This window comes from Ascaphus truei, chromosome 1 (genome assembly GCF_040206685.1).
Source record: "Ascaphus truei isolate aAscTru1 chromosome 1, aAscTru1.hap1, whole genome shotgun sequence".
NCBI lineage: Eukaryota > Metazoa > Chordata > Amphibia > Anura > Ascaphidae > Ascaphus > Ascaphus truei.
Genome location: NC_134483.1, coordinates 87822613 through 87894701, shown reverse-complemented (window position 1 = coordinate 87894701; position 72089 = coordinate 87822613). Strand labels below are relative to the sequence as shown.

Below are 72089 nucleotides of genomic sequence, written 5' to 3'. Positions count from 1 at the left end.
GGAAAATACAAAAAGTGTTTCCCTAAGGCCAAATGTACCCAGTAAACAGTTTAAAATGAACTTTTAATAAGCATAAACGGATTGATCCCGGGTAGTAATACAGGGAACTGGTCACGAAAAGAACTTAAAAACAATTAAAATGAACACAGCTGGGTGTGTGCTTCTAGGTGTAGTAAAGAAGAGAGCAGAAATGCAGGCACTCAAGTACTGGTAATGAGAGGGTACTTAGCTGCCGGTGCTCTGTATCCTTTCTGCATATCTGGCTGCTTCTAGGTGTAGTCTCACTGCAGAATTCTGCCTGTACGAATGGACAGAAAAAAGCCTGTCCTGATTATAGTATAAATGGCAGACTACTGTATATGAATTTTTAAAAACTGACAATTAGTCTATTGGGTCTGGTGATGGAGGAACCAAAAACTGCCTCCAAAAAAAAAGGGTGTTAGAAGGAATTTTTAACGTTGGAAACCCTTACATGTCAGTTGTGGGTAGATAGACAGAGGGTATGTCAGCTAGGTAAAGAGTGTAAAAATACTCACTATCCACTTGGTAACATATCAGAAAGTATGTAAAGATCCCAAAGTACCAAAGTAGTTATAATTAATTCAATATCAACAGTTCATTCCTGGCTGTCTCTGGGCAAGGAGCAAGTCTCATGCACATATACTATCTAGGATAGTGGTGTTCAATATGTTTTTGGTTAGGGGACCCCAGATATCAATTTTGAAATTCTGGGGAACCCCAACCATCGCCCCCCCCCCCCATTTCTCTACCCCGTCACCCCATTTCTCTCCCCCCCGTGTCACCCCATCTCTTCCCCCCCTCCATCGCCCCATCTGGCTCCCCCTTCCCATTGCTCCCGTCTCTCTCTCCCTCACTCTCCCCCTTACACACTCTCCCACTTACACACACACTCTCCCACTTACACACACATTCTCCTCCTTACACACACACTCTCCCACTTACACACACACACACTCTCCCACTTACACACACACACTCTCAAACTTATATACACATATACACACCCACTTATAAACACATACTCCCATTTACACACACACACTCTCCCACACACTCTCCCAATTACAGACACACATACTCTCCCACTTACACACGCACTATTCCACATATACACACACACTCACTCCCACTTACACACATACACACATACACACACACTCTGCCACTTTCACACACACACACTCTCCCACGTACACACACAAACCCCTTCCCCTTGCAAAAGCATGCGTCCACCCAATCCTCTCTCTCCCTCTTGTCAGCCGGCGCTGACCGGAGCAGGAGCATGGAGAGGAAGAATAGCAGAGACCAGGCAGTTGCTGCTGAGCTTATGAGCCGCCAAATCACTGCTATGTGGGGGTGCCACCACGCCACCGGGCCTGGGACAGCTGGGAGAGTTGTCCTGGCTGTCCCCCCCCCCTGGCGGCCACGAAACCCCGGTTGAAAATCACTGATCTACGAGATGGATCTTGGTGGCAGTATATTGGTTACCAAACCTATCAGAAGGTTACCACACCTATCTCATAACCCCAAGCTCTTGCTGGCTAGTAGTGGACAGAAAATCTCTCATCCCTCCAGATTTAGGAGAATGCAGTGCTGTCCATGAATTCAGAAGTCAGCTGTAGCAGTGAGACTCCTAGGTGAGCACGCACTATAGAGCCGACGTCACATGTTGGTTTCATCGGGATGGGCTCCTCCTTCAGTCTAAGGAGGGTTTTATTCCTTCAGGTTGCCATTGAGGCTGAGTAACGCTTGACATAATTTTTTTCTCAACCAATCGGAAGCAAGCGTTACTCTGCGTCTATGTAATAGTTTGTATATATTGTAAATATAGTGTTCCTGCGTGTATAGAAGTATAGTAAGTAGAAAGGATCCGTCCCTGTTTATTGTGTTGTAATTAGGGAAAGTCTCCCTTCAGATAGTTCCCACATATATGGCCATGGTCAAGACATTAGTTCATAGCACAGGAGGCATACACATACTGTACATAGGTCCCCAGGAGAGGGAAGCCAGGGTGTAACAAAACCAGTCCACCCGGCAGATTCATATTGGCCTCAATACCAGTTTGCCTAGAATTGGCAGTAATTATACATAACAAAGCCAGAGCGGGGACTGTTTGTTTGTTAGTTATGTGCACCAGAGAAAAGCTTGCAAAGTACAAGAATTAAGTACTATGTTGCAAGAATCCTGCAGAGAAAGTTTTGCAGAAGAGTGTGTCCAGTTTTCCCGCTAAAATGAAGTTTGTAAATTGATAGAGACTATTGTGCAATAGTTTTCCTGCCAAAAGGCTGAACATTTGCAACAGTGAATTATGCAAGGGTACAGCCCAAGATGCTATGTGTCACGAGGGATATTCCAGGAGTGGGTAGTACCCCAGTGGCCAAAACAGCAGGGAGCAGACAAGACTCGTCAGGGTCGCAGGCAGATGGCAGATAGCGTGGTTGGGGGTCACAGGCAGAGGTCAGAGGCAGGCGGCGTGGTCGGGGTCACAAGCAGAGGTCAGAGGCAGGTGGCAGGCAAGGATCGTCGGGGTCACAGGCATGGTCCGGTGGCAGGTGGCAAGCAAGGATTGTCGGGGTCCATGCAGGGGTCGGCAGCAGGAAGACAGGAACTGAGATCAGGGAGCAGGAACTGAGACCAGGAAACAAACGGGGACAAGCCAGATCATAGGCAAGGGGCTTTAATATGTACAGGACTCAATACAGAAACAAGCAGAAATGGATCAGGGCAGAAGGAGTCTGGACACAAAACAAAGGCCAGGAAGCACAGAAAACAGGAAACTATAAGGACAGGCAGAGAGAGAAAGAGAGGGCAGGAGAACCAAGAGGAGACAGACAGAGGAAACCCTGGGCAGAGAGAAAACAGTAGCACATCCGGTGGACAGACAAGGGAACTGTGGCTGGGAGCAGGATGTCTAGGAGACCCTGGCACTACGCTGGGACATGAAATTGGCGTGAAAGATAGCCACGCCTCTTCGTTACCATCCAGCAACAATCTCACGAGAAAGAGAACTACATCCTGACCCAACTATTTTTGATAGGGGAGGAACTTAATGTTCAAAGCTGGAAGCATGTGCTGCCAAGGGTGATCACAGTGCAAACCCTTCTGAGACTTCAGTGCTGTCTCGGCACTCACCCCAAAACATTTGGGGGCAGTGCATTCTTTACCTCTGCTAATGATGGCATATAACACAAGGGAACTTACCATTATGCATTTAGAAATCCTTGGTGTGGTTTGTGGTCACCGTGGCTAGCAAATAATTCCTTCAGGTGGTGTGAGCCTCTTGCAGATGCCGAGGATGGGAACTCTCCAGTACTGCCCGATGTGTGGAATGTGGTACCAGATATCTAAAGAGCACCAGACCCCGTGACTTGTAGTCCATTATAAATTCTGCCTTGGGCAGCGGGAACACCAGCGAGACAGACGTCTTTTACCCCAGGCCCAATGATGACCAGGAGCCACCCCAACCGTACTATAGCTGGTCTGGATCTGCCGATAATGGGAGGAACACCCGTTACTCCCCAACAGGAAGACAGGAGCACAGCCCTTATGCTGACCCCTGAAGAGGTGACATCCATGGAAGTTGCCCCGGTGGGACCACCAGAGAGAGCAACGGCACTGGAGGTGAGAGAGGACAAATAAATCAGAGGTTCCATCTACCGTGGAACTTGACTGCGGTTTCAGCATAGGGTGAGACGACTCACCGTAAGATTGCATGCTGCCAAGGATTCTACGCAGGGGCTTTTCACTTCATAGTTATCAGGGAGATGCCCGATTGCCGCTACATTGCCTGGCTGTGGGAACAGCTGGGGATATTCCATAAAGGATGTTGAGTACACTCTTGTGTCAGAAGAAGGGGACAACCTGACAATACGGCAATCCCGGCCCTCAAACTGACATGGATGACCAATGGCCGAAGGGGTAGTATTGTACAATGGTGGGAGGGCCCCATGACCTCTGAGGAAATTGAGGCCTACCGAGAGCACCTGGAGATCGATGATCATTTGTACTTCAGTAATGATGTACTATGGGACATGACTTTATCGGAGACCCCTAAAGAAGAGACTTGTATAGGTTCTGCCCGGTACCCATGTTGCAGAAAGCTGACCCGATTGAGTTGTGCCTATCGCATGGTCCGAGATCAGCTCAAAGACACGTGGGGATAGGAGTATCCATATATTCCTGTAGATATTATGGATGTTATTGATATGTTTGGGGTTCAGTGGATAGAATGTAATGCACATATCACACGCCACGGTCATGCTGTGATTACTTCCAGGGAAGACCAGGTAGCTAAAATGGTGCAAATTTGGCACATTGGATGCAGCATCTACAAAGATAGGGTGGAGTATGTAGATGAGACTGGAGCAATGCTGGCCCATTTTGTTGAGGTGCCAGATAGGAGAGGAAGTATAGTTAGGAAGCCCAATCCTGCATATTACTGGTAAGGGTAGTTACAGTATATGATCACAAATTAAAACACTGGGTTATTCTGGTCCCATATGGGTCAGATACGGTTTTCGTGCACCACGTTCTATGCCCGCTGTAGCACTATGTATTCCTGACCCCTATAGGCCCAGAGAGTGAAATAACACTCTGTAGCTCCCTTGTTAGGCAGGAATTGTTGCATCTGTCCCTGCTACTGTCCCATTGCTACCAGCATATTACATGTTAACACATATTACATTTGCATGTGTAAGGTTATTGCAATAACATCATCGTGGTTGTTGACCCTATCGTATGCTATGTCTTCACAATAAGTTTTGATCCATGTTTGTAATTATTATTACTATCTCCACAGAAGATACAGGTGTGACTGTTATATGCTATGTACACAGAGGGTATATGCGCTAGTTACTACTACAGGTTATAACTGTCGGATTTGTAGGTATTATGCCAAACACAAATTTCTGGATAGTATTAGTATTATTACTATAGAGCAGTGTTTCCCAACTCCAGTCCTCAGGGAACCCCAACAGGTCAGGTCTTAAGGATATCCCTGCTCCAGCACAGGTGGCTCAGTCAAAATGACTGAGCCGCTGATTGACCCACCTGTGCTGGAGCAGGGATATCCTTAAGACCTGACGTATTGGGGTTCCTTGAGGACTGGAGTTGGGAAACACTGCTATAGAATATCTAGGGTGCCCGCAGCAGAATATTCTAGTATTATTCCCATTATATATTCTGCATCACAAAGAAAATGTGGGTTTTAACCAGTGAGCTATCTGCTATATACTCAGATTGTATATGGTGCAAGTATTGTGGTAAGATATTTGCCAAACAAGGTTAGTTACTATATGCTAAGTACTATGTCCGGATATTAATATTAGTGTTGCTATCAGTATGTATACAGTAGGGCCCTGCTTCTCTGTGTTTTGCTTCTCGGCGATCTGCTAATACGGCGGTACCGAGAAGGGGGACTGCCGAGTTCATACATGCGCACAAGGGGGAGCGGCTGTGTTCATGCATGCGCAGAATGGGTGAACGGCCAAGTTTGCGCATGCGCCGAAGGATAGGAGACACCGAAAATTGCTGGTTCCGCTTTTTGGGCGATTTTCACTTCGCGGTGGCGCCCTGGAGTTGAACCTGCAGTATGAGCGGGGCCCTACTGTATTTAAAGAAATGTATAGTACTGTCATGTTGTATTATGTACTAGGATGTACCGGGCCGCAGAGAGGGGCGACAGCCGGGGCCGGACTTGGCAACAATAATCATGACCATTTTCTGCCTGGTTACAGTCACATCACTAATGGAGTATACATTCTTTAACAAAGCGCCAACGCAGAGGCGAAAAGCAATACAGTAGTTATATGAGTTGTGGAATGTCAAATTTTTTACGATAAAGCGGATGTTTTTGCGGTGGTGAAGAGTTACGCAACCTGGAGACAGGAGACTGGGGGTATTGCCGGGGGCCTACTGGAGCAGTGTGCTTTTTGAGCTTTGAGGTGGGGTTACTTAGGGCTTCTTTTGCATTGTCATTCTTCGGAGCGCTAAGAATCAGAGAGTTGGTCTCAGGTTCTCAAACCGGGGGGTTTATGGTGGAATTAGGTTTTGATGGAGCAGGCTGCAGTGGTTTGTGATCAGGAGTAGAAACATTTGGGGGCTGATTTAGATCCGCAGAGGAACGGCCAGTTCCTTTGGTCCGTAGATTTCTGCAGATCTATCTCAAAAAGGGTGATTCACATTTTGCCGATTTTTTTATTATTATTGCCAATACAATCAATGGATTCTGCAATTCGTTGCCGGATTTGTAAAATCCAATACACCAATGGATTGCTAAATCCGCGGATTGGATTCTACAAATCCATCAACGGATTGTATTCAATCAAAGTTTTTGATTAAAACCGACCAAATCTGTCATGGAACAAGAATCACATCCCTGTTTCACCACCCCCCCCCCCCCCTTTCCTTTGCAGCTTCTGCTTGTCAGTTTCTCATTTCCAGCTGCATGTGTTTTGCTCTGTGCACACACACAGTGCCTGTGTGTTAGACACAGTGTTGCAATCCCTGTCTCTGCATTATGCCAGTGAGTTGCTACAGCAACCTCAGCCTTTCTATCAGAATTGGCTAGTCTGCTTTCTCCCCCTCTGCCTTGCCTACAGATGGTCTGTCCCCAGACTATCTTGCTACCCAGAATACACTCACACTTCCTTTTCACCTTCAACATTGGCTGAGTGAGTACCGTTCTGCTAATTTGCTCTACTGGCAAGGCCTCATCCTTTTCACCTTTCCCCACTATCAAGCGCACTTACCATAGAGACATTCTCTCACAACACCATCATCCACAAGTGCTTTTGTAAATCCATGCTTTTCTCAATAAAGTGAAGAAAGACAAAGAACTTGTTGTGCTTGTAAAAGGAACGAGTTGAACCTATCTGGGCTATTCATACCACTCATGACTCTCGCCTAAGAATAAAATCTGTTTGCGGGTTTTACACCGCCAAACGAATTTTGGGGGGAAAATGCGAGAAATCTGGGAAATGGATTTGTTCTGATTCACAGATCTCTAATCAGGAGATCCAAAACACATCAGCTGTGGGAAGGGAATTTAGGTTTTATTGACTGCAATTGGTCAAGGAAAGATTTTCCTGGTAAGCTTTATTAGAGCTTATATAGCTGGTAAACTGCAGGTCTAATGTATGTTTTTCATTCAATTGGATGGGGACCCTCTCTTACGTTTTCAGTTTACCAGCGTTTTCAGGAATACTTTACAGCATTTAGGCATCGACCTGACTGGGTTTGCATTGCACTCTTTTAAGATAGCGGCTAGGCTGGGTTTATGGGAAGAGGTGATGAGGAAGATTGGGGGGTGGGAGTCAGAGTGCTGTAGGAGTGTAAGAGATCTGAGCAGAGGTATACTCAGGGAGACCGATTTGGGGGACATTAAACATGGCTTTATTTAGCCTGTCACTTTAAACAGCAGTTTATGGCTAAACATAATACAAAGAAACAAAAACCTATCACTGTGTAAGGGCTGGGTCACTTCCCCAGTCCTTATCTGCAAGGCTGGGCGGGGGAGGGGGGAAGTTCCTTACCTACCTATCACCCTAAGGTCTCAAGAGGTACCTGTACGCAGGGGCTCTTTGTGGCAGTCTCTGTCTGGGTGGGTGTCTGTTGAGGGCCAGCCTGTGGCAGGTTCCTGGGTCCTCTGTATCCAGGAAAAGAGGTTTGGTGTCTTGTTATCAGCACAGCTTTGTGCTCAAGACTTCATCTCTCTAAGCAGCATAGTTGGGGTTTGTTACCCGTCTCTGATTACCCAGGTGGAGCTAGTTAATTGACTAGCAGCTTTTTTTAACTGCAGCTTTATTTAAACAGGATAAGTCCCTGTTACAAGGAGTTGCATTCGCCCAGGCTGGGAGGTGTGTTAAAAGCTATCAATGTGTTGTGTGTTTGTCTAGATCATTCCAGAGTTTGAGTGTGCAGCAACTTGTTCATCCATTGGGCCGAGAAGAGTGCAGCTCCAATGCCATATAGGGAAACAACTTGGGCTGAGGGCGGATGTGATCAAGGTATCGTAGTTGGGACTATGGGAATGTTTTGGGATTCGACGCTGCCAGAGCTAGTACGAATGAGCAGGTCGTTAGCAGAAATGGTTATTTCGAGAGCTACATATGGGGTGGAAACAACTTTGCAAAGGTGAAAAATTGATTTGCTTTTTCCAATAAGGCGGGATCTAGCACAGATTTATCTGGCTTTTAGTTCTACTGTATTTGTTTTGTCCGAAGTTGGGGCAAGGCAGGTATGGGAGCGGAAGACTGTGGAGAGAGGTAGGAAGAAGCTGAACAAATGGATGGCTACTTTTGTTGAAAGCTCAGGGGAATCACGTTAAGGCAAAGGAATTTGGAGGGTGCTTGCTCAGGTTTGTATAGGGAGGAGGGTATTCTTCTTTCAGACATAGCATGCAATATCTGTAATATGAGTTTGCAGGATGGTGTGGAAAAAGCTCTTGATTTGTTGGGGTGGTGGGAAGGGGCGGTCAGACACATTCTAGGGTTTATTGCCCGGTTTATGGCGGTGGAGATTGCATGTGGGAAGGATGCATCAGTTATCTGGTTGGAAATTAGGTGGGAAGGTGTTGCTGGGCTGTGGCTAGTCTTGTGATGTCCTGCCGTATTGGCTGGTGGTTTTTTATATACAGGTGCGCCGACGAGTATTCTAAAACTTGTCTTAAACTTCACTTGGAAAATCTGGGGCTATTACCAACATGATCCAGGTACATGCTGGGTACATCCTGGGTACATGCCGCAAATATTTCAGTGACATTTCTGCAGAGACTAATGGCCCATCACATTAACACAGCAGGGGTCCCTGGCAGTCCCATTCAATTTAAATGGGACTGCCAGGGACCCCCGCTGTTAATCTGATGGGCCATTAGTCTGTCTGCAGAAATGTCTTGTTGGTGATAGCCCGAGATTTGTTTTAGAATACTCGTCGGCACTACAGTATCTCCTGTTAGGCTGGTCTTCGAATTAGTAATCGTATTGGATTAACACAGGTTTGGGTGCAATCTGACACTGCTAGCAATTAGTTTGTTTTTCTAATAAAGCTGTGGTCATTTGACCCCATGTGATTGGTTGGGGGTTGGAGCATTAAGGGACTGAGGGGTGAACTTGAAACCTCCTGACGTCATGGACAAGGAGCAACTAGAAGGTATCTTATAGGTAGATCCTTCCAGTGTGGCAGGGAAATGGTGAGACGGCTTCGTAAATATGGCAGAGTAGCTTCTTCCAGACAACGTTGGAGCACCTTCCCTTATCGTGTCCTCTGAAAACGTCTGGATTACCTCTTGATAAATCTTCCCTAATAAGCCTACCAGCCTCTTCACGGTAATCCCCACAAGGTAGGTGTTACCTTGTCTCACTAATTACATTTAAATGACATGCTTCTCCCTTTCAAATCTAATACCACTTACTAACTACCAATTAGTAGATTACCGGTATGTGGGTGGGGAGTTTAAATCCTCAATTTGTTCAAATCACCCAGTGCATAGTAATGTCAAACATTATAGTTTTTATGGGAGTGCCGTAGGGGTGTATCCTCATACAGGTATACCCCGTATTAACGTACGCAATGGGACCGGAGCATGTATGTAAAGCGAAAATGTACTTAAAGTGAAGCACTACCTTTTTCCACTTATTGATGCATGTACTGTACTGCAATCGTCATATACGTGCATAACTGATGAAAATACCGCATGTGTAACAGGCTCTATAGTCTCCCCGCTTGCGCACAGCTTCGGTACAGGTAGGGAGCCAGTATTGCTGTTAAGGACTTGCTGACAGGCGCATGCGTGAGCTCCTGTTTGGCTATTGGGCGATATGTCCTTACTCATGAGTGTACTTAAAGTGAGTGTCCTTAAACCGGGGTATGCCTGTATACTGTACAAGAGCAAAAGTTCTCTCTTAATTCGATGCAGCATGTTGCACAAAGCCTACAATGCAACACCATTAACACTTTCATATTTCTTAGCTCAAAAAAGAGGGGATTTTCAGTTTTACACACCTATTATGAACACAAGCATCTCTACAAAACTAAACAGTGATATCATTATATAACTAACAATAATCTGGATCGTTAAAGGTCCCAGTATTGCTACTTTGTGCCAAAAAAACTAAGTAACCCTACTCAGGTAAAGTTACCACTGTATAATTTTCACAACTGCAGTACTGTGTGAATCATCCGAATCGCCATTAATACAGGAAGTTTAGTCACACGGCTGTTGAATAAGAACACTATACTGTAAATTGGCACAATTATAGTGACAATAAAAGTGACAAACAACCACAAGTCTGCCGTCTAAAAATAGCCCTATTCAAAATATATAATGTCTCAACAAAGTCTGAATCACTGGAATCTCCCTTACGCAATCTTAAAAGAATAATTACCGGGTCGCTATTAGTATGAGTCACCCCACTGTACATGTGTTAGTTGAGAATAGCTTACAGTGTTCTGGATCTTTTAAAAAAAATAATATGTGACTTTAAAAAAAAGAGATGAGTATTGAGATTTTTCTTTTCATACTGTATAGTGATAAGTCCATTTTCTCTTCACTTGAGTTTGCCTAAAGGCCCCTAGGCAGTGACTGCCAGGTGCCAATATTGTTATAGGGTAAACCTTGGTGAATCCTTTCATGAAACACATGCACTTATAAAAGATCATTTTTTTACAATTATTTTTTATTTTAAGTAGTTTTCTTTTTAAATTAGTATGCTAATATTGTTATCTGAAACATGGAAGGGGTTCGATATCCAATTCCCTTTTTGTGACTGCGTTAACTTCTTTGCTGTCAGAGAAGCTTAATGCATCGCTAGCAGCTATGGCAGTAAAGGATTCAGCAGCACCTTGCAAAGGCAAATGGCCCTTCTTCCTCCTTCTTCTGATTGAACAACAAGGAGGAGGCAGTTTAAGGGCTTGCCTGTATATTGTTCTTAAAGAGGCTGTCCAAGTGGCGTTTTAAGAAATAAAAAAAATGTTGTTTTAATATATGCAGCCTTTGGTTATCTGTATTGAAATCGAATCTCCCGTGATCGATCAGCAAAGATCCTGCTTCCCAGGGTTCACTAAATGGCTGCCTTTCAGTTTAAATTCTTCAGTCAGTGTAACTCAGCAGCTACAATGTATTCTTATATTTCTAAGGTAACATTATCTATTGTAGTAGTTTGTAGCTCAAACTTCTGGGAATATTGTCAACAAAATATCACAAACGGGGAAATATTGCAAATATCTTGCACTGCTGGGGAAGTGGGCTAAAACCGCATTGGGTTCTATCTCTACCCTACTCCCCTCCATTTATACACCCAAAGCGCCGTTCACTCATTACTTGTTTGAGGCAGCAGCAGGGGCTTCCCTATCAGTCTAAAACCGGATATAGCAGGGTTGGCCAACCTGTGGTCCATCAGTGCTTCATATGCGGCCCCAGAATGAAAAAAAGGGGGGCTCTGACTGCAGACAGTGCAGAGAGACCATAAAGACATGGAAGAGGAGAAGCCAGAGTGGCCCCTAACCAGCTCCTCTCTTGCATGCCTTTGGACCAGCGACCCCTGGTGGGCTCTCAAGCAGCACAGGGTACAGTTAATATACACCCTCTCCACTGAGAGCTCCCTGTAGTGCTGGCTATGGAGACAGGAGAGCAAGGTAGGGACAATCACCCCACTTCCCCCTTTATCCCTTCTGTCACCCCATTGTTCCCCTGCCCCCCCCAACTGTCCCCATCCCCCCTTGTCCCCCACTGCCCCATCTCTCCATGTCACCCCCTCTTTCCCCCTCCTCATGTCACACCCTCTTGGCCCCCTCCTCATGTGACACACCATCTTCCCCCCCTCTCCATGTGTCACTCCCTCCACATGTCACCCTCTCTACTCCCCCCTTACCATATGTCACCCCCTCTTCCCTCCCCATCTGTTACCAGGATTGCCACCTTCTACTGTAGGCCAACCCAGAAAATGTAAAAAAAAAATCCCTTATTTGGCTACGTGGTGCGGCGCCGTCTCCCGGTATCCATCTGCAACTCCACCTCCAACTGCAGTGAACATGGCAACGTGACGCCGCATAGCGTCATGACATCACGTAGCGTCCCGTTGCCATGGTACTGCAGATGGAAGGGGAATTGCAGAAGAATACCGGAGACGTCACCGCATGACGCTGCACCCCGCCGCCAGCCGGAGATTGACAGGCTAATCCCGTAGCCCGGAGGTAAGTGCCCGAAACCCAGAGTCACCAGGTCAAACCGGAGAGTTGGCAACCCTGTCTTTTACCCCCTCTTCCCTCCCCATGTGTCACCCGCTCTTCCCTCCCTCCCTCCCCATGTATCACCCACTCTTCCCTCCCCATGTGACACCCCCTCTTCCCCCCTCCCACTTGTTCTCTGTGTCATGTAAATACCCTGGGTCAGTGTATAGTGCCGTCAGGTTATGTCCTGTGTCAGTCTGTAGTGCCTCTTGCTACATACTCTGTCAGTGTGTAGTGCTGTCAAGTTATAAATACTCTATGTTTTAAATTTATACTTCTTGCTCATGGGGAGCATTTTAGGCGGAGGGCTAAACACACACACACCACACACATATATATATGTATGTATGTGTATATATATTTTATATATATATATATATATATTCATCAGATTATAAGAGAATAACACCAACCGCTGTATGATACCACCCCTGCTGATACCATTATACTGAGATAGGAACTAGCCCTTCAAGCACTACCGGTCAACAGAATATGTATTACTATCAGGGCTCTGGGATGTATAAGGCAATGGGCTAGTACTTCAATACCAATTACTGTTATAATGGCGGAGCGGAGTCTCGATAACATAGAGACCAGCACCTCCAATTGATCTTATGATACTATTACTCATTTGCTGCTACATAATTTACTAAACTAAAGGACTGGACCATCAGTTATACTGGCACATAGGGGGTTAACGTAGTGCAGCCTACAGATATATTCCCATGGCGTTCCATACACAGGCATATGCTGTGGTATTGAGATATAATACACAGCAACCATCCCACATGATACATTGGGCTGATTTCTAAGCCGGTTCACAACTTACAGTGACCGGAGTGCAGTCCGTCCTAAACTTGCTTGATACGATGGGAGTATATGTGGCACACACAATAGTATAAACATTCTTCGGATTTCATTCAACTAGCTACCGAGGCTTTGAGGGTATAGGAGGTTGACATACTCATCTCCGTATATCATTTACTCACTAAAGAATTGTCCTGATATCAAAGGAAGTGTACAGTTATAGTATCAAGGAGTTAACGTACTTCAGTTACTGTGCTTCAGTTACAAAGACAGTCAATATATTACCTACTAGACTCCCTGTTACTAATCACTGTGAGTGAAGACAATACGTAACAAAGACAAATTGACTGTAGCAATATTTGACAGCAGTGTTTCGTTGCTCACCAATTACTACTGTGGTTAACCACAAATGAGCACAATCCTATTTCTGGTATTCAGCTTGCTTTTAATATTCGCGCTTTTTGGATGAGGCGTTACTGTTGTTTCAACCTTTATAGAATTAATCTAACTATAACCCTTTATTTTAGTTTTGGAGTACGTCTCCTAATAAATTTGTTTTAATAATATACAAACATATCATTCACTCTTCGGTTGAGTGCTCTCACTAATGGGGTCCTTTTTTTCTGTTTTTGTATAACCACTAATACCCCAGATTGTAGCACCACCATTTATACTAATTCGGTTTAGAGCTATTGGGAGGATATTCCCATCCCTATCCCCCTAGTATGCATAAGATTGCAACATTGTTACTCCCTTGTTTGCTTCTCAGATAGTTGCCTTGGCAGTGTCCCTTTTTTCCAGTAAATTGGGATGCCACCTCCTCCTCCCGCTAGTTGGCACAGCCTGACTGTATTTCCTGTGTGCAGGCTAGCGTACTCTCTTTTTCAGTCAGCAGACATCTTGAGCAGTAACCTTACTCATCTCCTCTGGTAAAGTTATTGTAATTTACCTATCCCTGATACAAAGCTATCCCCTTTATCTAGCATTATCCCACTTGCCATCCTAGCTTCCTTTCCATTGTTCCCACCCCACAGTGTTTTCCCGCAGTACCTTTTCCCCTTTATATTTGTATATTGTTGTTGCCCAATAAACACTACAGCAAATAAGAAGCTTCCCCTTGCTTTATATATGGGATTGAGGTAAACTACCTGCCTCTACTCACTTGCCACAGTGAGCTTGGGACAGAACAAGCGCTGTGCATGCATATTATCTCACAATACTACTAGCTGTTCTCTATGTAGGATTTTGATGTGATAGTAATGATTCAAGTAGTTACTGCTGATAAAGGGTCCATAAAAAGTGCGGGATCTTCGGTTGCTGCGTGTCTTGTTAGTTTGTGACTTCCCCAATGTCAGAAGTTGCTGCTTCGAAGTCCAAAGGAGCAAAACTTACAAAATCCTATATGTGGTTCTTATAAATCAGTTCTGTAGTTTTCAATAATAATGAATTTTAAATGAGTTTTAATATCCTTTCCTTTGGTTTCTATAGCAATGCTCTGACACGCCTCTTTTTGAGCCCTGCCCTCTCCCCAGCAGGGGAATAGCATTTACAACAAAGTATCACAAACAGGAAAGTGTTGCCGTGTTCCCAGCAGGAGACTGTATCAGAGGAGAAAGCTGTAACAATAGACGATGTTACCCTTAGTAATATAAGGATATTTTGTTGAAAGTCCCCTGTGAGGCAGGTTTGTGGAAAGCACAGCTCCTTAAAAAGGATGAGGTCCAAAAAATGACTTGCTGGTAAAAACAGGATTTATTAAAAAGCCAGGAACAGCATGATAGCCAAACTAAGCAGTAGCACTCCAACGGGTTTCACACACGGGGCGCTTTACCAGAGAGTCCTCCTACCGACACAAGGATTGATTTAGCGGCAGTCATTTGGCCCCAAGAGCAGGATATTCGCTGATCAATCACAGGAGAATGGATCAATAGGCAGGTTAGGTAATTAGTTTGTATTAAAGGTAATAACATGCTGTTTATATTGTGTGGAAAAATATGTATGATGTCATCATTAGTCAGACAGATAAACATAAGCAAGTTGAACCCAGTGTTTCTAATAATAATAATAATAATAATAATAATAATAACATGTTCTTGTATAGTGCTGCTAGTTTTACGTAGTGCTTTACAGAGACATTTTGCAGGCACAGGTCCCTGCCCCGTGGAGCTTACAATCTATATTTTTGGTGCCTGGTGGCACAGGGGAGATAAAGTGGTCACAAGGTCACAAGGAGCCAACACTGGGAAGTGAACCAGGTTTCCCTGCTTCAATCTCGCAGTGCCAGTCAATGTCTTTACTCACTGAGCCACTCCTTCTCCCCAAGCGATGATCAAAAGCGATATACATATTTATCTTTCACAACATGTAAATAAGTAAGATAATAACTCTAAGTAACTAAGTTACTGCATGGTTCATTGAATCCTTCTAAGGTAGCCAATTACACTAAGTTAGGTTGGCTACGTTGAATGTTACCTTTAACCCTTTGTGTGCCGGAAGGAGTACAGCATATTTTTGGGGTGGGTGGAGTTGCTGTACATACGAAATCAGTAACATTCAGTAGATATATTGGGGGACCTGGGGGACTGCAGCCCTAGATCCAGCCCCTATTTGTGCCGGCAAAGTGAGCCTTCTCGCTTCTGGATCATTGGATCACTAACGTACAGTAGTGTGAAACCAAGTAATTTCACTTCATAGACAGAGTTTTCATCACTTGACTCGTTCTCCTTTCATGCCTGTGTATAATCTAAATTAAACCGCAGCACTCCGTAAAAAATGACCAGTGTGTTTACTTTACATTACATTGTGTATTAAATTGCAGTGTTTTGAGCCCCAGTTTAATAAACACAATGTGGCACTAATCTTGTAGACAGAGCATTGGCCAGGGTTGGAAAATCCATAATGCACTAGCAGGGATTATTTTCTGTGATGCACATGGTGATATTGTTTACCAGTCTTTAAGCAGTTATAGTTGATCTAGTTATTTCCTTCAACAAGACCCAGTCTGATGATCCTAGTTCCTTTGTAGTTTTCTGTACTGCAAATGAATAGTAAATAAACCTTCTGCCCCCAGCCTTATTATAGTCTCTTTTGTGCCACCTCTAAAGCAAATATGCAATGTGCAGTATGCAACCAGCATTGAATAAAAGCAGAGTATGCAGACTTGGGGCTTACTCATCTCAAGAGTTTGTTAACACAACAGACTCCCAGAGATACTAAAGAATTGCCTCAGGGAAGTGGGACATGACGTTGGGTGAAAAGCAGGTCAGTGAGGATTCCAAGTTCATCACTACTTGTGCAATGTGAGCACAAGTCCGATGCTGGAGGGCATCATTTAAAAAGGTATAATAATGAAAATAGGCTACAGTAACTAAGTTTTGCTTTGACCTCAACTCTGCTTAATCAGTGCAGGACGTTATGTACAGTATACATGTGAACAACTGCAAAACAAGGGCAATACATTTTGTTAAAAAAAAAAAAAAAAAACAGATTTATCAAATAAAAAATCCTATTGAAATCAATGCAGTTTTTTTTTCTTTAATAACACTGGTGCTATTTTTGGTCACATTTTTCAGGCGGGAGATTTGAAAAGATTATCCCCCCATTTTTACAACTCCCACCCCATAGTTCCTTTCTGTAAAGTAATTGACTGACTTAGTAAGACAGTACATTTGCAATGGCCTTTATTCTAGAAGGAGCGTTAGCACCAATCCGGCGCCATCGCACACAAAGCCCTGTTATCGTCAATACAGCTTCTAATGTGAAAGATCCAGATCAGTCTTTATAGCATAAGGGCCTATGTATCATTTATTTATAGTGTAAAACTGGGGCAAATTACAGCATAAGATACATACATTTAAAAAAAGTATATACTGGGTAACCGAAGGGTTAACCACTCAGGCTCTCCAAGAGTCAATAAGGTAGCTGTGTCCTTCTTAGAAAATAAGGTCACGGCTAATCTCCAAGGTAACCCTGTGAGTATAAACTGTCCTAGCAATTAGCTCATCATGGAGCACAAGTAGCATTGAATGTGGAGACTCACGGTTACTGGAGCAGATAAAGCCGGACAGATGAATGGAAATAAGCCGCAAACAGTCAACCTGCAACCACCAGGGAACTCCTCTGTATCGGCGGTGGGTCTATGACCCGCAGTTGCTGAGCGGTCAGCTGGCACCGCGACCCGGCGTGCTACCGATGACGTGCTGGAACAGATGACACACCTCCCGCCGGAGATAGGAACGATGCACCGCCGTAGAAAGAAATCGCTGAAAAGGCTGAAGTGGTGACTGAAAAAGTTTATTGGAGCATCATGGTAAAAATCTGGCGGATCCTCTGACGCGTTTCAGCCGCAGCGGGTCTTTGACAAAGGCCTTTTCAGCGATTTCTTTCTACGGCGGTGCATCGTTCCTACCTCCGGCGGGAGGTGTGTCACCTCTACATTTAAAAAAAGCAACAGTGGGGTTTATGTAAGTAAAAGGAAAGTGCTTTTTTGTGCATCGCACCATGTGTAGTTTGCAATGAAATCAAATGTCAGAAAATTGTTAAATACATTTTGATTAAAATTTGAGTAAAGAACATTGATATACAGTATTGATGGAAGATGAAACGGTCATTTTGTGTACGTTTTGCTTATCCCTCTAGCAGCAAAGAGGCTAAATTACTTTGATACATGGGAATATTTTAATGTCTGCCGTTGTCACAACTGGGGAACACCCACTGTAAAAAAAAAAAAAAACAGCAGAGGGATGTTTTTGAAAATAAAATTATTTTTTTATATTCCTGTTAAAATAAATTCAATTTGGATTTCATTGCTAAGTGTGTTAAAAGAAAACCGATGTGCTTATGTAACTAGTCTCTTTCTCTCTTAAAACCTACAGTATTGACGGAAACATTGGTCTACTCATTTAAAAGCTATTGAAATGCTACACCCACACTGCAAACATTTAAATACTACGTTACAGGCTTAAGAAACAAGTTATGCCACTGTGCTCTGACCTTTGGCATTCAATCACTCGTTTTGTTTATTTGGTATTATGCAACTCTGTGACCTCATGTCTCATTTATAAAGCTGGAGAGGTATAGGGGGTTATTGCATAAACTGCAATGGTGCAGACCGGGGCACTATTACACAGAAACTCCAATGGACTTAAATAGGAGTTTCCGGGCTGATTATACCTCGAAGGGCATTTTTCAGAGTTCTGCGCCGTTTTCACCTAAAAGAAGCTATATATAGCAAAATACTCCATCCGCTTCTATTTTTAACTTTGTTTTACTGGCAGTAAAGGTGTGTTCCTTGTTTAGAACATGTCTGACGCTTGTAAGTTTGTAACTTATAAAGGAGATTTTTTTTATACATCTTATGTAGGTTTGATTAAACAGATATTCACGGCCACCTACAGGAGCTAAGGGGCTGGGGGAGTGCAGGGACATCTGTCCCAGTGCCTGGCGGAGGAGGGGGGGGGGCCATCCTGGTGGTCCAAACCCAGAAGTTAGGACGTTGGGCTCGACTTCCACTACCGGCTGCCAGGATGGGCCCCCCTCCACCGCTAGGTAGGTAGGGCCCATGAGTGGAGGAGGAAGAAGGGTGGAGGGTGAGAGGGTGGGAGTGAAAGAGAGGTGGGAGAGTAAGAGAGGGGGGAGAAAAAGAGAAGGAGGAAATGAGAGAGGTGGGTAGAGGGAGAGATAGAGATGGGGGAGGAGAGTGAATGAGAGATAGCATGTACAGTGAGAGAGAGAGGGAGGGGGGAGTGAGAGAGAGGGGTATTTTGGCTTTTTGTATGGAGTCACTTATTATTAGCATCGTATCAAAGTTTCCAGAATATCTGACTTCATCTAAAATATGGAACACGTGTTCCCAGCATGTGCTGTCGAAAGCCTGCCTTCTCCGCATCGATTAATACTAATGCAGTATATATTTTTTTTAATCCAGCTAATTGCCATTTCTTATACTTTTCTTATATTTCTTTACTGCTGGACTCCCCTTTAACAAAGAAAGTCTAATCTGTGTGCATACATTTTGGCAGAATTAATGCTACTCTGTCTGCCATGATTTTGGTGAATATTTTTATATCAAGGGTACTTAGTTAAATTGGACAGTAGGATTCAAGTTGTAATGGGCCTGTGTAATGTCCTGCTGTGTGCCAGGTCGCTGGATTTCATGCATCTAGCTTCTCCATTTTTTGAGGGGAAATACTTATTTAAGAAGTTTTGTTAATTCACTTTTAAGTATTTTTACGTGTTCCCCTGACATGCCATCGAGTCCCGGGGAAATTTTTTAAATTGCGTGTTGTCTCCGTTAATTCTTTTGTTGTTATTGTGGAGGTTAGAAATTTCAAATCGTCCTGATTAATTTTTGACAAACGTTATCTTTGCAAAAAAATTATTTTTGGCTGATTCATCTATGATTTTTAATATATATATATATATTATCACTTGTGATATGCACTGTATGTTAGGCCTGCCCATCCCCGTCTTCAATTGTCTCCAAACTCTCTGTGGAACCAGCCAGACCCGGATCCCTGGGTGTGCAGGCTGGGTAAGTGTATTACCAGCCCAGCGTGCTCAGGGAACATAGACAAACCCAGTTACATTAAGCACACTACAATTTTACATGTAATAAAGGTTTCACATATACATTATTATAAATATTTGGCCTAATGAGCCACAGCAGGATGTCTCCACAGGGAAATCCTGTACATCCACCCAGATGGACTATGGCAATGGCTCGGCGTAACCTTTATTATAGGAGCCTCATTGCCCCTACCGTCACATTCGCCTCGTGCTCGTCGGCCATTTTGGACATCTTTCCTCCGCTCCCCCTTCTCAGTCTGTTGTTGCTTTGGTATATGTAGGGTGTGTTTGGGAAAGTATTTCTCCATAAACTAGTAAAAGGGTCATTTTGTGGAGATTTGCAGCCAACCTGGGACTATTACGGTATTGCGCTGATTCTAGCAAGATACTATGAATTCCCAGGGGGGACACAGGGGATCTCTGTCTCGTGCGTCCTACAGTACTTCTCTGGCACCATACCAGAAGTCTCTTTTAATACAGTACATTTGAATCAATACATTACACATATAAAATAAGATTAATTTTAAAATGGCATCATATCTAAATCAGGCCTGCACAACTCCAGTCCTCGGGGGCCGCAAACAGGCCAGGTTTTCAGGATATCCCTACTTCAGCACAGCTGGCTCAATTAGTGGCTCAGTCATACTGATACTTGAAAACCTGTCCTGTTTGCGGCCCTCGAGGACTGGAGTTGTGCAGGCCTGATCTAAATGTTCCTTAAAACCTTTAGAGTGCTTGGTTTTCTATGCATAAATCCAAAAGATTCAATGCTGGTATGTAGTCTATGCACATAAATCTAAAAGCTTTCAAATCCCAAATATGAACCTCATACAATTGTCTTATAGATAACTTAGAGATTTTTGTTTCTCTATCATTTTATTTATGTTCTGAAATCCTAATTCTACAATATTTTTTAGTTTTCCCTTGATATTGGGATCCACAAGAACAATACATTAAATATGCAACCAATTTTGTAGTACAATTTATAAATCCGTTGACTTTATATTCCAGGGAAGTCGTATTAGATCTAAAGGATTTAGAAACATCTGAAAAGTGGAATATTTTACAATGATAACATCTTAAACTCTCAGATAATGTAAAACCTTCAAATACATAATGATCATATTAATTAAACCTCACAAAATGACCGGCAAACATTTTCTTCAAGCTACGATATTTAAAAAAACAAAAAACTTTTGGAACATGTGGCAATTGCTCCTGTAAGATGGGATCTATTTTAAAATCTTTCAAATTATTTAGAAGAACTTTTCTGAGATTCGATTACTCGCTCTATTATACTGAGTAATAAAAATGATTTTTGCTACTATTGGATTCTAAGTTTCATATATCTGATATTTGTCGTCTTCCAAAAGGGATCATCTATCGTTTTTCCCATTTTTAAGATAGGTAGTACTAACAAGCTCTTGCGTATACACTCTATCGGCAAACATCCCCTTTAAAATTGAAGCTTTTTTATCATATATATATCATCCCCCCAACCCCCATATAATAATACCCATGTGGGAAATGTTCTATACATTTTCTGTTATGAATTCTTAAGGGATCCAAATATGAGTATTGCACATACTTCTTTAAAGTGTAACGGTGTTTCCCCCACCCAATCGCAGATAGGGGCCATTACTGGTCATGTGGTGCATATACCTGCTGGCAACAGGAGGGCTGAGTCGTCCACTGATGGTAGTGGGGACACAGGAACAGGCTTCTTGGGTTCATACCCCACATATCTACTTAGCAGTGCAGCGCCTCCATCTGCCGTAGGCTCCAGGAACTGAAGGTGATCTTCCATGGTAGAACTTATTACATCTCCCCCCAGTAAGGTCACGCGCCAGGCAGGAGGTATATTGCAAAACAGGAACGGGTTTATTACTGTACTACACTCTGCTGTAACAGTTACACGGCAGTCTTCTGACGGATACAGTCTGTCAGTATTCACTGGATGATGGTCCCTGGACCGCCACTACAGGCCAAGGGCACCCGCAGCCATCCTAGCTCTTCCCCATTTCACTAGCTGAGGCAGAGGTATGGTCCACACTCACTCTCCCCCGGAGTGAAGAGCACATGGGAAGGCCCCAATCTCAGGCTCCCAGTTGTGTGATCTGCCTTCCTCAGAGGGAAGGACCAACCTCTAACTTTAGGGTGGTCCTGCCCTTAAGTACAGCCAGAAAGCGGGCACCCCGTTGTCCCAGCTACAACAGGATGTACCACCCCCTGCTGTAACTCAAGCGCAGTACCAAAGGTGAGGGGGAGAACCCCATACCAACTACTGGCAACCTCATAGTACTGGGTTTAATGCCAGCCCTTTCGGCAGAATAATAGTCAGGGATGGCCCTGCTACATAAGTTTCAGTGCAAATCATTCCATCCTCAATATAGATACACAAACCCAAAACCTGACTCTTCTGCACATGATAAGTGCAGGTATATATAACATTGACATTGTTCGAATTTAAATTATCAATGCATAAATAAAGAGAAAGACTTTGTCAGGCTCTTGTACAGGTAGGTGTCAAGGATGGATACTCTTTTTTATTACTATCAACAATCAATCACCAATCTGGATGCCAACACACCCAGTCCACTAGGGGTTTGTATAAGGAGTTAGAAGTCAGTACAATGTAATGTTTCCAATGGCTCGACAATAAATAATCCAAATAAGATTGGTCTCAGTATAGAATTTATTCTGCCTCTAAGAAGCAGGGAAACTGCAGAATGGAAAATAAAAATGGTTACAAAGAAATATATGATAGCAATCAAACGTATACGCTATTCATAATTACTACGTAATTCTCATCATATTTGTCATGTATTTGAGCAACACCTCCTCATCAATAGTATAATTTCAAATCGTTCACAAGAGATTCTTCTTCCTTTTTCTATGAAACACCAATTGGCTGTTTTTTGTTCTATGGGTCCAACCAAAATATATTACCCATCTTGACCTTGAGTTACCAGCCTCTCACCTCTCTACACAGTCTTATCTTTGTTTTCATTACCAATCGTCCTACTGAAATATATTGCAGACACGAGGGGCTCTACGAAAATGTAACAATACTAGAGGGACTCCTCTACAGGGACTCCTTTTCCTAATGTAACTTTTAAGGCTGAAGGGCTTATTCCCATTTTGTCTCATATTATTTTGTCTCGTGTATTACTGCTATAAAGTGCTACGTACATTGATGGCGCTATGCAAATAAATGTGTACATACTGTACATGTATGTATATAAAGATTGATCGCCTCATGCAACCAGATGGAAGGTGGATTTCCAAGATATCGTTTAATCTATTTTACAAATAGAAGTTATATACTTAAGAAAAGATGGCAGAAACTGGAGTATAATCAACTTAATCTGGTCTGGTAGTTTAGGCAAAAGACTGTCCAAATATTACAATAGAAGATATATTACAGAAATTTACCACATTACTGAAAATAGTTTAATCGGTGGTCTACCAGGAAAGTTATTACAAAATATTACATAGTTCATACTGTATGTAACCCCCATACCTGAGACACAGCGTGAAAAGGAACCAAACAGCAAATTCCCCAAATGTTTACACCCAGAGGCACACCTGATACATTGCTTATGGGAGATACAAACTTTTTGAAGGTGGATACTGTATACCCTTATGCCTGAAAGATGCTGTTTTTGGTGGGACGGAGCGAGGAGACAACGACTAACGGGATAAATCAAAAGGATAATAATGATAGCTGCTTGGAAGTCTATACGTCACAAATAGATCCACAAGAATCCCCCAGCTATAGAACATAGGAGGGAAAAAAATAATGTTTTTGACTAAAAATGGATTGGGTGGATTCAACTCAACAGAAAATAAAGAACACAGGCACATTTTTAAACATTGAAATATTTTATTGCCACATTACCAAATACAACAAAAAACAGTGAATACAGCCAACTTCAAAAATACCTCATGATATGTTATAAGAACACTATAAAATGACATTTTTGGGGGTGTGCCTATCTCTTTGTTCCTTATGTACAGTATCTTCTAGGTACTCTGATAGTAGCATAAATACAATTATATCATAGTCCAATTATATCATACACAAAATGTTGCAGATAGACAAAATACAGTAACGTACTGGCACAATATATATTGATGACAAGAATAGTGAAATAAGACTATTTTTAAGGGAAACGAAACACGACGGAAAAAAATATATAGGTTCAGTTGCTGTAGTTAGATATTTTCCTGACACTTTTTTAAAGTTACTAGATGATATTCTGCCGGAAAGATATACAAGAGGGAAAGGGGAAAGGGAGAAAACAATATGTTATTGTAGGTAAATAAATAAAACAGCACTATATATCACAAATCGCAATAGATCAACACTGTATAGCAACAGATACAAGAAACATTGCATTAACATGTTAGTTGAATAAGTTGTAAAGTGAAATATGTATTTTAAAACACAAAAATGTCCATGTATAATGTTTGTCACAAATTTCTCTAATAAAAGAAAATGTAAAAAAAAAAAAAAAAGTAAAGCAGTAAAGATGGCAGGTTTGAAACCAAAGGCTGTAATAAAAATCTACATTTTGTGATAATTGATTGTCATTTTTACTAACGAAGTCTCATTTTGTCCCATGAGAATGTAGCGGCCTGTGTACCATATGCTGGGCTGAAGGATTAAATCAGTGGCCTTTGGAACAGATGAACCCGGTATGAATCTCAGTAGTACCTTTCCTTGGGAAAGTCACTTAATCTTATCCTTGAAGCACCAAAATGTGATTGCAAGCTCCTCAGGGCAGAGCCTTAATGTGTCTGCACAATTCTATGTACAGCACAATATCAGAAAAAATATTATCATTGGGGAAAACAAAATAGCACAATATTTATCTAAGAGAAAACATACCTTTTTGGGTTTTTTGTGTCAGTGAGGCTTGATAGAAACTCTATATAGAACGGAAATGCTCTGCTAAGGGAGGTCAAACGCAATATATAATTAGTAGCACGCCAAGTTTCCAGCCTCCACTGTTGTTCCCTGGAATTATTTCTTGCAGGGTGTTTCTCAGTATGGTAAATCACCACTCAATATACAGTAACTATGGCAATCAAGGTACCCTAATCCAGGGGGGGGCGCAAACTTTTTTTCCCTGCGCCCCCGTCGGCAGTTCCCCTCTCTCCGTGCCACCCAACCCCGCTTACCTCAGCTCCGGCATCATGACATCACGTTGCCATAGCAACATGACTTCACATGACCTCGCGGCATCATTTGACGCCTCGTTGCCATGGCGAAGCGTCTAAGAAGCCGCCGGAGCCAAGGTAAGTAAGGTATACAGAGGCCTTCGCCACTTCCCCGGCACTTAATGTATGTGCCTTCGGGAAGCGTGCAGAGCCTCTGTATGCCCCGCGCCCCCCACAGTCAGTCTCGCACCCCCCAGTTTGCACACCGCTGCCCTAATCTACAAAACAATCATCTACTAGAAATCTGTATTTGCTTAATATCATTTTATACATTCCTTACAGATTCGCCTTAGAAGCCCTTAGCCTGTGTTATCAATAATACCCTTTTAAATGTCATGTCCTAATGAACATATAAATGTGCTGAGTAAGAAACAGTTTAAAGTCCAACGGAAACTGTGTTTACCTGGATTGGGAGATACAGATGCATCAAACGCAGCCAATAAAAGGCATCCATGGGTAGTCAGAAATGATGGCAAAGTACAACCTACTACATAAAGTTTGAAGTGTTTCCCTGATGTTTAATATGTGTAATTGCTTACCAGAGCTCTCCTATCTATCTCAATGTCTTGTATAGAGCATATACAAAGCGAATCCTGCTCCTATGCGCTTAATAGGCTCTCATAGGCTTCTGAAGTGCTATGTGATAACCATTTATATACAAGTGGTTAAGTATGTATCAATTTACTTCTTTAAAAACCCAGTGCTAATGAATGATGGGATAGATTCTATGCAAGATCAGTGACTAAACTTGTGTTAATTCACTGTCATACCTCCTGTATGGGTAGTCATTTCTCAGCCACAGCTTAGTACGGACAGTTAAAGTGCCAATTTTCTCTCTCTGTCATTTTTACCTGCAAACAAAATCTACTAGTACAGTTCACAGTTTTAACTTTAACACTACAGTACTAATTTGACAGCCAGTTCATACATTTTTTTTTTTTAGGGCTTTTCGGTTGAACATTATTAAATCTAATAACTGTAACGCATAAGGACATCCAATCTTACATCCAGTGAGTTTTACATTCTCCTGAGAACCTGCGTGACAGAATTGATAGAACTGAGCATTACACTTCAGCCAAAGACTTTCTAGACTTTTGTTGGCAGACAGCAGTGTGAATTATATTAAGGTGCAGGCAGCCAGCTCAATCATAAAACATCAACTCAGAAGTGCCGTGAATGTTAGTTAATTAGGATAATTACAACATAAAAGTTCAGACTTGTGTCAGTTTGTTCATGTTTATTTTACAAGCAACAATGAAAAAAAGTTTCCCACAACATCTGTAAAATGACATAGCATCGTTTGCACATATAATTGCTGTGTCATGCTGGATACACTTGCACACTACATTGTTCCTGATAATGACACAGCCACCTTAATTAATTGCTGCGGTTATGTATGTATATTTTTTATTTATATAGCACCCACTGTGTTTTCGGCACTTTACAACAGAGACAATGCAGTACAGGGAATTAGAATACAATACGCGCAACAAACAAAAATCAGATGGTAGGAAAGAAAATCTCTGCCCCGGAGAGCTTGCAATCTAAGTGGTATGTTGAGAGATTTACAGAGACAGTAGGTGAGGATATAAGTGCAGTAGATGACAATGCTTGGTCGGAGTGACGGTGGGTGTGCGCTAGTAGCCATGTGTCTAGGCCATTAAAATGCTTCATTAAAGAGGTGAGTTTTAAGGTTTGACTTAAAGGTGGGATGAGAAGGTGCTAGGCATAGGGCGAGTGTCAGGGAGTTCCACAGGTAAGGGGCAGTGAGGTGAAAAGGGTTTAAGGTGAGAGAGAGCAGTGGAGCTGAAAGGAGACAGTTATTGGTAGAGAGCAGGAGAGGAGCAGGGGCATAATGAGAGATCAAAGCTGATATGTAGGAAGTGGAGAGCCTTAAAAGTAAGAAAAACTTTGCAGGTGATCCATGGGAAGCCAGGAGAGTGATTTAAGGAGGAGATGAGTAAATACTGTTTGGTGAGAGAGTGAAATTATTCTAGCAGCAAATTTTTGGCTAGATTGTAAAGGAGAAAATTATGAAGCAGGGAGGCCTGTTACAGTATGTAACAACAATACAGACTGGAGAAGATAAGGGCATGGCATTACAGTTTTAGCAGTAGATTGGCAGAGGAAATGGTGGATCTTGGCAATATTACGGGGGAAGAAGTAACTCGTTTTAACCATGCTGTGACTGTGAATGGAGAAGGAAAGGGAAGAGTCAAATGTCACTCATAGGCAAGCTACTTTGGCGATACGATAGTTGGTAGTACCATGTACTGTGATAGCAAAAGGAGATATTAGCCAGATTTAGGAGAAAATATGAGCTCAGTTTTAGGCATATTAAGTTTAAGGCAGCAGCTTTGGCTCAACAAGGATATAGCCAGGAGGCAATCTGAGACTTGGGACTGGATTGCAGGATTGAGGGTGGGGTGGATAGATATATCGGCATATCATTAGCATAGAGATGATACCTAAGGCCAAAAGAGTTGCTGAGATGACAAAGTGATAGTGTGTAGAGAAAATGAGAGGTTCCAGAACAGAACCCTGAGGTATAATACACCAACAGACAAAAGACAAAGATATGTTAGCAATGTGTGATGGGAGAGGTATGATGAGAAACAGGATAGAGCTTTGTTAAGGATATCAAGAGTTTAGAACTTGAAGGAGAGGAACGTGATCAACAGTATGAAAAGCAGCAGAGCGATCGATCGATAGGCTTAGTAGGGATTTTGCTTCACATAGATCATTGGCTACTTGCGTAACCACAGTTTCTGTCGAGTGAGCTGTACGAAAGCCAGATTGTAAAGGGTCCAGGAGAGCATGGGAATTAAGAAAGTTGGTTATATCAAAGAACACGAAACGTCCCAGCAATTTGGAGGAAAGGCAGGAGGGGGATAAAGGGCGGTATTTAGTAAAGCACAGAAGCAGCAGAGGCTGGGTTGCAGCAAGCAAGAAAAAAAGCTGGGCTATTAGGATCTGCCACAAGATTATCACACATGGAAAAGGAACAGCTAAGACAATGCGCTGGACTAAGGCCGCGCTTATAGTGTCGGCGACATGACATCACGTAAAAAACAAATGTATTGCCGCCGTCACGTGCGCTTATAGTAGAAGCGACGTGACGGCTTGGTCGCGATCGCTGGAAGTCAAGTCAATTTGATTTTTCCAGCGACCGCAGCTTGATGTCGCCGGCGCCGGCACAATAAGCGCAGTCTTAAGCAGAAGCGCGGGGGGTGTTGGAGTCAAGTAAAACCAGACCAAACACAGAAGATTTATGAAGAAAAGGCCTCGTCTTCCAGACAGGAAATGACAGAAGAAAAGAAAAACTTCCAGAAAAGAAACACTTAGCTGAAAAATCATTAATAAGTGAGGAATCTGACAGAATTTCTTCGAGACAGTCTTAAATATAACTATTTGCCAAAGCGGTTTTGAATATTATTTTTGTATGCTTTAAATAAATATTTAGTCAATGAAAAAAAAAATGGTGTTTTTTCTTAGCGAATACCATTTTGACACACGTTTTAGTGTGCAGTAAAACAATGCATAGTTGCTCGGCAATGCACTGATTTTATCGAGGTTTAGTGAATAAGCCCCTATAACCTCACACAGACGTTCACACTCCTGCGCTGTGACCTCACACAGACGTTCACACTCCTGCGCTGTGACCTCATACAGACGTTCACACTCCTGGGCTGTGACCTCACACAGATGTTCACACTCCTGCGCTGTGACCTCACACAGATGTTCACACTCATGCGCTGTGACCTCACACAGATGTTCACACTCATGCGCTGTGACCTCACAAAGACCGTCACACTCCCACATTATAACCTCACACGGACCTGCACAGTCCTTTGCCGAGACCTCACACAGACCCTCACACTCCTGCACTGTGACCTCAAACAGCCCTTCACACTCCTGCTCTGTGACCTCACACATACCTTCACACTACTTTGCTGAGACCTCACACTCCTGCGCTGTGACTTCACAAAGACCTTTACACCTCTTGTTCTGTGAGACTATTTTTTGGTGGGTGTGTATTTTCTGCAAGTAACAGTAACACACATTACCATTATGCACAAAAATATCATATATACACACACACACACATTTTAAGTTATGGTGGGTGAAAAAGGCAACAAGAAACCTCCACCGTATAGCACGGTGGAGGTTTCGTTGCCTTTTTCACCCACCATAACTTAAAATGTGATGGTAAATCCTACAGCCTTGCAAATTGCAAAGCCAGTACAACCAACCTCACACTGATTAGACCCACAAGGTGTGTGGTTTCTCTGGCTTTGCATCTGATTTCCATGCTCTGCTTAAAAGCTGTGTTAACAGCAAGCATTAGTTTATCAGGGTTCCTTGTAAAAATGGATTTCAGGCAAAGGGTGACACGGTGTGCTCATTTGCATGTAATTTCCCAGAATCCCTTGCTGCAGTGGAAGCACTGCAGGCCAGGTGATAATGGGTGAAAGGCAGGGATGCAGACCTGTCTAAGGGCTCGTCGAGGGTGGTATTGAGCGGGCGCGCGTGCGCTCACACTGGGCACGTTGCGACAATGCACGTGTCCTGCGTGAGCGGGAGTGCCTGCTCGTCGCTCATCCGCTTGCCGAGCGAGCAAATTTGAATTTGCCGCTCGCAAGCGCGTCACGTGAGCGGTTCGCCCAATGAACCGGCCGAGCAGGGGCGCTGCGCTGGAGCGCCAGCGTGCCAGTACCCACCCTGGACGAGGCCTAAGGCTGTGGCCACACTCCAGCTGACCGCGCTTTTACTTACATATATCTATATAAGTCCCGCGCGCTTGTGCGCGGGCATGCACTCTCACCCATGCTTGGTGCTTGGGTAAACAAAAAAAATTAACTTTCGAGCACGCTCAATTTGCCCGCAGTACCCAACCGCGCGCGCTTCCGAAATAGCGAGGACACCTGGCGCTCATGCTTGGAGTGCTGGTTACGTCACCGCTCTCAAGCATGAGGGCGGTCAGCGCCAGCGGGGACACAGCTTAAGGGCTCATCCAGGGTGGCGCTGAGCGAGAGCGCACGCTCACACTAGACACGTTGTGTCAATGCACGTGTCCTGCGTGAGCGGGAGCGCATCCGGTTGCCGAGCGAGCAAATTTGAATTTGCCGCTCGCAAGCGCGTCACGTGAGCGGTTCGCCCAATGAACCGGCCGAGCAGGGGCGCTGCGCTGGAGCACCAGCGTGCCAGTACCCACCCTGGACGAGCCCTAAGGCCTGGGACATGGTGCAGGGAGGAGCGCTGGGCAGCGCTGACGCTCATGCTCTCCTGCTCAAGCAGATTTTTCTTGTCCCTGCATGAGCGCCAGCGAACGCACTTGTGTGCCGGGTGGGAGGCGGGCGGCGGAGCGGTAGGCGGGGCTAGCGCGCCACATCACGGCGCCGACGTCACAGACTGCCATTGGCTTTTGGCAGTCACGTGACTGGCCCTGCGCTTCCCTCAGTGGGAAATCTAAAATTGGTCTGTCAGCTGAAATTCCACACGCGCCGTCTAAAGCCGCACTGATAGGGATAATGTTTCCCCTCAGCGTGCCTCAGCACGGTCTTTTTGACCATGGCCGAGACCTAAGACATGTGAATGTGCTCACAAGTGATACACACACACACACGACTCCAGCACTATGACAGCACACAGACTATCACAACTGCACTGTGACCTTCCACATAATTTCTCACACTCCTTCTCTGTGACCTCACACAGAATCCCTCTCACTCCTTCTCTGTGACCTCACACAGAATCCCTCTCACTGCTTCTCTGTGACCTCACACAGAATCCCTCTCACTGCTTCTCTGACCTCACACAGAATCCCTCTCACTGCTTCTCTGTGACCTCACACAGAATCCCTCTCACTGCTTCTCTGACCTCACACAGAATCCCTCTCACTGCTTCTCTGTGACCTCACACAGAATCCCTCTCACTCCTTCTCTGTGACCTCACACAGAATCCCTCTCACTGATTCTCTGTGACCTCACACAGAATCCCTCACAGTGCTGCACCATGACCATGACTCCTCGCTCACATAACTGCAGCACGAGACTGGCTGAGGGGCGTGGCCACTACCCTTACGTCACGCAGGTGCTCAGAGTTTCACTGAAACCCTAGAACTCGGAGTCCTCAGCGAGCCAGTGGGCGGGGACTACACAGGCTCCGTGACTTCGCATAGGTGCTGGAGTTTCGCTGAAACCCTGTCCTCAGCCAGTAACTCGCTCGCTGCCCTGAGCTGCGCATCACTTGGGTTGTTTCGTCTTCAACAACAGGCGCGAGGCGGGCTCTCTTCTGTCTATCGTTAGCGCGGCGGCTCTGTGGTTCTGAGCGCGAGGCTGTTTTGCCGGTGTCCCGCGCGCACTGGTCGGTGTCTCGCGCCCCGGCCGTTAGTTGCCTCGCGCCGTGTGCAGGGTTAGTGACGTCTCCTGTCTGTCTTCCCTCCTCGCACTTGCACAGCAGGCAGCAGGATGAGGAGCCGCGGGGAGCTGCTGCTGCTGCTTGTCTTCTGCCTGTCAGTGTCCGCAGCAGGTAAGGACTCGGGGGGGGGGGGTAATTGGGGACCTCTTGTGCGTACCACATCTGAATTAACCCTTTCTACAAGTCAGTGGCCATCCTCAGGCTCACCCTGAGGCTGATCTAGAAACTCCTAATACAATGCACCTGATGGAGGAATAAACTCATCTCCATTTGCTTTGTGTGCGACTTTTCCACTCTTTATATCTGTTGATGTTATTTTTGCCCCAGTACAGTCCTATATTGCATGCCCATATGGGCAGGGTCTGTAACAGTGCGATGTGTGCCGCGCTATACCGTCACCGTGCCGCGAGTCCCATTGGGAGGAGAGTGCTATATGAAGCAGTTTATTCTTTTATTACAGGGGTGCAGACAGGAGACTTTGATACATAGCTGGGGCGGGGCACGGGGTGCTGTGCGATCACATTGCTGTCAGGGACACTTCACTGGCTGCTGGGAGGTCTCAACACACGGGAGTTTTTTGCCAACAAAAAATAAAAATCACTTTTTTTCACGCCGCTGCGTTTGTTTCTCTTGTTCGTACTGTGCCTGCTGCATTGGGAGCATTGTCCCTTTTAACCCTTAAGTTGCCCCGAGACGTAGTCACTATGTCATGGGGCCTGGCACTCCCAGGAGCAACAAAATGTAGTGACTGTCAGGGGTGGCCAACTCCAGTCCTCTAGGGCCACCAACAGGGCAGGTTTTAAGCATACCTGTGCAGAAGCAGTGTCATAAAAATGGCGGGGGATATTAAGTATTTTAATCTGGTGCTTCAGGGGTTAATATGTTTATAGTTTCTTAAAAATACAAAAAAATTGTGTTTAACGGGTGAAGACCCTTCCTGTGTCTGCTGATGTACAGAGAGGGCTTAATGGGAGGAGGGGGGGGGGTGGTGTTATAAATGATTGGCTACTAAAAGTGAAATATGTATAAGTTAGAAGGCTATTAACCATAGCCAGATCCTGGGCTTTCAGCCTCAAAGAAAACAATAACATTCTGCAAATATCCCCTGTGCATCACAGGGAGAGGTGACACACAGGTCACCACTTGGCATGATGGCTACTGTATATTAAAAATGAGGATATCATGGGATGACATCTATTCTAAAGAATAACGTATAGATATTTGAAACGGTTGCAATAAGGCCAAACCCTTCATGTTTGAGAGGTGGCAACTGACATCTATACATTTGAATGATGAATAGATGAGCAAACTCGCCTGAATCTATTGTGACTCGCATATTTCTAAGTATTGGAGAAATGAAGATATGCAGTCTTTCATATGTTTAGTCAGACTTTAAATGTCAAAGTTTCTCCCCCCAATCCCACCACCTCTAAGTGGCAAAACTGTCACCCCAGTGGCTGACAGGAGTGAGTATATGGTCTTCTCAAAGAAAGGGAGTTAGAATATAAAGCCCTCCTTTTTTTTAATTAGGAGTTGGCTTTCACAAGGTGTGTTTTGGGATAAAACCAGTCAGTTCTTATCTTTCCTACGCCAATGACCTCTGGGGAACACCCGGCAATGTACTGTATAGGGATTTCTGTTTGATCTTATTTTAAGAAACAGTTCATAATAAATGCAGAACAGTATATTCTTGTAAAATCTTTTCTGTAACCTAAACGTGTGTGTGTGTGTATACATACACGCATGCATACATACATCTTGAGTAAGTGATGCTGTGGGCTCAGAATGACTTGTTACACGCATTGTATTGAGTAAAGTACTTTTTCAGACACATTTTGCTACAAAAGATTGAGGACTGGAGTTGGCCACCCCTAGTCTAGGTGAATTCTCAGAAGAAACTTTGACTGCTCTTTATTGTGCAGATCAGGGACACCGCATATAAGCAGGATCCCCAGTCCCTAATTGTTGCTAGAGAAGGAGGGGACAAGCCAAAGATCGGTTGGCTGCTCAACCGCCCGGTGGTGAATTCTCTCTCCAGTTTCTGTAAATTGAAATATATTTTAGTTAGAGCTTCTTCAACAGCTAATGTAAAGTATACTAGTGGGAGTGGTTAAACTATGTGACATACAAGGAGTTTTGAAAATGATATCTTCTTTAAACAAGAAGTAAACGTTTTTGTAAGTCCTTTGCTGCCAGACGGGACAGGAAAGCGTTGCGGAGCAATCTAAAAACACGCAGTAAAGAGGTTAAAAAAAATAAATTACAAAAAGTAGCATGGACTTCCAGCGCGACCATGGTTTGTGACTAGCAACCCAATAATTAGTTTAATATGTAAATAAGATGAAAAAGTCTCACAGAAAAAACCTGTATGTACAGTTAAAAGTAACAGCAAACACAGAATCTCTGCCAGCACTTAGAACAAAAGCTCTATTTAGGGCTGCTATATAGTGTGCGGCCGTGCGCGCGCGTGCCTGTACCGCACACGTTTTGTGTGTGTGTGTTTTCAAATAAATCCTTTAATAATTTTTGTAATAACATTGTACACATACACTTACATTTTCAGCGGGGGGAGCGGCACAAATTCTTTCTTTTTTTCATCTTTTACCCCCCCCCCCACCCACCCCCCACTCTCCCTGCTGTGTGCGCGCGGCGCCATTATAGAATGGCTGACTAAAGTCAACCAACTATAAATGCACGGCGCAGCAAGCACAGGCACTATAGAACGGGCCTCAATCTTTGTTAGATTTTCATTCATTTTAGGAACAAGGGAGAAACGACATTTCAGGTAAAATACAGAGGTTTCATCCTCATCGACGGGATGAAAGGTCTGTATTGGACCTGAAAATTTTTCTCCCTTCTCCCTAAAATAAATGAAACTCTTATCAAAGACATAAGTAGAGCTTTTGTTCTGTTATTGCTGGCAGAGATCCTGCTTTTGCTGTTACTTTTTAGTTTCAAATGTAACATACATAAATGTATTTGTTCCTAAAATGTGTTTCCCGGAGGATAGAATTTAGAAGCATTACTAAAGCAAGTCTGCAGTTGCTAATTTGATCCTCTATACTTGTAATCATATAGCACCAATCCCATAACATTTTATAGGATTTGTGATTTGACATTAGAATACAGGGAACAGTAATAAAATATGTAGATAAGCACTCCAGGCATATAAATGCTAATCGTTGGAAGAAAGGAATTTCTGCCCTGAAAAGATTATGATCTAAAGGGCTAAAGCATAAAATGCTTTAATTGCACAATTGGTGCACTGACTCTGAAAATAATAACTGCGCTTAAAGTAGCGGTTCAAATCTCTGTGAGCTCTTTGGGAAATTAATTTTATCTCCCTGTGCCTCAGGCACCAAAAATAGATTGTTAGATCTCTGGTGCAGGGATGAGTGCCTGCGCAAAAAATATTTGTACAGCGCTACGTACACAGTCATTGCTATACAAGAAAAAAACATTATAAATAGAATAATTAAGGCTGGGTTTTTTTTTTTCTCCAGCAAGAGTCACTGTTATTTGTATAAAGTTACACGGTATAATTGGGTACAGGCAAAGGTCAGCCTAAAAGCCGGTAAAATAGAAAGGGGACTGCATACACTAAATCAGACCCCCGGAGTACCTCCTGACCCAATGAAGCAGTTGAGCGCTCCAAGAAACATTACTGCGTACCAAGGTCCTGGCCGGACGCGATGTAACAATTGTCTAAGAAGACATACTCCCCACTCCCTTTTTAAAAAATGTTGATTATTATTATTATATCTATACCTACCTAGGCGAAGATGAGCACTGAAGCTCTCAAAAGAATAGATTTATATTTACATAAACTGTAACCAAATAAAGTTAGAATGGACCTTGATAGAGTGGGCTGCTACCAGGCATAGGAAGTGACCTTGATGGAGTTGTTTTAACCCCGTATCCTATAAAAAAAAAAAAAAAAAAAAACCTTGACAGGAGTACCTAAAAGATAGAGCGAGTAAACGGTGTAATGATACTAAATCTCAAATGTGTGCTCTGTTGCGACGGCCGTAATGTCCCATGCTACAATCAAAGTACCGTATTGGCCCGAATATAGTGCGACCTCGCACATAATAAGACCCCTACAGTTTTACCAACAAAATATTGCACACAAAAAAAACTGATTGGAAATTCACAGTTGTAGAAACAGAATAACAGGCAAAGATCAGTCGAACATCTGAGGAGCTGGGGGGACTGCGGGGGGCGAGCCTGCAGTTAAGCGCCGGGACTAATTGGCTTCACACCCTTAGGCACCTTCTATAGTGCCGGGCGCGTGCTGCGCCAGGCGCGCGTGCGGATTTTTAGTTGGCTGACTGATGTCAGCCTTTCTATAGAAGGGCCGCGCGCGGCAGGGAGAGGGGAGCCGACAGACAGCGTGCGTGTGTTAAAAAAAACTTTAATAAACATATATTTTTTTCATTAAAAAAAATCTTATCTAGCACTTCCTTTCACTCACACAACCCATGCACACACACATACTCACACATACACACACACATATATACATTATCTGCAGCTCCCGGCACTATATACAGGAACAGCATGCGGCACGTGCACGCGTGTTCGCATAGGAACGCACGGCCGCATCCTGTATATAAGAGCCCTTACCTGTGGGCCCTCTGCTGCAGCTCCACAGGTCCACGGCTGTCAGCCTCCCACAGCGCTGGGACCAGATTCCTGTCGTGGTTCCCTGCTGCTGTGACTCTCACCTCCCTCTTTAAGTCAGTGCCACCCGCTCTGCTTGGCGCAGCACCATGTTGGGAGTACAGGGAGCGCCCGGTGGCCATCTTGGATTTTTTCCCCATATTAAATGCTAGGCTGCGAATATAGTGCAGGTTTTGGTTGGGCAATTATTGGAAAAAAACTTGCACTATATTCGGGCCAATATTGTAGTTTTAATAAGGTTACAGCAAAAACTGGCTCCATGCACTTGCAATTTAGAAACAAGTGAGTTCTTTTTATTGTTAAATTTGGCAATCCCTTTTGTCCTTGAGTAAAAATGTTTAAATCCCACGTTTCTCCCCTTTGTCAAACATGATTTTAACCTGAATGTTTTTAACTTTGAGGGTGTTTTTCTTGATACAAAGTATCTACTTATGGAGATTTGTACTTGAAATGTAGTTGTCCCATTATTTATTTTCAAATTACAAAATGCTCTCAAGGTCTTGGTTCTCATGAATATTTAGAAAAACAAAATGCTGTAGAATATCATTGCAGGCTTTTGAGCAAACATTCTTTTACATGGTTAAATACAGACCTTGGCTATTAACATACAATATGTTGCTAAGCGTTTAACAGAAGACAAATTTACATTTTTAATACACAGATATCCAACAAGCTCTGAAACCCCAAACATTACGTGTGTGTGTGTGCGCGCGTGTGTGCGCGTGCGTGCGTGTGTGTGTGTGTGTCAAAAGGAGTGCCAGTGGGCGTGGCTAAATGTATACAACAAAAAAACAAACAAAGATGCCCAAAGCTACTTCCAATGTGACAAAAATACACAGTGCAATACCTATATATTCTCTTGAAAAATGAATCATTCAGAATGATCATTCCTCCCCTAATTTATACAGGTAAATAAGAATTTTAACTCATGGAGTGTTAGGACCTGCTAACGGTCATGCCTTGAAGTTGGCTAGCAGGCTTAAGACACTTTGGCCAAAGGGTTTAACTAAATGACCCTTTTTCAAGAGAATATATGGGTATTGCACTGTGTATTTGTCATATTGGAAGTAGCTTTGGGCATCTTTTGTTAAATTTACATTTTTGTTTGCTTACATTGTTTGTTTCTTTACTCTGAATAAATTATTCAGTGGGAAAGAAGATAGTGGTATGGAGTGTCATACTTTTTATTTTATTTTTGCCGACCAAAAGGCCTGAATGTGATCTAAACAGCCTCTTGGATATTGTGGTTTACTATGACAGCAGGCAACTACAGTATTTATTTGTTATTGTTACAGACTTTCACAGATTTCTTGAAAGCAAAGAATGTTACTTGCTTAGATACACACAAAAATACATATGTTGAATTTACAATTTTATTTTAGAATTCATGCACACTGCTGGCAAAAAAAAATACAGCTTTAATTTTGCAGTTTAACAATATATATTTCACAATGGCATATATTATTATTTTTTTGCCTTATTTGTGTCTCCATTTATCCTGAAATGCATGTGCATTTAACTTTTAAAAGGCGATCTAACTTTTTGTGACAAATGTTGATCCTTTTAATAAATACAAAGTTGTCATGGCATCTATTTCAAGATGTGTGAGAGACCCATAAATGTCATCAGCCTTCTCAAAAAACGTTTGTCATTTGTGTGTATAAATTGTATAATTACTAAAACTTTAATCAAATTTTAAATTATTTTCTACTTCTTAAATGGCGTAACTCATTACATTATAAATAGCCAATCTTATATGCTATATGTTAACGTTTACTAGAGAACTGTAAAAATAAACAGCACTCAAACTGCTGTCTAATTTTAAAAAGAAAAGTTGTATTCATTACTTGTAGATGTTACTGATTTCAATATATACTGTATATATATTTTTTTCTTTTCTCCTCAGGACAGAATGTTACAAAAAAAGCAAAGGGTGGAAGAAGTTTTATAGTCCGTGCAGAGGAAACCACCAATGGTTCTGGGAAATATGTTTTTAAAGTGGATAATTATGCAAAGCAAGTGCTGTCCAGTGGCTTGACCACTGTTTTCCTTCCTGTAGTCTACATAATTGTGTTCATCATCGGCTTGCCAAGCAATGCTATAGCTTTATGGATCTTCTTTTTCCGAACAAAGAAGAAACACCCATCTGTGATTTTCATGGCTAATCTGGCGCTCTCCGACTTACTGTTTGTCATATGGTTCCCACTCAAGATTTCATATCACCTAAATGGCAATAACTGGATTTATGGCGAAGCTCTATGCAAAGTACTTGTTGGTTTTTTTTATGGGAATATGTATTGCTCAATCCTTTTCATGACCTGTCTTAGTGTGCAGAGATACTGGGTCATTGTGAACCCCATGTCCCACACAAGGAAGAAGTCGAAAATTGCTCTCATCGTTTCGGCAACAATATGGATTATAATTATGTTGAGCACCATTCCATTATATCTGTTTGACCAAACAATTTACGTGTCTAATCTTAATATCACAACTTGCCATGATGTCTTGCCACTGGCTAATCTTGCCTCGGACTTGTTTAGCTACTACCTTTCTCTTGCAATCGGAGTCTTTTTCTTGCCGGCTGTTCTTACTACTTTGGCTTATATTCTCATGATTAAAACTTTGAACGCATCCATCACTGATGAAAACATTGGAAAGAAACGGAAACGAGCCATTCATCTTATTATTACGGTGCTCGTTATGTATCTCGTCTGTTTTATGCCCAGTAATATTCTACTAGTGGTTCATTATTCTTTCATAAAGAACAGCGAGAATAGCAACATCTACGCATTTTACATTACCGCACTGTGTCTTTCAAGTATGAACAGTTGCATTGACCCTTTTGTCTACTATTTTGTTTCTAAAGATTTTCGGGACAATGTAAGAAACACTTTGATATGCCGGAGTGTGCGGACTGTAGAGCGCATGCAAGCCTCATTTAGCTCCATGAAATATTCCAGAAAATCCAACTCCTACACTTCAAGCTCAGCCAACACGAAAACAAGCAGTTGTTAAGTTTATTTTGCTTCGAGTAATAATGGACAACGAAGAGGCTTAAGTTGAGTTTATAGACAGTTTGGAAGTCCTTAACCTCTTCTGTGTGAGGGCTGGCCCCTCCAGCCCAGGAAGGTTGATAATTTAAATTTTTGTAAAAAGAAGTCACCAATTATAGTTTGAATTCCAGTCTCGGAAGGGTTAAACTGTTTAAGTATGCATACTGTGAATATATGTAAATGTTTGTTTCTCCCTGCGCTCCCTCCCTCCCCTCCCTGCAGCAGCAAGATGGGCTTCTCCATATTTTCATTTTATGTTTCATCACAGAAATCTGTTTAGTGTTCCATTTTTTTTTTTTTTTCTGTGGTGTTGATGAAGCTAATTTTTATGCTGGGTTTAGGGGCTGGTTACAAAGATCATTAGAGGGGTGATGTTATGAAGCATAGAAAAGAAGGCCTTTGTGTTCAAACAAGTCATGGATACATTTATTTTATCTAAAGCAATGAACTCGGATGTAAAAATGCATGGGAGGTGGGAAAGGGTAGGAACAGTTAGTGAAAAATGTCTACCGCAGCAGATTATGGTAGAGATTTCGTTGAGCTGTTATAATGCTTTTATCACATGTAACAACATTACTTGCAACCATCAAACAACTGGTTGAGTCTCCTTTGTAAATCTCCTCCTGTCATGTTCTTGGAGGAAACACGTTTTCCAGATACAGCCATAGGAAGCTCCTACGTGCTGGTGTGTGGCTTGGTAATTTATACAATTATGCAATGTAGTCCACAATGTGACTCTTATTAACAGGACTGGTTTCAGTGGTTTTCTTTTCTTAGAAAATGTGTGTTAAATTACGTCTAAATCAGGGGTGTGCAAACTGGGGGGGGCGTGCTTACAGAGGCCACACTCTCTCTTTTCCCCAAAGCATTTAAATTAAATGCCAGGGATCACGTGTGAAGACCTCTAAATTCTCTTACCTTGTCTCCGATGGCTTCTGACGCCGAGGGGGTCAGATGACGCTGCGTTGCCATGGCAACATGACATCAGAACACCGGAGACAAGTTAAGGAGGGGGAGAGCAGACAGGGGGCGCAGAGGGAAAAGTTTACGCACCCCTGTTTAAATGGCTGCTAGAGCAGTAACATGAATGCAGCAGTATGGTATATGAACACTTTTATTTTTTATTTTATTTATTTTTTTAGCATGTAAGTAATCAACATTGTATATATTGTCAAGGTCCATTTTTATTGTATACATTTTAAATGTTATACCAGTCTATGAAGGCTATCGTATTATGTTGCCGTTATGCCCTGCATGTTTTGCTTGCATTAAAGCGCAGTTATGGCAGTGACCTGTTTAAATGGTCAAATCTGGGTGATGCCTTCTATGTCTTACATCTTAAGTATCTAAAAAAAATGTTTTAAAGTGTGCTTTATTATACATGAAGAACTGTGACTTGATGGGGGTTATTTAATCTGGCTTTTCTAGGTAATGTCAGTGCTCTCAATGAGTTTGCAGACAAAACACCCCTCTCGTCTTTTGTAATCTGTATTGGCCCTCTGATAAAGGTGGGGTTGGATGGGACAAGATTAGAGGAGACACATGGTTGATAAAAGCTTCTCCATGCAAAGACCCTGATAAGAGAAACAAAAATGTAACGTGGTTATGCTTTTTACAGAATTGACGTTTCTTTCAGCGTTTTTGATCAGTAACCAGGGATTGCACTTTTAATGACTGGCACACAAGCTAGGTTTGTGTATAACATGTTAATTGTGATAACGTTTTAATACTGTTTTTATATTGATTTTGACAAGTTTTTATTAATAAATGAACTTTTTATATATTAAAGCTAAACAGAACTTTTTCTTACTAACCTGCAATCTGCAACTTATTCCAACCAATGTGACTACATTATTATGTTACAGTAAGGCTATGGTCCCGCTACCTCGGACCACGCACCCGCACTGCAGACAGGCGGCGCATGGAGTGGCGCTTGACCGCTATATGCAGTGGCGCTTGACCGCTATATGCGGTCTGTAGGGTGGGGGTGTGGTTTGAGCAGAGGGCTCTCTGTGCTGTCCCCCCCTCCCCCGTCGCTCCGTCCGTCCCCCCATGGGTAATGAGCACTGGGTGACCATGTTATTAAATCTGTGTGTGAGCCGGTTTTCGTGGGGGGGGGAGGGGCGCGCCAAAACGGCAGCAGTCAGGATTCCAGCCGAAGCTGTCATGCTTTTGAAGACAATGGCTATTCACCCCTCTCTCCTCATGTATTTCTCTCTCCCCTCTTAAACCCTATGCCTCACTATCCCCTTTTTCCTCTCTCTCACTTCTCCGCAATCGTGTCACGTGAGCAGTTCACCCAATGAGGTCGAACCAACTCCGTGATGTCATGGCCGCGCCCCCCCCCGCGTGCACACCTAGCCGGTCACAAATCTCCTGGCAGAGCAGGGAGCGTGACGTCACCGCGTATGAGCGCCAGCGTGCTCGCTCCCTGCCTGGATGCAGCCTTACCTGCTGGTGCTCCTCTGTAATTGGCCCCACCCCCACACTCCTCTGCAGCACAGCCAGACCCAGCTTCTGCTCTCTTCCCTGCCAGCTCCGTCCCCACCACCCAGCATTAGCCCTGACGCCGCGTGGCCATTTTGAAAGGAGCTGCAGGGTAAACACTGAAAGTTACAGGAGAGGAGAAGAATGCCGGGATATGCCGCGGCCAAAATGCACTTGCCCCTGGTGTCCAGGCGAGTGCATTTGTTGAGCTGTATGTATGTAACGCCCCTTAGGCTGCTGATCGGGACTGGGGGATTCCTGGTGCGACTCCCTCCCTGTAGGTGAGAACTCACTGGTGGGCAGTGGTGGTGTTGGACGACGTGGTTTGCCCCTCTTCCCCAAGATGGCGGCCATTGTCCTATGAGAAGGTGTGAGCAGCGGAGTGCGGCCCAGCTGGTGGGAGCTGTTGCAGGGAGGCAGAGACAGTGGGAGGCCACCCAACCTGTGTTCCAGCAGTGTGTGCTGCGACCAATTAATTAAATAGACAAGCCAGACCAGATCGGACCACCCAGCTTGTGCTCCGGTGTGGGCCCGATCCAGGAAGTCGAAAGAATGAAGCTTCCTGAGGGAAGGGAGCCTCGGACAGTTGATCGCCCAAACCCCCCACCCTCCTACTCCCTTTTTATTTTCTGCCCTCTCTATACTTACCTCTAGAGTGTAGATGGAGGTCCGGGACTGTGATGCAGAGAGCTGGGGACGAAGTTCCGGTTTGATTTCCCCCCCCCCCCCCCAATTTGAAGTAAATTTTAATGATATATTAAATTATCTGGTTTGGCTACCTTTTATTAAATATGTATAAGGGGGTGTTGGTTGTGGGGGGGTAGAGTTAAAGTAGTTACTAATAGACAAATATATTACCGGAATCTTAAAATAAATAGTACTATAAAGGTTTACAAATAATCTTTTGAGCACGTTTGATAGTTCATTCAAGGGTTAAAGGATTAATTTTATGTGGTTGTGTTATGGTAATAGGTTTGTATTTTTGATTAAGGTTTAATATTAAGACCGGGGATAATAGCCTGCTCGGTAACGGGTTTCCTGTGGCAATCGCAGGTTATCTTACATAGATGGCTACAGTGAAAGATATGCCATCTATAAAGTCCCTTGGGGTTTATTTTTACACTTTGTTCCTTTCCACCCAACCCCCACTAAAGGGCAGGAGAGCTAAGGATCATTTGTATCCTTTTTAGGCTCTTTATTTTATTCCCCATTTCCAAATTGCCCCTGTTTTGGTATCCATCCTCTGCAGTTCCCAAGTATTGTTTCTCCCCTCTGCCCCCCTCCTCCCAGTGTAGGGGCAAAGAAAGGTTTCAGATGCTGCCTGCATTCATGACAGTCCAGTGGCCTTATCGGCAGTCCGTTGTATTCAAGGTTTAAAGTTAAGCAAAAAGGTTTTTAAGAGCTAAATGTCTATAACAGTGTTATCTCACAATGTGAAAGGCTTCAATAGCCCGTGTAAACGAAGATTAGCTACGTCTGACTACTAAAGAAAAGGCGCAGACATCATATTACTGCACGAAACACATTTTAGTAACACTAATGCCCCCAAATATTTTGATACAAACTACAGAAAGTATTTCCTATCAGCCAAAGTAAAAAAAAAAAAAAAAGTAGCAATTCTAGTGCATGGTCCAATTCCTTTCATTGTAGAGCAAACAAAAAAGATAATGATGGCAGATTCTTAATATTAATTGGCTCATTACATGGCAAACTTCTTACTATAGCAAATGTATATGCGCCGAATGAATCTAGCCCACAACTTTTTACATCTTTCTTTCACATTTTAGGCTCTATAATAATAGATATAATATAATAGATGTTTTGTTTTTTGTTCCATAATGAAGATGTAGCCTAGTGCGCCAGGCTACTTATTACTCTGGCCCCAACACTGTAAGTGCTGGTAAGGAGCAGGCAGTGTTGGGGGTTCCTTATAACATGAGTCATCCTGTGTATTCACCATGAGGTTGATAATTTGTTGCGGTCTACAGGTGCTAACTGGGACTGTTAGAGCATGTGACCCTGGGGTGGGTTTCCTGGAACCGTGCTGTCCTCTTACCTGGCCTAAGGAGTGGGAACCTCCCCTGGGGTATATAACATAGATCCTGCTAATTTAGGGTGTTCTATGTGGAGTTCCAGATAGCCTCTCCTTAGGGAGTCGGTGAATACCCCTTACCCCATCAGGGGGTAAGGGAGCCAAGGATAGGTTATTGGGGCCTCAAGCTCCTTGGGCTGAGTCCAGGGATGGGTCCTGCGAGCTAGGCTCTGATCCAGAAAGATACATGCAAGCTGCGAGGATAGGAGAGAGACCTGCCTATGATTATACCTCTCTTTCATGGGAAAAGAGATGTCTATTTGCTGAATAAAGAACCAAAGTTTTACCATCCCTGGCGTGTGTTCTATATGAGGAGAATTTCCTGTGGGGGTTACCCCTGTTTCTAATAGGGTCTCTACAGGATGGAGGCGCTGCACAGAAAGAGGAATGCTGAAAACCTGTCCTGTTGATACTCCCAAACACCAACGGCAGAGACTCGGCCTTCTGTACACCTACAGGTTAGCACCACAAACACCAGGTACCTGCAAATCTCCATTTGCTACAAAGGGATACACGATTTTGGGAGGAGACTTTAATAAAGTGCTGAATCCCAAGGTAGATACATCTATACAGTCATAACAGAAAGGGGGATCTTTCTCACTCCTTAAAGGGTTAAAAGATACGCAACTAATGGATATCTGGGGAGAACTTCACCCAAATGAAAGGGAATATACGTTATTTTCTCTCCTACACCAAAGGTATAGCAGATTAGATTACTTTTTTGTATCCAATAGATTGATCCCGATAGTTTCGGTATCCAAGATCCCTGATATATCGTGGTCTGACCACACACTAATAGATATGACATGCTCCCAAATTAACTTGAACAGACTGGGAGCAACCTGGAAATTAAATTAATCAATTATAAAAATCCCTGATGTATACCAGAAAATTAGTTCAGAATTGGAACTATTTGTTTAGAATGAATAAAGACAGTGTGACATCCCAAATAACGCTTTGAGTGGCCCATAAGGTCACACTGACAGGATTCCTGATTAGCTTTGCAACAGGAAGGAGAAAAGAAAGGAATGCAAAAATAATTACACTACAAACAAAATTGGCAGAACTCTCTGTGCTGCACCAAAAGAACGGCACAAACAAAACACTTAAAGAACTAACAGATGTCAGATAGGAGCTGCATTTATTCCGGACCTCCCAGGCAGAACATTCTTTGAGTTGGTCAAAAAGTGTAATTGGCAATTTGCCGCCAGCGTGGAAGGTCCCTTCATTAGTGCTCAGGAAAACAGAAGCGCATTGAAACAGAGTCAGACACAAACCACACCAGGAAACGATTGCCCAACAAGAGGAGGCCCAGGACGCCTATTCGGTTGCAGCCTGCAGGATTGATCGGTTGGTGTGGAAAACTGAGGTCTTTGCCACTGTGGTAACATGTCCAAAACATGTCATGGAACACAAGAAGAGATGGGGGAGCACAATGTGAGGGGAATATGCTTTCTTTCGCTGACGGCCAATGTGGTGCTTATACCTCCATTGATCCTTTAGAGAAAGATCGAAACCTCCTTAGATGGGGAGCTTGCGTATATGTGTGTGATCACAGGAGTTAAATAGATAAATAAATAACTTACATGGCCTTGTGTAAGTTGTATCCCATCAAGGTTTCTTTTACGTTCGTTCGAGTCTTGCTTCTGGATGGTGGTGCTTCTTTCTTTCTGGTCCTTTTTCTTTGTTTACTTCTCACTACGTCCTTGATGTTTCTCGTTAGGTGGATTCTTCACAGTAGTTCGCCTCATGTGGATGTAAGTATAAACAATAAAAGAAGGCAATTAGGCACATGCATACACAGATCAGCTGCGGTAAGGGGATGAAGCAATATAATATTGCATGTATAAAATACTGATGGATAATATTCCACTCACACGGCCTAATGTGAGTGATCTCCTATATCCGTATCTTGTCAACACCCGTATGGATAACAGGTCTTCAGGTAGATAAACACATAACCACTGACCAGAGGTCAAACGTTTAAAACTGGTAGAAGGGGAATGGAGGGATATATCAAAATACTCACACGGGCCAGTGTGAGTACACACTCGTAGAGGTATCTTTGATGCTCCAGATTGGAAACCCCTAGGGGCTAAATACAATCTTAAATGGACTGAGGGACACTGAGCGCTACGGGGGGTGATAACTTGCATACATGGATATCAGCAATAAAACACTTATAAAAACAATAAGGGGATGGAAAATATAAAAACAAAGAAGCCACTGCTGCTTCTAAAGGGGAAGATACAACAGCAAAAGGAATCTCTTGGTGGTTAGTGGGCACAAAGTCTCTTTCCTCCGCGTCCGGATGAAGAGAGTTTCCACAACACCTCTGGTTCCTCTCTAAATGCTACACAGTTCCAATGACGATGAGCTACGCGTTTCGCCCTACACAGGGCTTCCTCAGGCTCATGGAAAGTGGAATGGCTGGGTTCTAATCCCTTTAAATAGACCCAAGTCTGTCCTCCATGATTGCTAATTAGTTCAAGGCTCCCTGCGCGACGGAGAGCCGCCATCTTGATTGATGCGTGCGCTTCCTGAGGTGGGCGCCCGGTATGGCGTCAGCGGGTTGCGCCCTCGTGGTTGAAAGCGTTCTGTCCTTGCATTAATTTCTGCGCAGAATAATACGTTGATACTCTACAGTGTAATTCTTTTGGCTATGAATTTTTGAGCCCTTGGATATTAGGATCCAATGACTTATTTAAGTCTTGGTTTACAATCATACACTGAGTGCAACTTTAGAGATCTGGTGTGACTTCTTTTGTCACAAAATTTTGTTTACATATATATTATCTGTAGGCACCTGTATTTTTATCTATTCACTTATGGATCTGTGAGAGAGGTGGATTACAATACATAGTTATTACTTTGTTACGAATACCAAGAGTAGGGAAAATGTGAAGGAAAAGAGGGTGGTCCACAGTATCAAATGTTGTTGAGAGGTCGAGTAATATGAGCAGAGTGTAATGACTTTTGGCAGTTTGGAGGTCATTAGTTATTTTAGTGAGGACTGTTTCAGTGGAGTGAGCAGTTTGGAAGCCAGATTGTAGATGGTCTAGGAGAGAATAGGTGGTGAGAAAATAGACAGCTGACAGCTTTCTATCAGGTCACTCCTTTAACCTCTCTAGGTTTGGATTTCACTGGAAAAGAAACTGTGAGGATTGGACCATGTCCGCCCATGTGACGTGACGCATTGGGTGATGCCCCTTGCATGTGCACTGCGTGCAAGCGCTGCAGTACTCTTGCCAAGACCAGACCTAAGCTCCGCCCCCATGCTGCATCCCATGATGCAACGGTGGACATTCTTGCCTCCACTTCGCACCCACGTCTCATTATCAGGGGCACTCGAGGGGTTAACATTAATTACTCCACAGCTGTGATACACTCCCTCCCTGCCTATCAGTACACATTCTACCTGTGATGACTCATTGCCTGCAGCCTTCCCATTGGCTCTCTGTTCTTTATATGCTCAGCCAGCTCCTGCGCAAATTGGCCGAGCATAAACTTTGTTTATGTTTGAAGTGCTTGCCTCAAGCATCCTGCTGCCCTGCTGTTGCTCTTGTATTCTGCCTTGATTCTCTGTTACCTTTGACCTCAGCTTGTACCTGGACCGCTGCTTTCTTTGACCCCTGACCTCGGCTTGTATTTGGACTCCCACCTTCTCTACTCCTGGATCCCGGATACGCACGCCGACCATCTGACTTCTCAAATCCTAGATCACAGAGAGTATCACAACTATTCTGACCTCTCCAACCCTGTCCCAGCTACACGACCTCCACTCTGAGGACTCCGGACGTGGTTACGCGGTTGTAGGTCGGTGTATATCACTATCCCCACCTCAGCCTCGTGGTCCTGTCCTGTTTGTGGTGAGCACTCGTTACAGAAACATAGGAGGACACATTGCGCAGTCTGCCTGGTTCACAGCATATTAATGTAATCAATATAGTTGTATACTCACAATAGTGGTTATTAATGAGCATATAGGGAATGTTGATTATACCTCTGAAGAGACTATTTCTCAGGTGAGCCCACTGTTGAGGATTAAAAATGATGACTTAATTTTATAAAACATGAATAAAACATAAAAGGTTAAACAGGAACAAAAATAGAGAAGCATACAACAAAGACCTGGTTGGTAATAGGTTAAGGACATAATAAACCACTATCAGCCTTGTACCTGAGCAGGGACACAGTCCACAGCTGACAACCAGCTGAACAGCTTGGGAGCTGCTGTCGGTGTCTCTACGCTTCAGTGTAAGCTTGTCTCCAGACTGTCCCTGAGTAGTGACGTCACCAGCACCACCAGCGCGTTGGTCATGTGAAACGCGTCAGAGGGAGTTCTTTTTCCTTGCTGTGTCTTTGTGCCGCCAATAAAGGATACAAGCAGTCCAGCTAATCATTTTTTTCCCACGCTGTGCATCGTCTCTCAATTTTCGGATCTATGGACATTTACAAGATTGAAGCACGCTGACGGTTCAAGAAGACGCCTACAATTAGTGAGTACAGATCTATATATATATTCACTCACTGGTATCACTGCTTTTATATTCACGCCTATACAGCGCAGGTTAGCAAGATTGGTGCCTTCAGGAACAGGCCAGCTAACCTGAGGGCTTATCTGAGAACCGAACAATATTCATAGAATTTGTAGTATATATTTAGCAAGTATAAAAGTCACAGGGCCTCATGCAGAGAGCATCGTTATTTCAAAACTCGCCATTTTTTGTTCAATTTCCCTCAGAAAACGGCATAAAATGGCGAGTTGCGAAAAACGCGCCATTTTTTTATTTCTATGTTTAAAACTCGCCTCGCGGCTGGCGAGAACCTCCATCGCGCCATTTTTAAAACTCTCCGAATGCAGAGAGGTGCGAACGGCAAGTAGCGGCTGTTCGCGCCAAAAAAAGGCGCGATTCTCGCATTTTTGCCGCGCCACGAAAATATGGCAAGATGGCGCTCGCCGCCTATAGTAAAGGGGAAAAAAAAGGCGCGAATTTGTTTTTACACGTTTCTGAAGCGCGCATCTCGCCAATTTAAACTCGCCACACGCATCCATGTTAAACATAGCAGAATTCGCACTTTTCTGCATATGGAGAATAAAACTCTCCAAAAAAGCTACTTTTTATGAAATTCGCCATTTTTAAAATTCTATGCTCTCTGCATGAGGCCCACAGTCTGTTTATTTACCGTCTGGGATTCAATACTTCAGCAACACATTTTGGAATTTGCCTTAGAGAAGCATCGCTTAGGGGTTTGTTACTCCTATTTCTGGTGCTTATTTATCACAACAAGAAATGTACAAAATATACTGTACCAAAGCCCAGTAATATAACTCAAAGAACTAAATAGCTCACAGAAATCAAATAATATAGAAGAGGGGTGTGAACAATATAACAAATACAGGAAACACTATGAAGAAGTCAGTGAAATAAGGGAAAGAGGGGGGGAGGGAAAAAAATAGGGGAATAAAGGGGGCAACGTTTCGGGGCTCCCAGCCTCTTCTTCTGGCCCGTTCCCTAGAATCAGTTAGATCTAGGTACTTCCCTTTTTCCCTGTAGAGAAACAAGTGCTCCAAGACATACCAAAGACACAGAAAAAAAATGCAATTTATGAATAAAGAACCATATGCTGAAAAAAATCCCAAAATGGGAGACAGAGCACAGAATAGATTCAAAGTACTGAAGTGCTATTGTCATTCAGATAGGCTGTCACATATACAGAAGCATACTGATTCTAGGGAACGAGAACGATTATAAATATAAAAAAAATTCTGACAAACATCGTTGCCATTGTATCTTTATTAGAGTGCTGGGAACTCCCCCCATATTATGAATTGTAACTTTGGAGGAAATTAGGGTTCCTCTTTGTTCCTGTGCACCATTTCCCACTGTTTATCTTTCAGTGTGTTTCATTTCTAGGTGCCGCTTAAAACTACATACATGAATGAGGGATATTGCTACTGTTACTTAGAAATAAATAAACATTCTAACGATAAGGGGACCATGTGGGGGTTATAATAGTAAATTGTACTGGCAATCTCATTATGCAAGGCATGCACAGGAGACTCCATATAATGATGAATCCATAGTATATTAAATGGTGACCCCTTGAATGATTCACAATAAATAATGATATACTGCACCGACACACTTTATTCGAGCAAATACCCAGTATGTACCTGGCAGATACCTGGAATGCGCCACTCCTCACCTCTGACAAGCCCCGTTGCATTTGCCTTCCCAGCCTGGGTTCATGCCTGGCTGACGGGCGGCTGATCTGTTAAATGATAATGATTAGGATTTAATAGGCTGCAATGCTTCGCGTGTCTACCAGATGGCATAAATTCATGAATTGTAATGCAGTATATATATATATACTGTGCAGTATTGCAGCCAGCGGGAATAAAATGCTTCAATCCCTGCCTGGAAAATAACCCAATGCACTCGGGCAGAAAACAGTCACAAACCTCAATACACCCGGGTATACCCGAATTCGTGGGACTAGCCGAGCTCGAATAAAGTGTGTCGCCAGTGTATACATATTAAAACCGATCAACCTTTAGATTTAAAAAATCTGATAACCATCAGCTTTAAAGCTGCAGACCAAGCAATATCCTACGTGTGTTTAAAAAAAAAAATCAGTTCTGTACTATAAGAAAATACTTATAGCATTTTTTTTTAAACGACTCTGATTTACATTTGTAATGTATTATAATGTAACAAGCCATTTTTGTTTCTATAGCAAACATTTACAATGTCACACCCACTTCGTCTTCTGTAACAGGCTCTGGCAGTCCCCTTTTTGAGCCCTGCCCTCTCTCTTGCAGTGCACCAATTGTATCTAGTGACTGCCTGGTCACATGATCTTTCCACAGAACTTTGCATCTTTGGTCCTCTTCTGCTGTACTCACAGCCATTTAGTGAACCACCGAGCTGAATCTTCGCTGATCGATCACAGGAGAACAGATTGATCGGCAATTTAGCTAATTACTTATCATTGTGTGGATTGTATTGATGCACATATTAAAGGGAAAAAAACATAGGCAACTTGGACTGCTGCTTTAATTTCTCTACATGTATAATTGAAAGAAACACAATTGGCATATGGGAATTACAGATATGGCAATATATAGGAATAGATCATCGACATGTTATTACCCCTAATAATTATCAAAATCAGAGCTAATACATATGCTACCATTACACCTAGAGCCATAATTGTCCATTACAGCTTGCAATGAAAAATGGATTTAATAAATATAGTTTTAACCAACATTTGTATTTGAAAACCAAACTACAATTTATGGTCTCAACACCAATGTATTAATACCAAAATAAAAAATATTTTTTTTGAGACCATGGACCACTTAATAAATAAATGCAACTTAGTTGTGCAATTATAATAAACAAATGGACCAGTTTGTAACAGAATAAAGAATAATTTCTGAAACATAATTGTTAGTTTAAATAGCCTTTTACTTAAACTGGAGCCATCAGCAGTTGGGTTTTGCTAGACTACAAAGCACTGCTTTGACGAAGAGAACCACAAAAGCAATCACTTGAATGGACCGTAAGGAGTTTTCTGTCGCAGGAAGGTATTTTGTGGAATAGCACTACTTTCTAATTATGGGGCTTAATGTGGTAACTGGTCAGTCAGAAACTTAATAGTTGCAGTCCCTGTTTAGCATTTAAACAATATTTTGGTCCCATAAAGGATAAAGGTCCATGCTGAGGCTAAACCATTGATCCTCTCCGAAGACTTTTCCACAAACTCCAGTGCCACCTACCTCAAGGACCCACCTGCCCCAGCAGCCCAGCCTTGGGCAGCAGTTGCAGCCACAGAATTCAACCCACCCCCAATGCGTAACTCGATGCAAACTTTGCATCCTGGTGAACCCAATTTCATGGGTGGGGTGTGTAATTTTTGCATGACATACACATATCACAAACAGGGTGTGTAATTTTTTAAAAACATAATACTGATGTTCATTTGGAGACTGCTGGTATAGAGATCCATGACTATGTATGTATGTATATTTTTATCTATATAGTGTTATCTAGGTACATAGCCCTTCACAGCAATAATACACAGGACATATAACACACAGTGGGAAAAAGCGATTCAGACATGAAAGTAAAAATAGGAAAGGGTCTGACGTAAACTGCATTAGGGTCTAAGCAGCCATTTTGTCTGACTATTTTTGTCAGCCATCTTGTTATTGTTCTAGTCCTCATGGACATTCTAATGTCCAGCAAACCTCGGGGGCGGGGGGCATGGCTACTAAGGGAGGGGGCGTGGCTACTAAAGGAGGGGACGTGTTTGTGCCTGCTTCGGTGCTGTGTGTCTGATGTGCTGTGTGTCTGATGTGAGATGTGCCGGAGGGGGAGGGGGGGAGAAAACGGAGTGAGTGGGGGGGGGGGGAGAAAATGGAGTGAGTGGGGGGGGAAACAGAGTGAGTGGGGGGGGAAACGGAGTGAGTGGGGGGGGGAGAAAACAGAGTGAGTGGGGGGGAGAAAACGGAGTGAGTGGGGGGAAAGAAAACGGAGTGAGGGGGTGGGGAAGAAAAAGTGAGTGAGGGGGAAAGAAAACGGAGTAAGTGAGGGAGGGGAAGAAAATGGAGTGAGGGGGGAAGAAAACAGAATGGAGTGAGTGGAGGGGGAATGCTTGGGGTGAGTGGAGGGGGAAATGGAGTGAGTGAGTGGGGGAGGGGAAATGGAGTGAGTGGGGGGGAAACAGAGTGAGTGAGTGGGGTGGGAGAAAACGGAGTGAATGGGGGGGAGATAACGGAGTGAAAGGGGGAAGAAAACGGAGTGAGGGGGGGAAGAAAACGGAGTGAGGGAAGAAAATGGAGTGATTGAGGGGGAAAAAAGAAAACGGAGTAAGTGAGGGGGGAAAGAAAATGGAGTGAGTGAGGGGGAAGAAAACGCAGTCCGTGAGGGAGGGGAAGAAAACAGACTGAGTGAGTGGAGGGGGAAACGGAGTGAGTGGGGGGAATGGAGTTAGTGAGTGGGGGGAGAAAACTGAGTTAGTGAGTGGGGGGAGAAAACTGAGTGAGTGGGGAGAGGGGAAAACAGAGTGAGGGGGAGGAGAAACGGAGTGAGTGAGGGGGAGAAAACAGAGTGAGTGTGAGAAAACGGAGTGAGTGGGGTCAGAGAAAACGGAGTGGGGGGAGAAAATGGAGGGAGTGGGGGGGGAATGGAGTGGGGGAAGAAAACGGAGTGAGTGGGAAGGGGAGGAAATGGAGTGGGGGGAGAAAATGGAGGGAGTGGGGGGGGAAATGGAGTGGGGGAAGAAAACGGAGTGAGTGGGAAGGGGAGGAAATGGAGTGGGGGGAGAAAATGGAGTGAGTGGGGAGTGGAGAAAACGGAGTGAGGGGGGAAACAGAGTGAATGGGGAGGGGAGAAAACGGAGCGAGTTGGGGGAGAGAAAATGGAGTGAGTGGGGGAGAGAAAATGGAGTGAGTGGGGGAGAGAAAATGGAGTGAGTGGGGGAGAGAAAATGGAGTGAGGGGGAAACAGAGTGAGTGGGGGGAGAAAATGGAGTGAGTTGGAGAGAAAAGTGAGTGGGGGAAGAAAAGTGAGTGGGGAGAGAAAAGTGAGTGGGGGGGAGAAAACAGTGAGAGGGGGGAGAAAACGGAGTGAGAATGGGGAGAAAACGGAGTGAGAATGGGGAGAAAACGGAGTGGGGGGGAAACGGAAAGAGTGAGGGGGAGAGAAAACTGAGTGAGTGAGGGTAGGAGAAAACGGAGTGAGGGTAGGAGAAAACGGAGTGAGGGTAGGAGAAAACAGAGTGGGAGGGGGAGAAAATTTAGTGAGTGAGGGAGGGGGAGAAAACAGAGTGAGTGAGGGAGGGGGGAGAAAACGGAGTGAGGGTAGGAGAAAACAGAGTGAGGGTAGGAGAAAACGGAGTGAGGGTAGGAGAAAACGGAGTGGGAGGGGGAGAAAATTTAGTGAGTGAGGGAGGGGGAGAAAACAGAGTAAGTGAGGGAGGGGGGGAGAAAATGGAGTGAGTGAGGGGGGGGAAACAGAGAGAGGGGTAGAAAATTGAGTGAGAGAGGGGGGAAAACAGGGTGAGTGAGGGAGGGGGAGAAAATGGAGTGAGTGAGGGAGGGGGGAGAAAACGGAGGGAGGGGGGAACGGAGTGGGAGGGGGGACACGGAGTTGGAGGGGGGACACAGGAGAGAAGGGATAGAGAGAAAGGAGAGAGGTGGAAGGGAGAGAGAGAGGGCGGGAGGGGGGAGAGAAAGAGAGCATTGGGGGTTCAGAGAGCAATGGGGGATGAGAGAGAGCAATGGGGGGGAGAGAGGGGAGGGAAGGTTGTAGAGGGAAAATGGAGACACAGAGAGAGACACACACACAAAGAGACACACACATGGAGACAGACTCACACACACAGACACACAAACACACACACACACAGATAGCCACTATCCAGCCAATGACACGTCCCCCGCTCCTGCTCTAAAAAATTTGCAGGACAGCCGATCGCTCATGCTTGGAGAGCTGGTGACATCACCGCTTTCAAGCATGAGCGAGCTCACGGCAGTGTGGCCGCAGCCTAAAGCCAGTACAACCAGTACAACCAACCTTGCACTGGTTGAAAAAGGTTGAAACAGCTGTCGGTGCATGTCTGTCTACCCCTTTATCCTAAAAATACTGGCATCTTTTAAAATTTTCTCTATTAACGTAAGGAGTATAGGACCTTCCTTTTTTTACAGAAATGTGATGTGTATATGCTGCAGGAATGTGCCTTACCTTTTTCTCAGTCCTACAGGCATCTGAGCGGGCAGTGGTCTCATGGCACCTCTTACTGGTCTGGGTGCAGGAACGCAGGTGTAACCATTTTGATCAGGAGGATATTTCACTGTTGATTCTGTCCATGAACTCGTCTGCCGGTTAGGCTCATCATGTGTACGCCTCCCCTGGAAAAATGAGCACTTGGAACTTTTCCAGCACCTGTGCCCTTGGCTCACAACCTCCAGGGCAGTGGTGATGGGTCAGGACTTCAACTGCACGATTGAGGTGGGTGGGCACGTCCCCCCCCAGCAAATCAGCAAAGATGGATGTAACATCCAGGCTACTCATGGCGATGATTAAGGAGGCATCCCTGAATGATGTGGTGGGATCCATGGGAGCAGGTGCCGCAAACTACTCTTGGTGCCGCCCAAATAGTTCCATGCGTTCCCGGATTTACTTCCTGTTCACCACCAAGCATTGTACAGCACAGACAGCACCCCATGGTCGCAGGACACGTCTCTCACCACAGAGCCATTCATCTCCAGGGGTGTCTGGGAGGAGGTTTCCCCCCCAGGGCCAGGATCCTGGAAGCTGAACTGTGCCCTGTTGGAAAGAGCTGAGATAGTGGAGGAGCTGAGAACAGCGTACACAGCATCGAAGGAGGAAAAGGACTGTTTCCCCAACACTGCAGAGTGGTGGGAATTTACAAAGATAAGGATCTGTTGCTTCCTCCAGGCAAAAGGCAGAAGCCTGGTGTGTGGGAGGAAGGGGGAGTTTGGGGGCCTGCAGCGCAAGTTGCAATCCCTGCACGACCTCAAACGCTACGGATGGGATGTGGATGATGACCTGGAGGAGACTAGGGAGGGCCTGCGAAAGCACTCTGAGGAGGAATCCAGACAAATCATCTTCCATACCAAGGTGGAGAATCTGGATTTGGGTGAGAAATGCAATGCCTTCTTCTTCATGAAACTCCACTCTGCCCACACGCCCCTAAAGGAGCTGTGAGACAAAGATGGCATCATGCAGCAGGGGAAGGAGGAAGTCATGGGAGTCGTGAAAGATTTCTACGAGGACCTCTACTCCCCAAAGGCATCGGACCAAGACCAAGCTGACAAACTCCTGTCAGAGATGACAAACACCATCGACTCGGCAGGAAAAGCAGCCATGAACACCCCCCTGATGCTGGAGGAGCTCCACGCTGCAACCAAATCCTTTGAAATCCTTTGAAATGGGTAGGACGCTGGGTGGAGATGGTATCCCAGTGGAGTTAGACACTAAGCTGTGGGACCTGATTGGCCCAGACCTGCTCGAACTTTACAAGGAAATGGAAGCAGAGAGTAGGATGCCCCCAACGCTGAGGGAAGGAATGCTGATGCTCTTGTACAAGCAGAAGGGGGAGAGGTGCGACCTCAAGAGCTGGCGGCCCATCTCTCTCCTGAACGTGGACTTCAAGATCCTAGCAAAAGTCCTGGCAAACAGACTAAAGAAGGTCATCCAACAGATCATCCACTCAGACCAGACGTGCGGCATCCCAGGCCGCAGGATCGCAGATGGCTTCGCCCTAATCAGTAACACAGTCCACTACATCAAAGACCGTCGTTTACATGCGGCCCTGGTCTTGCCCAGATGTGTGAGGATTTCAGGAAAGCTTCAGGAGCAAAAGTCAACAGCGGGAAGTCAGAGACCAAGCTATTTGGGCTTTGGAACATGACTGCTGACCCCTTGTCCTTCCCCCATCAGAGCAGGCCTCATCAAAATCTTTGTTATCCATATATGTTATCTGCACTAAAAAACACCCCTACAAATCATCCTCACACATTCTCTTTGTATCCATGCTTCTCCTCCTTGCTTCTGGGGATATCTCTTCCATTCCTGGTCCCTGCTCTATTCCTACATGCGCTCGTCCTCGCCTGCCAATTGCAAACTCTACTCCCTCTGGTTTCAATCCCTCCAACCTCATACCCATCCCCTGCCACCCTCTCTCCTCTCTCCCTTTCTCCTGTGCCCTTTGGAATGCTCGCTCCCTCTCTAACAAGTTCCTCTCTGTGCATGACTTCTTTCTCTCTCACTCCCTGCTTCTCTTTGCTATAACTGAGACCTGGCTCACTCAGTCTGACTCTGCTCTGGAAGCTGCCCTCTCCTATGGTGGCCTTTCCTTCTCCCACACTCCACGCCCTGGTGGCAGGGGTGGAGGCGTGGGGCTCCTGCTCTCCTCTCTCTGCCGTTACAGAACAGTTTCTATTCCCCCCTCTCTTGCTTTTCCCTCCTTCGAGGCTCACACAGTCCAGATCTTCTCTCCTCTCCCGGTCAATGTGGCGGTCATCTATCGCCCACCTTCCTCTACTCATCCCCCTTCTGCCTTTCTCTCTCACTTTGAATCCTGGCTCTCTTTCTTTCTCTCCTCAGACTCCCCTGTTCTTCTCCTTGGGGACTTCAACTGCCACATTGATGACCCCTCTCTCCCTTGGGCTTCCCGCTTTCTTTCTCTAACCTCTTCTTTTGGCCTTCAACAGTGGACTGCAGCCAGCACCCACAAGGATGGCCACTACTTAGACCTGGTTTTCACTAAAAACTTCTCTCTCTCTGATTTCTCCATTTCCCCTTTTCCTCTCTCTGACCATCACCTCATCTCATTCTCTCTATCTCGCTTCTCCCCTTCTCCACCTCCCGGTTCTGCAGAAACCTGCGCTCTATTCACTTACCTGACTTTGAGTCCACTTTACGCTTCTCCCTCTCCTCTCTCAGCTCTGCTACAGACCCTGACAACCTGGTTAGGAACTACAACTCTGCCTTGTCCTCCTCCCTTGATCTACATGCCCCGCTTTCTCTCTGCCGCACTCGCCCTTCTAACCCTAGACCCTGGCTAAATTCCCACAAGCGCATGCTGCGTTCCTCCACTCATTCCTCTGAACGCCTCTGGAGGAAATCTCATACTCTCGCAGACTTCCTTCACTACAAATTTATGCTATCCTGTTTCAACTCTGCCCTCTCGCAAGCTAAACAAGCCTACTTTTCTTCTCTAATCAACATGCACAAGTCTAACCCACGCCGACTGTTCTGTCTTTGATACTCTACTCAAACCACCCTCAGCTGCCTCTCCTTCCTCCATCTCCGCTCAGGACTTTGCTGACTATTTTAAGGGAAAGGTGGAATCCATACGGCAGAACATCCCCTCTGTTTCTTCCTCCCATCATACACCTCTTCCTAACATTCCTCCTGCCTTCCTTGACTCTTTTTCCACTGTCTCAGAGGAGGATGTGTCGCTGTTGATCGCCTCTTCTCCCTCTACCACTTGCCCTCTTGACCCCATTCCCTCCCATCTCCTAAAACCTCTTGCTCCTACTATAATCCCTACACTCACACACATTTTTAACTCCTCCCTCTGCTCTGGAACCTTTCCATCCTCCTTCAAACATGCAACAGTCATACCATTACTCAAAAATAGCAAGCTTGACCCTACCTGTCTTTCTAACTATCGACCTGTCTCCCTCCTGCCTTTTGCCTCTAAACTCCTTGAACGTCTTGTATTCTCTCGCTTGCTCCATTTTCTCAACACCTATTCTCTCCTAGACCCTCTACAATCTGGCTTCCGCACTGCTCACTCCACGGAAACAGCCCTTACTAAAATAACTGACGACCTCCATGCTGCCAAAGACAGAGGTCATAACACTCTGCTCATATTAATCGACCTCTCAGCAGCATTTGACACATGGACCACCCTCTTCTCCTTCACATTCTCCATACTCTTGGTATTCGGAACAAAGCTCTATCCTGGATCTCATCCTACCTCTCCCATCGTACTTTCAGTGTCTCTTCTGCTAACACCTCCTATTCCTCTATTGATTTCTCTGTGGGGGTACCCCAGGGCTCTGTCCTGGGACCTCTTCTCTTTTCTCTGTACACACTCTCTCTAGGTGACCTAATAACATCTTTTGGGTTTAATTATCACCTCTATGCTGACGACACACAAATATACTTTTCAACACCTGACCTTACACCTGCTGTACAAACCAAAGTTTCTGAATGTCTCTCTGCTATATCATCCTGGATGGCCCTCCATCGCCTTAAACTCAACATGGCTAAAACAGAGCTCCTCATACTTCCTCCCAAACCTGGCCCTACTACCTCCTTCCACATTACTGTTGGAACTACGATCATTCACCCAGTAGCCCAAGCACGCTGCCTAGGGGTCACACTCGACTCCTCTCTCACATTCGCCCCTCACATTCAAAACATTTCTAAAACCTGTCGCTTTTTCCTCCGCAATATAACAAAGGTACGCCCTTTCCTCTGTTGCTCGACTGCTAAAACTCTGACTCAGGCCCTCATTCTCTCCCGTCTTGATTACTGTAACCTCCTGCTGTCCGGCCTTCCTGCCTCTCACCTGTCTCCCCTACAATCTATCCTAAACGCTGCTGCCAGAATCACTCTATTCTTTCCTAGATCTGTCTCAGCATCTCCCCTCATGAAATCCCTCTCCTGGCTTCCGATCAAATCCCGCATCTCTCACTCCATTCTTCTACTCACTTTTAAAGCTTTACACTCTTCTGCCCCTCCTTACATCTCAGCCCTAATTTCTCGTTATGCCCCATCCAGACTCTTGCGTTCTTCTCAAGGAAGTCTTCTTTCTACCCCCTTTGTATCTAAAGCCCTCTCCCGCCTTAAACCTTTTTCACTGACTGCCCCACACATCTGGAATGCCCTTCCCCTCAGTACCCGACTAGCACCCTCTCTATCCACCTTTAAGACCCACCTTAAGACACACTTGCTTAAAGAAGCGTATGAATACCACTGTGGATAATACTGGACACATGATACATAAAGCTTGGTCCCTGCAGACGCACTTACCAGAACTCCCTCCTACTGTCTCTGTACGTTCCTCCTACCTACCAATTAGACTGTAAGCTCCTCGGGGCAGGGACTCCTGTTCCTTAATGTTACTTTTATGTCGGACGCACTTATTCCCATGATCTGTTATTTATATTATCTGTTTTTCATTCGATTACCACGTGTATTACTACTGTGAAGCGCTATGTACATTAATGGCGCTATATAAATAAAGACACAATACAATACAACACTCCTTACGACTCCATGGCAAAAAAATTAATTTGTTTCATGATACCGGGAAAAAAAGACTAGAAAGATAAAACGTATTTTTTTAAACTGTCACTTTATGCGTTAGAATGGCGGGTCTAAAAGTCGCATTACTAGATTTTATAGCTTCAGTCAGCAACCATAGAATACATACAGTACACTATTGCTGTAGTACACTCCCTCTTCTTAAACAGTGTTTGAGGTTAAATGAAGCAGTATATTTAGATAAGATCTGAACCACATTCTTTGCACAGTAGCATACAAGCTTTATACTGCGTAAAGTTGAGCGTTATGACGAAGTGTATAGTTAATGTTTGAAACATCTGCAGAGATATGGAGGACATGTTCATACACTTGCAGATTCTGCTTTGAGTATGGTACATCTACGAAGCTTAGCACTAAACTGCGCACACAGACATTTATTCTGAGAGGTGTATTTATAGCATAAAATATTATAAAAAGAAAAATGTCCTTCTATGTGGAACCTAATCAGTGGAATTAATAAAGCTCTAGTTTGTACGAATAAAGTTCCTGGTGCACTTCCTGGTTGGTTGTCGCTGTAATATTCCAGTGGACAATGCCCCACAGTTCCTGCAGCTTCCTGAAGCCCCACCCGGTGGAAGTCCACTTATCCAGGGCCGCCAACAGAAATCTTGGGGCCCAGGACAATTGCAAGGAGTAGGGCCCCCCACCCATAGCACACCTACCATAAAATATTTTTTTTAGGGCGCAACTTTTACTTTAATGGCAGTGTTGCGAGCCCTATTTCACACATCGTGAGCCCCCCCATTTTACACCTCGTGAGCCCCCTCTATTTCCCTCCCTTTCCCATGTATTTCTCTCCCCTCAGTCTCACTTCTCACTCTCCCCCCTCCATCAATTACACCACTCTCCCTCAATCCCTGCCCCCCGCCTCACATGTATTTCTCCTCCCCTACTCCCTCTTTTCCTCACTACCTCTCTCCTCTCCCCCTTCCGTCAATTACACCACTCTTACTCAATTCCCTCCCCCTCACATAATCCCCCCCACAAAATGTATACCAAAAAAAACCAACCCAATGCAAAAAACTTCCCACCCACAAATACATACAAAAAAAATTCGCAACCCCCAAATATATAAAACCTCCCACAAATACATTTTAAAAAAAAACACCTCCACAATACATATAAATAAGACCGCCAATACATATTTAAAAAAAAACAATTCATATATATAAAAAAAAGCCCCAATGCATATGTAAAAAGCCCCAATGCACATAAAACCCCTCCAACGCATATAAAAAAGTCCCAATACATATAAAGAAGCCCCACTCCCTCCTAATACATATAAAAGACCACCCCAATACATATAAAAAAGACCCCCACTTCCCCATACATATAAAAAGACCCCCACTCCCCCAATACATATAACAAGACCCCCACTCCCCCAATACATATAACAAGACCCCCACTCCCCAAATACATATAAAAAGACCCCCACTCCCCCAATACATATAACAAGACCCCCACTCCCCCAATACATATAACAAGACCCCCACTCCCAATACATATAAAAGACCCCCACTCCCCCCAATACATATAACAAGACCCCCACTCCCAATACATATAACAAGACCCCCACTCCCCCAATACATATAACAAGACCCCAACTCCCCCAATACATATAACAAGACCCCCACTCCCAATACATATAAAAGACCCCCACTCCCCCCCAATACATATAAAAAGACCCCCACTCCCAATACATATAACAAGACCCCCACTCCCAATACATAAAAAAAGACCCCCACTCCCAATACATATAACAAGACCCACACTCCCCCAATACATATAACAAGACCCCCACTCCCAATACATAAAAAAGACCCCACTCCCCCCCAATACATATAACAAGATTCCCACTCCCAATACATATAAAAAGACCCCCACTCCCCCAATACATATAACAAGACCCACACTCCCCCAATACATATAACAAGACCCCCACTCCCAATACATATAAAAGACCCCCACTCCCCCCCAATACATATAAAAAGACCCCCACTCCCAATACATATAACAAGACCCCCACTCCCAATACATAAAAAAAGACCCCCACTCCCAATACATATAACAAGACCCACACTCCCCCAATACATATAACAAGACCCCCACTCCCAATACATAAAAAAGACCCCACTCCCCCCAATACATATAACAAGACCCCCACTCCCAATACATATAACAAGACCCCCACTCCCAATACATATAACAAGACCCCCACTCCCAATACAAATAAAAAGACCCCCACTCCCCCAATACATATAACAAGACCCCCACCCCCCAATACATATAACAAGACCCCCACTCCCAATACATATAAAAGACCCCCACTTCCAATACATATAAAAAGACCCCCACTCCCCAATACATATAACAAGACCCCCACTCCCAATACAAATAAAAAGACCTCCTCTTCCCCCAATACATATAAAAAGACCCCCACTCCCCCAATACATATAACAAGACCCCCACTCCCCAATACATATAACAAGACCCCCACTCCCAATACATATAACAAGACCTCCACTCCCAATACAAATAAAAAGACCCCCCCTCCCCCAATATATATAAAAAGACCCCCACTACCCCAATACATATAACAAGATCCCCACTCCCCCCAATACATATAACAAGACCCCCACTCCCCCAATACATATAAAAAGACCCCCTCTCCCCCAATATATATAAAAAGACCCACACTCCCCAATACATATAACAAGACCCCCACTCCCAATACAAATAAAAAGACCCCCCCTTCCCCAATACATATAAAAAGACCCCCACTCCCCCAATACATATAACAAGACCCCCACTCCCCCCAATACATATAACAAGACCTCCACTCCCAATATATATAAAAAGACCCCCACTCCCCCAATATATATATATAAAAAAAAAAACTCTCCCCCTAATACAGATAAAAATGTAGACATATCTTGGGGATGGTCGGGACTGGTGGCTGCGGGGACCAGTGCCTGCGGGGTCCGGTGGCTGTGGGGTCCAGTGGAGAGTCAGGGCCCGGCCACGACCGGCTATCAGATGCAAGCTTCCTCACCCTGTGTCCCATGCAAAGCTTCCAGTCAGCGCGCACCGGAAGCTGAGGCGCGCTGACGTCAGAGATGCCTGGGGTGCTGATGTCAGAGGCTGGGACAGGAAGGCCGGCATCTGATGCAGTGCAAGGGGCCCGGCCGTGACCGGCAGCCATTATCTTTTGTTCCCTCTCTTGATGGCCTTTACAGCCGCACAGGTGGTCTGGGAGGCCGGGCCCCCTGACCCACTGGGCCCGGGACGCCAAACCCGGCAGACCCCCCTGTTGGCGGCCCTGCACTTATCTACCCTAAACTGAGCACCAGAACAGAGGCCGCTAGAGCTGCCCCAAGCGTGGAGGAGCGTCAGGCGGCCACAGCCATCTCCCCCATTGGGAGCCCTAGCCGGAGTGAAGCTGGCAGCCGACGGACCGGACATAGCCACTACCGTGCCCATGGTCCAGGGGAACCTGGATTCAGAGATTCATGGAGACCTTACAGCTGAAAGAGAAAATAGGTCAGTTGGCCCTGGTCCAAACCTACCGCAAGTAAAAGCATTCTCTGGGGTGTGGCCCATGCCACTAGGAGAAGAGGTGTTCGAGGAATGGTACGACCTAGTGGTGGAAGTAGTGCCCGAATAGACATGCATGGACGTGGTCAAGATAGAGACTCATGTAGTGCCTGCAGCCTCCTGCTGTCAACATGGTATGGTTTTAACGCAATTGCCAAGCCGACGCTCAAGCTCTACTCCTGGCTATAGTCAAAGCGTATGGTGTCCCAGATAACGCCATCTCTCTAATGGCCCAGTTCCATAACCTTACCCAAACAGAGGGAGAGGAAGTGTCGGATTTCCTTCGACGGCTTCAGTTGGCTCTATGGACCCTAGTGAAGAAAAAGATTATCCAAAAGTCCGAGGCCGACAAGTTAAAAACCCAACAATTCCTGCAGGGAGCGTTGCCCATGCACCCGGTCACCACCCGAATCAGCTGTGTCCTTTCCTTTGAGTATCCTCTCCCATTCGAGGAACTTATGGATAGAGTGCAAGCTCAAGCGACCCTGCTGTGGGTGCATCTTCCCAGAACATCTTGTGACTGCCAAAGAAGAGAGACATGTGTCTTCCTCAAAGGAGTAACCCACGGAGAGGACAAAAGAGGCATCTGCCCCAAAGCCCATGAAGGCGGAAGGCACAGAAGACAACCCTCCTCCCAAAGTACATGCTGCCGCGTCCAGGACGCCCATGAGAAGATCGCCTACCTACAGAACCGAGGTGAGCCAGAACGATGTTGTCTGCTACAACTGTGGCCAGAAGGGTCACTTCTCTCGGAACTGTCCGGAGCCCTGAAAAGCCTGGGCATCCAAGCCCAAGGTCATGACCTACACAGTGCAACCCGCAGCACCATCCTCCACGTCCTCAGAGAGCACACAAGCGCCAAGACCTGATGAAACACACCCATTGGATGCTTACAGTCATGTGGGGCGACAGCCATCATACGTGTCATCGTGGACATCGTGGTTTACGTTGAAGTACAAACCCGGGCCCCTGAACATCAGAGCTGATGCTCTATCCAGGGACCAGAGTACCCCCCGACGATGACCTCTGGGAAGAAATCCCTGGACCAGGGATGTGAGCTATATGCTCGACCGCTGCCATCGTGGAAGATAAAGTGGCCTTCTCAGAACTGAGGGTGGCAGATTCATTGATTCAGATTCAGTCAATCCAAGGCTATCCCTGATGCCTATTGCCACCCAGAGGGAATGAATATCACCCCAGACAAAATCATCGCCTGGAAAGATCAGGTGCAGTACCAGATACGGGACCCTGTGGCTGGAGCTATCCGCCAGGCCATCCAGCAAAACAAGCCCTCCCGGATGAAACGTGCTCCCAGTGACGCGGTCGCCATACTAATGCGGGAAATGGACAAATTCGAAATCGACAAGGGTTTACTCTATCGGGTGGTTCAATACCATAACCAGTGAAAAAGAGAGATAGAGACCGCACTGCCTAGTATGATGCTAAAGGAAGGTGTGTGGGGAGTAGGGGGGAAGGAGGGGTGCAAGGGACTGAAACAGAGGCCAATACATAAAGAGAAAGAATCCCTGTGAACAAGCACTCTTCCTCCACTAAAGTAAAATAATAAATTGTTTATTGTGAACAGGAAAAACAAATGAGATAAAACCTATTAGATGCAAAAAGTACTTGCAACCGTGTTGTACCTAGTGTAAATGGTACATTTGCATGAATGCCTAGTATTACTGTGATATAATACACACTAGTATTACTATCCTGTAAACGGTAAAGGCAGACATAGGTGGGTACCCATTAATCCAAGTCATAAGCCCTGCAGGGTACCCACCCCTGAAAGGGACATACTGATCCCAACGTAAGCACTATATATAATAGCGTAATAATCTACTAAGGTCAAACTCCAGTCACCTAAGTGGTGAATTACCAGAATAAATTGGTAGATACCTCAATAGTAAGTAAACTTACAACAGCCATTGCTGCTTGCAGCCTTTGCTCTTAAGCAGAAGTGCTTTTAAGTAGAAATCTTTAAAGTAGTATGGAAGTTTAAAAAGGAAGTTCAAAAAGAAGTGGAAAAAGTGGACACAATCTACTGCTTCTGATTCCTGCATTTGAACTACGCTGGAAAGGAGGTTATCATCCCACACTGCACATCTCAACACATTACTATTGCTGTGATGCCACCTTTACTTTTTATATTTACTGTAACCTCACTTATTTTCAAATTATGCACTTCCTTCCACCAGCCTCATCATGTCTCTAACTCTATTCATATTTCGCCATCTCTCCTTACTTCACCACTTCTCAGTTCACATGAACTACTCTCTTACCTGCGCCCTCTGTCACCACACAGTTATGCCGCCTGCACTAAAACACACCCCTACAAATCATCCTCACACATCCTCTTTCTATCCATGCTTCTCCTCCTTGCTTCTGGGGATATCTCTCCAAATCCTGGTCCCTGCCTTATTTCTACTTGCTCTCGTCCTCGCCTTCCACATGCAACTTCTACTCCTTCTGGTGTAAACCCCTCCAACCTCATACCCATCCCCTGCCACCCTCCCTCCTCTCTCCCTTTCTCCTGTGCCCTTTGGAATGCTCGCTCCCTCTCTAACAAGTTCCTCTCTGTGCATGACTTCTTTCTCTCTCACTCCCTGCTTCTCTTTGCTATAACTGAGACCTGGCTCACTCAGTCTGACTCTGCTCTGGAAGCTGCCCTCTCCTATGGTGGCCTTTCCTTCTCCCACACTCCACGCCCTGGTGGCAGGGGTGGAGGCGTGGGGCTCCTGCTCTCCTCTCTCTGCCGTTACAGAACAGTTTCTATTCCCCCCTCTCTTGCTTTTCCCTCCTTCGAGGCTCACACAGTCCAGATCTTCTCTCCTCTCCCGGTCAATGTGGCGGTCATCTATCGCCCACCTTCCTCTACTCATCCCCCTTCTGCCTTTCTCTCTCACTTTGAATCCTGGCTCTCTTTCTTTCTCTCCTCAGACTCCCCTGTTCTTCTCCTTGGGGACTTCAACTGCCACATTGATGACCCCTCTCTCCCTTGGGCTTCCCGCTTTCTTTCTCTAACCTCTTCTTTTGGCCTTCAACAGTGGACTGCAGCCAGCACCCACAAGGATGGCCACTACTTAGACCTGGTTTTCACTAAAAACTTCTCTCTCTCTGATTTCTCCATTTCCCCTTTTCCTCTCTCTGACCATCACCTCATCTCATTTTCTCTCTCTCGCTTCTCTCCATCTCCATCTCCATCTCGCCCTCGTTTTTGCAGAAACCTGCGCTCTATTAACCTCCCAGCTCTTGATTCCACTTTACGCTCCTCCCTCTCCTCTCTCAGTTCTGCTTCAGACCCTGACAACCTGGTCAGGAACTACAACTCTGCCTTATCTTCCTCTCTTGATCTTCATGCCCCACTTTCTCTCTGCCGTCCTCACCCTTCTAACCCCAGACCCTGGCTAAACTCCCACACACGCATGCTGCGTTCCTCCACTCGTTCCTCTGAACGCCTCTGGAGGAAATCTCATACGCTCGCAGACTTCATTCACTACAAATTTATGCTATCCTGTTTCAACTCTGCCCTCTTTCAGGCTAAACAAACCTACTTTTCATCACTAATCAACACACACAAGTCTAACCCACGCCGTCTCTTTTCTGTCTTTGACTCTCTACTCAGACCACCCTCAGCTGCCTCCTCTTCTTCCTCCATCTCACCTCAGGACTTTGCTGACTTTTTTAAGAAAAAGGTGGAGTCCATACGGCAGAACATCCCATCTGTTGCCTCCTCCCATCCCACAATGCTTCCCAACTCTCCTCCTGTCTTTCTTGACTCTTTTTCTGCTATCTCGGAGGAGGATGTATCACTGCTGATCTCCTCTTCTCCCTCTACCACTTGCCCTCTTGATCCCATTCCCTCCCATCTCCTAAAACCTCTTGCTCCTTCTATAATCCCTATGCTCACACAGATCTTTAACTCTTCCCTCTACTCTGGTACCTTTCCTTCATCCTTCAAGCATGCAACCGTTATACCATTACTCAAAAACAGCAAGCTTGACCCTACCTGTCCTAACTATCGACCTGTCTCCTTCCTGCCCTTTGCCTCCAAACTCCTTGAACGTCTTGTATTCTCTCGATTGCTACACTTTCTCAACACCTATTCTGTACTAGACCCTCTACAATCTGGCTTCCGCACTGCTCACTCTACTGAAACAGCCCTCACTAAAATAACTGACGACCTCCACGCTGCCAAAGACAGAGGTCATTACACTCTGCTCATATTACTCGACCTCTCTGCAGCATTCGACACCGTGGACCACCCTCTTCTCCTTCAAATTCTCCATACTCTTGGTATTCGGAACAAAGCTTTATCCTGGATCTCCTCTTACCTCTCCCATCGTACCTTCAGTGTCTCTTTTGCTAACACCTCCTCCTCCTCTATTGATCTCTCTGTGGGGGTACCCCAGGGCTCTGTCCTGGGACCCCTTCTCTTTTCTCTCTACACACTCTCTCTAGGTGACCTAATCACATCTTTTGGGTTTAAATATCACCTCTATGCTGACGACACACAAATTTACCTTTCAACCCCTGACCTTACACCTGCTATACAGACCAAAGTTTCTGAATGCCTCTCTGGAATATCATCCTGGATGGCCATCCGCCGACTGAAACTTAACATGGCAAAAACAGAGCTCCTTATACTACCTCCCAAACCTGGCCCTACTACATCCTTCCACATTGCTATTGGAAATACGATCATTCACCCAGTAGCCCAAGCACGCTGCCTAGGGGTCACACTTGATTCCTCTCTCTCATTCTCCTCTCATATTCAAAACGTTTCTAAAACTTGTCGCTTTTTCCTCCGCAATATCACAAAGATACGTCCTTTCCTCTGTTACTCAACTGCCAAAACTCTGACTCAGGCCCTCATTCTCTCACGTCTCGATTACTGCAACCTCCTGCTGTCCGGCCTTCCTACCTCTCACCTGTCTCCCCTACAATCTATCCTAAACACTGCTGCCAGAATCACTCTACTCTTTCCTAAATCTGTCTCAGCGTCTCCCCTGCTGAAATCCCTCTCCTGGCTTCCGATTAAATCGCGTATCTCACACTCAATTCTACTGCTCACTTTTAAAGCTTTACATTCTTCTGCCCCTCATTACATCTCTGCCCTAATTTCTCGCTATGCACCATCACGACTCTTGCGTTCTTCTCAAGGATGTCTTCTTTCTACCCCCTTTGTATCTAAAGCTCTCTCCCGCCTTAAACCTTTCTCACTTTCTGCCCCACACCTCTGGAATGCCCTTCCCCTCAATACCCGACTAGCCCCCTCGCTATCCACCTTTAAGACCCACCTTAAGACACATCTGCTTAAAGAAGCATATGAGTAGCACTGGATAATCATGGACACATGACACAAAGCTTGGCCCCCTGCAGACGCACTTACTAGTATTTCGTCCTACTGTCTCTGTACGTTCTCCCTACCTACCAATTAGATTGTAAGCTCCTCGGAGCAGGGACTCCTTCCTTAATGTTACTTTTACAGTATGTCTGAAGCACTTATTCCCTTGATCTGTTATTTATATTTGTTATTTATATGACATGTATTACTACTGTGAAGCGCTATGTACATTTTATGGCGCTATACAAATAAAGACATACATACATACAATAGTAATACTCATACAACCACCTACTATTACATTGTTATAGCAAGTGGTCACTTTAGGGATGGGTAAAGATAAGTGACCCCCAAATGGTTAGGCATTGTACAGTATCTGCTCAATTTGTTATCTGGTTTGTTCAATGTATTATTAAAAAAAAAAAAAAAAGCTTTTTTATTTTCTACCTTTTCTTATTCCAAGTCCTCTCACACTAACATAGAAATCATAGATATGTACATAATCCAGAAAAAGAATACAGATAATTGTTTTATGTAATAGAGTGCGGTTTCAGCATGCACACAGATGTATCTTTGTTAGACAGCTATCATAAACATAATCACTGTGCGGAAGTTGCTAATGCAATGGTGTTATTTGGCTTCATAGTAAAGGCCTTTGGTTAAAGTAGCAATTACCTTCTCTGGGCTCTTAAATCAAAGGAATAGGGGAATTGGAATGGTTCATCTTTTTTAATACAGTCAGGTGTATTATTATTCTTTTCCCCCAAAAGAGAGGCGTATTCAGACTTTCAGTGAGTAATCCTGTTTCATTTATACCGGAGTTACAATAAAGTCACAGCACTCACATGTGTATCAATGCTACCAATTGTAACATTTACTTCACAATTGAAGATACAGTACAAGACGGACTAACTCTGGCCAGCATAACGATGAATAGAACTGAATATACAGTACACTGTGTAATACAGAAGGGAAAAACCGACTGGGAAGCTCAAAGGTAAACACCTAATGGGTCTGCCAGTGCTTTCTTTGGCAATAGGAGATAAGGAGCCTCTGGGGGAGAGATTATGGAGAGTATTATATAAATATACAAAAAACACAGCGCACAACGCTCATAGTGCATTAAATATATTAAATCAGAATATTTTATATATATATGGTAAGTATTGTGCGTACATCAAATTAAATACAAGTGGACATGTTAGGGGTAAGTTACCCATACACCAACAGATGTCATCAGCAGGAACCGGTTCAGATGTCATCAGCAGGAACTCTCTGTGATACCAGGTTCTTTTGCATCCAAGGGGAGTCTTTTGAGATTAGCACTCCATGAATAGTCACTGTCCCGCGTTCACAGCTCACAGGGAAACAGCCCTGTCTCCAGGACACACACGGTGGCTATGATCCTCTCTCAGACCTCCGTCGCGGCACTTCTGGGTTGTGACGTCATCACTTCGTAGCAGCGCTGCTTACGTGACTGTCCTTCTCCGATAGCCAGATGGATATTACCAACGGGGTAGATAGGAAGTCTTAGGATACTCGTTTTTCCAACGCGTTTCGAAACCGAATGGGTTTCTTCATCAGGGAACTTGTTGACGTCCCTTATCATAGTGTACGCTCTGTAATGACAAGGAATAATTTTATAGGTGCAGTACAGTTTATTAAACCACACTTTTACCTCCTGTACTGTCCAGTACTAACCTCACACGTCCATATTTCCATCCAATTCTGCGTCTCATCTTCTTGATGCTGGTCTCTGATACGGTTAGATTGTGATTTTTATGCAGAGTGTCTTTGACCCTTAAGGCACACTTCTCATCATTCTCTTCACGTATTTGGTCAACCAGAAGAGTTGTCTCCCTACAGGAAAAATCAATACGTTACAGTAGCCCACAAGTACAGTACATAATTTATGCTCAGTCCTACAGTATAGCTAAATATATATAATACTGTAATATAATAGTTATATAAATATACAGCGATAACAATAATAATAGATATATATAGAATAGAGTTATATAAATATACAGCGATAACAATATATATATATATATATATATATATATATATATATATATATATATACAGTATAACAGATAAATATATATATAACATATATATAACAGATATAATATTAACGGTACTTAATGTGTGTGTGTGTGTGTGTGTCAGAATGTGAGTAAACTGTGTACTGTAATGAGGGGGTTGTGAGTGCGTGAGTCATAATGAGTTATAAAGAAGTGAGTGATAATTAAGGAAGGAGGTGCAACTCACTTTCAAATAGAATTGATTATAAGAATGTAGGAATGCAATTATGATAATTGAGGAAGGAGGTGTAACACACAAAAAAATTGTACAGGACAGTTTATCTAATAATTGCTAGGAAAATGGTTCTGTTAAAAACAATAAGCCATCTAACCAATAAAAGTGCTATTGCAGTACTGCACGGTACAGAAAACATACAGTACAGTATTCAAAATACTTTACAGTATAGTACAGTACTTACGCGGTAGTTACCGTTGGTGTCCTCTTGACTTTTTTGGTCTTACCATGGGTATGATAGCTCACGTGGCTGCTGGTACAACGAGGCCTGAAGTACTTAACCAGTTTTGAATATCTGCAATTCGTTGTCCAATACTGTAACAGTAGTACAGTATACTGTAGGCATGCACATTACAGTACCTCAAAACAGTATTAAAACGCATTATCAGCATTAGTATTATTATTAGAACACACATACTGTACTGTAATACATGTACAGAATAAATGCATACTTTTTATTTTTGGGGTTTATTATACAGTACAGTATGTAAAAAAGTATTGTATACTTTATGTAAAAAAACAGCATACTGTTTCAGGTTTTCTATAAAGCTCACAGTTATTCTAGCCTAATCAATAAAAATGGCACTGATTCAGATTCAGCAGTGTGCAAGCATCGTTACAAAAAGCGATAGTATCCATCGAAATCCCTCCATTTGCCGTTCTCAGCCTGTTGACAAAGTTTCTTTTCTGAGGAAGAAAAATAAAAGTATTACTGTAATGGTTAGTTCAAATTAATCAGTCCCCCAAAGAAGTTCCCACAGTCAGTCCCCGCAGTCCCCTCGGTCAGTTCCAACAATAATTTTCTCAGGTGCGCGTCTCTTGTTCACATACTGTACACGCATGCGCCTACAGTAGATGTGATGAGACGCATATGCGTTTCAACAAGGTTCCAATGCGCATGCGCCTAGCTGTCCACCAATTGTTCAGTATCTACTGTAGAAGCTGCTCAGCCAATGATATTGCTAGACTACATTTTGGCGAATTGTGACTAAAAGAATAGAACTACTGTAAATAACCATAAGCAAAGCGATTGATTACAGGAGAATCGCTTTAATGTGCATTGATATTGATATGGTAAAAAAAGAATTACTGTAAATACTGTACGGCAGCTGTACCCACCATAGACGTTGCCAATCGGTTGGAGCCGAGCCACTGCCAGTCCCTTAGTCTTGATTATACACGTAGTTGACAGGTGACAGCGGGCCCGCTACACCTGTAGTTGTCAGCTCATGAAGCTGGAAATCGTTTTGGTACATGCAAGCTTGCTGGTATCTGTACGTAAAATCCAGCCCAGGCAGCAGGTATCCAGGCGGGGATAGATAGCAAGGGTTGCCGGTCAGCAGGTTTTCACTGATGGTCGGACCGTT

At 44.2% G+C, this 72089-nt stretch overlaps 1 protein-coding gene across 1 annotated transcript; it reads left to right on the top strand.

The window, feature by feature from the left end:
• The first annotated feature begins 30983 nt into the window (after positions 1–30983).
• F2RL1 (F2R like trypsin receptor 1) lies at positions 30984–40790 on the top strand. The gene is made up of 2 exons (XM_075591211.1): positions 30984–31377; positions 37856–40790. Exons 1-2 carry the CDS (start codon positions 31317–31319, stop codon positions 38962–38964), a joined length of 1170 nt encoding a protein of 389 aa, XP_075447326.1. The 5' UTR covers positions 30984–31316; the 3' UTR covers positions 38965–40790.
• Positions 40791–72089: the final 31299 nt, after the last annotated feature.

Excerpts from the sequence above, each read along its gene's own strand:
- F2RL1 (XM_075591211.1), top strand. The coding sequence starts at position 31,317 with ATGAGGAGCCGCGGGGAGCTGCTGCTGCTGCTTGTCTTCTGCCTGTCA. Across the intron at positions 31,378-37,855 it reads CCTGTCAGTGTCCGCAGCAG|GACAGAATGTTACAAAAAAA; the intron begins GTAAGGACTCGG and ends TTTTCTCCTCAG.